Genomic DNA, 72,089 nt, shown 5'->3' with positions numbered 1-72,089 from the left:
TGCACTTCTCAGCGTTAACATTCATCTGCCATGTGTCTGCCCATTTCACCAGTCTCTTTCTGTTCATACGCCCTCTTTGTAGCTCTTACTGTCTGCTCTTACTATCTGTTCTTTGTATCTTTCCCATTCGCCAGGATCTGTGCTCTGTTTTGCATTAATGTATGCTTTTTATTTTATTTTAACACGGTTTCTTATCTCTTTATTCGTCCATGCCTGTCTTTTGGGCAGTAGATTTCTTGCCCCTCAGGGGTATAAGCTGCTTCTGTACCATATTCAATTTATTATGAACACCTCCCACTGATCTTCTCTCATTTTAACTATTAACAGACTTGCCTAGTTTAATGTGGACAGTCTGTGTCTCATTCCGTTGAAATCGGTTTCATCCAAATCTAGAATGTTAGTAACTGTTTCGCGTTTCTCCCGTTCAAACACTACATTGAACGCAATCATGTTATGATCACTATAATATAAATGTTCACGCACTTTTACTCTGTTTAATAAATCTGACTTGTTGCGCGTCACTAAATCTAATATGGCCAGCCCCCTTGTTGGTTCTAGGACATATTGTTGTAGAAAGCTATTTTGGACGCACGAAATAAATTCACTGACATTCTGATTGGTGCTAGTCTGCTTATCTCAATATATATGAAAATTAAAATCCACCGTTAAGACCACTCTGCCTTTGCTACACGCTTGTCCAAATTCTGTATTTATAAAATCTAGCTTTTCACAGCTGCGACCAGGGGGCCTCTACGCAACTCCCACTAAAGTCTTTAATCTTTTCCTAGCTTTTAATTCTACCCATAAAGTCTCCATTGCCTGCTTATCTCTCGTTATATCCTCCCTTAGCATTGAAGTGATTTCACCCTTAATCACTAAGACTACTACTCCCCCTGTACCATTTCCCTATTTTCCTGTAGACATCCAGCAGAACTTCCACCACCCTGTATTACCGCCAACTTGAGATGAAGGCGACAATTCCATGAACCTTTCATTTTCTTTTGTACCTGTCCAGTAGTTTGAACTAATTAATCTACGTGGACTTTTAATACTTACTGCTCCTCCACAGTTCCTAACTTCTCAGCGTTCTCAATATACTCTGATCTGTATTTCTCAGGTCTAAAGTGGATGATCTCACAGTTCTCCACGTCGAACATCTTCGGCCACAGTTTTGCCCACTCAGTTCATCTCTCCTTTGCATTTTCTGCTCCCACCTACACTACTTACTGTGCCGCCTAACTTAGTGCCATCAGCAAACTTGGATATACGATGGATGTCATCAAAATTTAAAAGAGGGCTGGAAACGGGCAAAGAACTGTGGGCTGAAGTGACAGTACATTAGAATTCGGAATGTATAAAATGCAGTCTCCAGTGCTCCGCTTATCTACATCAGACCGAAAGTAATTTGCAATACATCATCGATCCTTATTGGTCGCTGTAAGCTGAGGTTGTAGCTCGGTGAAATGGTTTTACAGTTTGGAAAGGTTGGGTCTCTGTGACACAATCAGTTGACACTGTCAGCTGTCAGCTCAAATAATTGATGGTTCCATTAACGATCGGGTAATCTTCACCTTAATGTCTTAGTTTCAGGTTTAAATGACTGAAGACAAATGTGCCGCAAACATTGCCAGCTGGGCCCGGCTGGTATTCCCACCATGTACCCTGTGGTCGGAGAGCAGGCACATCAAAAATATATAAACACCTGAAACGGGCTTCACGGAAATCAGAATTTGTCTTAACAGACAAGACCCCGAAAGGCCGGATGGGAGGCTGCACTGATTGCAGGAGAGTTGGTTCGCTGTAACATGGATATTTCAGGAGAGAGCCACACCAGACACTCTCCATGTTTCCATAATGAAACTCACACCGTTTATTTTGGAAATGTAAAATGATATTTACATTCTGACTGGTTTCAGTTGATTTGTGAGAGATCATTATAAGATCTTGCAGGGCTGCCTCGGTTAATAACAACTGTTTAAAGCTGCATTTCAAACACGGCAACAAATCTATCCTTTTGTTGCTGTTTTCCAGAGCCCAGAATGAGTGAGGCCGCGAAAAGCAGCTCTCTTCAACAACCCGCTGCTGGCAAAAAGCAGCGAATGTGGCCTCAGACAGGGCATTACAGCCCATCTCTGGGGAACAAGATCCCACTGAAGCAGAGCTGTGCAGACCTTTGCATCTCTCGCCTATAGGTGACGCCATGGAGGTCGAGATCATAGAATCATAGAATATTACGGCACAGTAGGGGGCATTCGGCCCATCAAGCCTTTGAAAGAATGAACCAATTAATCCCACTTTCCTGCGGTTTCCCCATAGCCCAGCATATTCTTTTATTTCCAAGTGTTTATCCAATTACCTTTTAAATGTTAGTACTAAATCTGCTTCCTCTACCCTTTCAGGCAGTGCATTACAGATCATAAAAAATTCACTGTATTAATGCGTCCTCCTGTCACTTCTGCTTCATATCCAAATACTGTAAATCTGTGAATTCAGGTAACCTGCCCTCTGGTCACCGGAAACAGATTGTTCTTCTTAACTCTCCCCAAATCCTTCAACTTTTTAATCACCTCTCTCAAATCTCCGCTTAAGTTTCTCTGCTCTAACGAGAACAACGCAGCCTCTCTAGTCTCTGCACATAACTTAAGTCTTTTATCACTGGTACCTGTTGTGTATGTACCTTTAAGGGAATAACTGGTCTCAGACCCTAGCAAGCTTCTGTAGTTTCAGTTTTCAGGTTGTCTCCATTCAGTAAAGACTTGTTATAGTCAACTTCTGCAGTCCGTGTCTCAATTATACACGGACATAATACTGGCGACGAGTAAGAAACAAACTTACCTGCAACTCGGCAGCACCTCAGACGACGTTATTGAAGGTCGGAGCCAGAAGAAAGAAAGAAAAAAATAATCCAAAGAAACTCGAGAAACGGGCGTCGACCATGGGCAACCACCCTCCAAATCATCGAATTGAAAAGTTGCAGGAGAGACTGTCACGAGCCAGGCTTGGTTCTCCAGTCTGTGGTTTCCCAGCTAATCGGGCTGGTGGCAGGTAGTGCGCTGATCCTTCCTGGGTTGCGGTGGGCTAGTGCTCGATCGGGTGGCTCTGCAACGGGGCCGGGCAGCGAGTCAGGAAGCAAAGAGAGAGAGAGAGGGTGGAGCACACAGGGCGTGGCCGGTGCTTCAAAGCCGGGCTGTGTTCGGACCTAAGAAGAGGGAGGGAAGTGTCCCACGACGGGAACGGTTCTTCAATTAACGGAGCAAATATTGAAGCGCGATAGAAAAATAAAAATACCGCGGAGAGCGGTGTTGGCAGCAGTGATCAGGGTGGTGTGCAGACCATTGGGCGTCGCCATTACAGGATAGTAAAATAAATATAATCGCCAGCAACAGCGTTGGCAGCAGCAGCAGCAGCGGGGAAGCGCGGGAGGCACCATCTTAACTCGGCGGGGAAGAAGGAAAAGCGTGGGAGGCGCCATCTTAGATTTTCAAGATGCCAAAGACTGGCAATATCACTTCCTTCGATAATGCAATAGAAGACTGGACTACGTATGTGGAAAGAGTCGAGGTATATTGCGAGGCAAACGAATTAGCCGATGAGAAAAAGGCATCAGTATTGCTAAATTTAATGAGCGCAAGAATGTACGGCCTATTGCGGGACCTGATTACTTCAGCCAAGCCGAAGGCGAAGAGTTTTAACGAAATTGTTGCTATCCTACAGGACCACCTAAATCCTACACCGCTGCTGACAGCAGAAAGATTTAAATTCCACAGGAGAAATCAGCATAAAATTGAGAGCAATGCTGATTACCTTATGGAACTACGCAAGCTATCAAAGCACTGCCAGTTCGGAGCAGGACTGGCAGATACCTTACGGGACAAATTTGTCTGTGGACTCCTGAGTGAAGGAAACCAGAAGAGGTTACCCTCAGAGAAAGAGCTGACGCTAGATAAGGCTTTCAGCGTGGCAGTATCGTACGAAGCAGCAGCAAGGGGAGCTTCAGAAATACAACAAAAGCCACAGGAATATGGCACCCACGAAATGACACGGGGGTTTGCAAAATGTTATCGCTGCGGCAGAACAAACCATGACAAGAAGGACTGCTGGTCCAAGGACAAAATATGCAAGCAATGCAGAAAGATGGGACACATTGCACGAGTTTGCAGGTCTGGGAAGAAGACCAACGGCCACAAAAAGGCTACTAAGGAACCGTAGAGGAAAGTACAAAAGATGAGGGACAGTAGTTCCGAAGAGCAGATGAGCGATAGTGAATCCGGGAACAAGAGACTAAGCTGTCTCAAACTGCACAACGTAATCACAAAAGAGGATCACCGAACCATTTGTGTCACTCTCACGATAGCAGGGTCCCAAGTCAAAATGGAATTGGATACAGGATCAGCTCTAACCGTCATGAATCGACGAGACTACGAGCGGCTATTCTCACACATACCCTTGAGAGAGACATCCATTGTCTTGAGGACGTATACGGGGCAAAAAGTATACCCCAGAGGAAAAATAAGGGTGCCTGTCGAATACAACGGCAAGAAAATACGGAAATTTATCTCTACATTCTGCAAGATGGTGGACCATCGTTATTGGGACGTGAATGGATCAGAAAGATAAGTTTAGACTGGCACTCCATTCAGGCAATGACGGTGGCTGTTAAAAAGGAGGACGACGTCACTCCTGGACGATTGTCAACAATCTTAGCTGATGCCAAAGAGGTATTTCAACAAGAACTGGGCACTCTTAAAGGCGTAACCGCCTTGATAAAAATAGAGGAGAATGCAATTCCCAAGTTTTTCAAAGCAAGACCGGTACCATATGCAATTCGCCCAGCCGTCGAGGCAGAGCTGGAGAATCTGGAGAATGCAGGCGTGTTATCTAAGGTAGACTGGAGCGAGTGGGCGACAACAATCGTTGCCGTCATGAAAAAAACGTTAAACAATAAGTCTGAGGAGCCAAGGAAGGATCGCATCTGTGGGGACTTCAAGGTGATGGTGAACCCAGTCCTTCACACAGTACAATATCCTCTTCCAAGGATAGAAGATATCTTCGCCCCACTATCTGGATGGAAGCGTTTTACAAAAATTGACCTAGCACAAGCATATTTGCAGATGGAGGTTGAAGAATCCTCTAGGAAGTATCTCACGATAAACACTCACAAAGGTCTTTACCAGTATAATCGACTGGTATTTGGAGTAGCATCAGCTCTGGCGATATGGCAAAGAGCGATGGAACAAGTCCTGCAAGGGATTTCGGGGACTCAGAGTTACTTGGGCGACATCCTAGTGACAGGTGAAGATGACAGTGAACACCTTGCCAACCTAGAGCAGGTGCTAACCAGACTACGTGAACATGGGCTACGAGCCAATCACCCCAAGTGCGAGTTTTTTAAGAAACAGATATCGTATTGTGGCCACGTGATTGATGAAGAGGGGTTGCATAAGTCCCCTGACAAAATTGAAGCGGTAGTTAAGGCTCCAGCGCCTGAAAATGTGTCGCAACTGAGGTCCTTCCTCGGATGGGTGAATTGCTACGTAAGTTTTTGTCGAATTTGTCCACAATTCTGCATCCACTGAACGCCCTACTACGAACGGGAGTAGCATGGAAATGGAGCGATGAATGCAAGCAGGCCTTTCAGAAGAGTAAGGACCTAATCACTTCAAGAGAAGTATTGGCTCACTACAACCCATCACTACCGATAAGACTGGCGTGTGATGCATCTCCCTACGGCATTGGGGCGGTACTGTCACATAAATTCCTTGATGGCTCAGAGAGGCTGATAGCGTTTGCGTCACGCTCGTTAACTTCAGCAGTGCGTAACTACGCCCAGTTTGACAGAGACGCCCTCAGCCTGGTGTGGGGGGTGAAGAAGTTCAATCACTACCTGCACGGGCAGAAATTTACTCTAATAACTGATCATCAACCTCTCATCTCCATTTTCAACCCTCAGAAGGGAGGACCGATAATGATGACACAACGGCTACAGAGGTGGTCCCTTTTCCTAGGGGCTCACCAATATGACATCGAGTATAAAGGAACTAAACAGCATGGGAATGCTGATGGATTGTCGCGCCTACCGTTGCCGATGGTGGAAGAAGAACTGGCAGTGGATCAAAAGGAGTTATTCCACTCGACTATAGTCGAATGTCTCCCTGTGACGAATGCAAACATAGAAAAGGAAACACGAAATGACCCGACACTCTCCTGGGTCTTTGATTTAACGGTGAAGGGATGCCCAGCACATGGCGAACCACTGCTGCCAGCATTCTCACCTAGAAGAGAACAGCTGTCAGTGTGCAGAGGAACCTTGATGTGTGAATCCAGAGTAGTAATTCTACCCATATTGAACGATAGAGTGCTCAATGAGCTTCATGAGGGTCATCTGGGAGGGGTAAAAACAAAGAACTTAGCCAGAGCGTTTGTGTGGTGGCCGGGAATCGATAGAGAAATCGAAGAGATGACCAAGAGCTGTACAGGATGCCAGAAGGTCCAAAACGCCCCACCACAAGCCCCTCTACATCCATGGGAGTGGCCCTCGTCTCCATGGCAAAGGGTGCACATTGATTTCGCTTATCCCTTTATGGACTCGATGTTTTTAATTGTGGTGGATGCACATTCAAAGTGGCCAGAGGTAATAAAAATGTCCTGAACCACCACAGAAAAAACTAGCACAGTCTTACGAACCATATTCGCCAGGAATGGGCTGCCTGAACAGATTTGCTCTGACAATGGACCACAGTTTGTGTCTGAAGAGTTCCGGAAGTTCTTAAAGAACAATAGTGTTAAGCATTACACATCCACCCCATATCATCCAGCCTCTAATGGATTGGCCGAGAGGTTTGTTCAAACATTCAAGATGGTTATCAAGGCAATGTGTAATGAAGATATACCCCTACAACACAAGGTGGATAACTTCTTGTTTGCCTACCGGAATGCGACACATGCGGTTACCAACCAAACTCCAGCCATGATGTTCATCAACTGAAGACTACGATGCCACTTGGATTTGGTTAAGCCAAACGTCAGAAGAGATGTGGAGAATAGGCAGTTTCAGAATATGAATGAAAGGCCGACCAGGAGTTTTAAGATAGGTCAACCAGTTTTGGCCCGGGACTACTGCACAGAGAAATGGCAGCCAGGAACGATCTGTACACGGCAAGGACCTCTAATGTATACCGTGGACGTTGGGGAGAGCATTGTAAGACGCCATGCTGACCAGATTCTAGAGTCACTGGAAAACATCAACTCCACACCACGATCTGATACACCTGACGATGAACCCGAAGTACCAATTGCATCTACGGCAGAATCGGTGATATTGGAAGTAGACGAACCAAACAACGACCTTGATCCCGACTCAACCTTGCCAGAAGAATCTGATATCCCAAAGAGGCGTTAGCCAGACAGAATCAGGAAGCATCCTCAAAGACTGAACTTATAATTGCTTAACTTCAACCAATGTATCTAGCAACCGTAATTGTAATTGTAATTAGTTACTATTTAGTTGTTAATTGAATGTTATGTACTGTTTATCTAAAAGGGGAGGAATTGTTGTGTATGTACCTTTAAGGGAATAACTGGTCTCAGACTGCCGTACCGGCAGTGACCACCCCTGTATAAAAGGCCCTAGCAGGCTTCTGTAGTTTCAGTTTCCAGGTTGTCTCCATTCAGTAAAGACTTGTTATAATCAACTCCTGCAGTCCGTGTCTCAATTATACATGGACATAATAGTACCCGACTATTATCCACTGCACACTCTCTTAGGGCTTGACATCCTTCCTCGCTGTGGTGCCCAGATTTGGCCACAATACTCCAGCTTGGGCCTAATTAGTGTTTTATGAAGGTTGAACATAAATTCCTTGCCTTTTTACTCTATTCCCCGATTTATAAAGTCAAGGACCGCGATTGCCCTCTTTACAGCCTTCTCAAATTGTCCTACCACCTTCAGATACTTCTGAAGTTACACCCCCTGGTCGTCCTGCTCCTGCACCCACTTTAAATGTACCACGTGGTTTATTTTGACTCTCCTGATACTTCCTACCAAAATTAATTAATTAGTCAAATTTCACCTGCCATGACCATTTCGCCGGTCTATCTATGTCCTCCTGACATCTGCCAATAACATTCTCACTATTTACTACGTTGACAACACATCCGCAAACTTTGAAATTTGACTCCCTATACCCAAGTCCTGGTTATTTATATATAACAAGAAAAGCAGTGATCCTAATACCCATCGCTGGGGGGCCCACTGCAGCGAAGGCAGCGCATCACTACCGGTGAAGCAAGATACCACATGGCCAGGCAAAGCCTCCTCATGCACAGAACACATTGATAGTGAAATCCGGGGAGATTGTATCCTGGTCAATCGGCCTTCCAGTAACAGTTTGCGTGTTGTTTGCCTCAGTGTGTAAGTGCAGGGGCATTAGACTTTGTATCAGGAAGTCATGATGGCCGAAGTAGTCTAAGGCTTTCCATTCAGATAGTCGTCCCTTCTGGAGGTGTGGGTTCGAATCTCACTTTTGACATTTTGTCCTTTACTTAAACGGAACAATTTTATCTGGATCTGCTGGAGGTAATTTTTTGGCCCAGTTGATTTATTCCTTCCAGAAAACGAAGCCCACTTCCATCTAAGGCAGTTTTCTTTTTGGTTGTAAGTATGTATTGTGTAGGGAGTCAGCAGAACAGGGCCAGTGGAATCAATCCATTGTGCTTCAAACTTGCATTTCCACATCATAAATGATCAGATAGGACCCAACTCATTCCATAGCAATCTCCAATGGCTTTGGAAGAAGGAAAATGTAAACTACCACATTTACATCATGGCTTTAAAGACACTCAATTAAAGTTTGTTTTAGCAATCAATTACCTGTGCTCCTTGTAGATATATTTGGGTGTGTCCATGTTAGATACACATGTATTTGAGAGTTACTAATGTGTTGAATGCAAGTGATTTGCGCCTCTGTTAGTTACTGATATACTTAGATGTGTCTGTAGTATTATTTAATGTATTGGGTGGGGGATCTGTGTCAGTTATAAATGTATCTCTGAGCGCTGCAGATGTCCAGTCCGGCCCTATTCTACCTTCTCATCGACCCCACGTGGGACACGGCAGACCATCTGTTACATTCGGATTCAACTTTGCTTTCATTAACCATGTTAACATTTAGACAAGGAGATGTTAAGAAGATAACAACTCTTGTTCCACCAGCCTCGCTGCTACCTCCTAAGCCTTCCTCAATCTTGCTGATACAACCTGAATATTCATTACCCACTCTGGGAGACTCTACAGAGCATTGGTTCCCCTCGCTGAGAGCACCTCAGCGTCCCTTACTCTCTTCGATACATTCCGAGCGTCCCTTACTCTCTCTCATACCTGCCGAGCGTTCCTTACCCTCTCTGACACCTCCAGATTTCCCTTAACCTCTCCAATACCTTCTGAGAGTCAGTTACTCTCTCTGATATCCATTTAGAGCGCTCATACCCACGTGATACTATATCAGAAACCCATAAATTCCCCCACAGCCTCTGAGATCCCATTGTCATTGCAATCCCCTCTGATAAACTCTGAGACTCCCTGATACCAGGAGCAAAGTGTGTTTGGAATGCCGTGGCTCAGGACAATGTGGGCGGAAACGGCTGACTTACATCGTGTGTAGGAAAGTTAAGCACGATCATGTGTGTGAGAAAAGCGCAGAAACGTTTTGCCTGGAGCTGCTCCCTTGAGGCAAGTTTTGTCAGGTAAACTGCTATAGTGAAAGCACAAAATTAAAAACAGAAAATGCTGGACATATTCAGCAGCTCAGGCAGCATCTGAAGAGAAATGTTACTTTTACCAGGACGTCACTGCCCACTTTGATTGATACTTCACGTAGCTCATATCGTAAAATTTCAACACCTCTGTGCAAGAAACAGTTTGGGTGGAAATGAGGTCTTTGCTTATTTGAGCAAATAGAGTGAGGCAGCAAAACAAAAGCCGCACTGCGAATTGCGCAAGGATAGGACTCAGAAACAGGAGTCTTGGATGTGTTGAAAAAGGGGAAAAAGATTTAGTCTTAAAAGCAATAATCGTAGAATTCGAAACAATGCGTGTAGAGCACAGACGATTAGTGAGCCACCGCCTTAATCTCTCAACCACCTCGCTCCATGAACACACCTACGACAGCTCTTTTATTTCCTTATGTCTCATTGCAAAGCCCTTGGCTCAAATCAAAAGCAACAGGAGATCCAGCTTTCAATTATCAGTCACCAGTATCAGAACTAATACATAGCCGCCATGTTAGCGTGGCCGAGTGGTCTAAGATGCTGGATTTAGGCTCCAGTCTCTTCAGGAGCATGGGGTCGGATCCCACCGCTGCCATAAATTGTGCTAATTTTGTTGTTGTCCGAATCAATGCTCGCTGCAAAGTTCAAAATGAAAAAAAGATAAAGGAGGGAACGTTGATCAGGTCAAGCACTTCATCAACAATCCCTTTATTAAGTGGCATTGTGCGTGGCATAGCTGTTCTTTTTATACCTTCCTGCAATATGGGCATCGCTGGCAAGGCCAGCATTTATTGACCATCCCTGATTGTGCTTGACAAGGCGGTGATGAGCCACCTTCTTGCACCGCTGCAGTCCGTGTGATGAAGGTACTCCCACAATGCTGCTAGAGAGGGAGTTCCAGGATTTGGACCCAGCGACGATGAAGGAATGATCATATATTTCCAACTCAGAATGGTATGTGACTTGGAGGGGAACTTGGAGTTGATGGTGTTCCTATGCGCCTGCTGCCCTTGTTCTTCGAGGTGGTAGAGTTCGTGGGGTTGGCAGGTGCTGTTGAAGAAGCCTTGGTCAGGAGCTGCAGTGCATCTTGTAAATGGTACACACTGCAGCCACCGTACACCGCTGGTGAAGGGAGTGAATGTTTAAGGTGGTGAATGGGGTGCTAATCAAGCGGGCTGCTTTGACCTGTATGGTGTCGAGCTTCTTGATTTTTGTTGGAGCTGCACTCATCCAAACAATTGGACAGTATTCCATCACACACCTGACTTGTGCCTTGTAGGTGGTGGAAATGCTTCGGGGAGTCAGGAGATAAGACACTCGCCACAGAATACCCAGCATCTGACCTGCTCTTGTAGCCACTGTTTTCAACGGCTTCCAGGCACGGCTCAAGCAGCTCTCCGCCGGTAGTGGCCGGATTAGAGATCGGGGAACCTGCGCTGTTGTTGAGGCAGTCTGGCTGCTACTGCATCCACCTCTCGCACTCCGAGAGCCCGGGCAGCGGTCCGCTTAGATCTACCTTCTCTGGATTCGGCGTCACTTGTAAACTGTGGACCTAGTGGCGGAACGCCAGTGTATCTGCATTCGCAGTAAAATGTTTGAATCATGGCGGGATCACTGAGCTTTCACAGTGTGCGAACCTGAGTTTATATCAGGGCAATGTTTCAAGGATTGAATATCCAGTTTTGGGGCAATAATTATTTTCAGAATTAAATGCGCTTTTTCTGTTACTTTTGATTACGCTCTAAGTTTTTCTGTTCGAGAGTATTTTTTAAATTTTATATCGGAACATTGTTTAAGGAATGTGGTGCGCTCACTGATTGTTGAATAACTCTCTCACCCACTTGAGAGAGACTTCTGATGCGGTAACAGAGAGGGTTGATGAGGGCAATGCGATTGACGTGGTGTACATGGACTTTCAAAAGGTGTTTGACAATGTGCCACATAATAGACTTGCCAACAATGTTAAAGCTGATGGAATAAAGGGACAATGGCAGCATGAATACCAAATTGGCTAAGTACAGGAAACTGAGAGTTGTGGTGAAATGTTGCTTTTCGGACTTGAGGAAGGTATACAGTGGTGTTCCCCAGGGGTCGGTTCTAGGACCACTGCATTCCTTGATATATCTAAATGATTGGGCCTGGGTGTTCAGGGCACAATTTCAAAACTTGCAGCTGACGCAAAACTTGGAAGTATATTGAACAGTGAGGAGGATAGTGACAGAGTTCTAGAGGTCATAGACAGGCTGGAGGAATGGGCGGCCACATAACAGGTGAAAGTTAACGCAGAAAAGTGTGAAGTGATACATTTTGGTGGAAAGAATGAGTGCAGGAAATGTAAACTAAAGGGTACAATCCTAAAGGAGTGCATGAACAGAGAGACCTGGGGTATATGGGCACAAATCGTTGAAGGTGGGAGGGCAGGTTGAGAAAGCAGTTAATAAAAGCTTTCGGGATGCTGGGCTTCCTAAATAGAGGTATAGAGTACAATAGCTTTTTATTTACGATGATCCTGTATAAAACACTGGTTCGGCTCCAACTGGAGTATTGTGTCCAATTCTGGGCACCAAACTTTGGGAAGGATGTGAAGGCCTTAGAAATGGTACAGCAAAAGATTCAAGAAAATGATTCCAGTGATGAGCGACTTCAGTTACGTGGATCGACTGGAGAAGCTCGGGTTGTTCTCCTTAGAGCAGAGAAAATTGAGAAGAGATTTGATAGAGGTGTTGAAAATCATGAGGGTTTGAACAGAGTAGATACAGTGAGTGTGGTCCCATGGGCAGAAATGTTGAGAACCAGAGGACATATATTTAAGTTGATTGGCAAAAGAACCAAAGGCGACTTAAGAAAATCTTTGTTTTCACAGCGAGTGGTTATGATCTGGAATGCATTCCCAAAAAAGGTGGTGGAGGCAGATTCCATCACAGCTTTCACAAGGGAGTTGGATAAGTATCTGAAGGAAAAACATGCAGTGCTCCGGGGAAAGGGCGGGAGCGTGGGACTAGCTGAAGTGCTCTTGCTGAGAGCGGCACGGGCTCGACGTGATGGAAGGCATTCTTCCACACTGTAACAATTCTATTCTCTGATTCTGTGAAAGGTGCTATATAGAGTCAAGTTGTTGCTGTATTTCTGTTTTTTTTAATATTCTTAACATAAAAAATCCAAACTTTACAAAACTGAATCCACACAAAATGCCACGTGGAAATTATTTTGAATAACATCCATTGAACCTTTGCAACACATCATTCCGTTTATTTGCCTTTCCTCGGTTTGCTGATAAACGTTTAACTCGCGGCCTGTTCATGTTAATGGTAATAAGCAGGAACAGATAGACACAGCGCGTCTCACCACCCCGAGGCGCGCCAAAGGCATCATAGAGTCATAACGGCAGAGCAGGAGGCCATTTGGCCCATCTAGTTGGTGCCGGCTCTCTGTGTACAGCAACCCCATCCGTCCCATTCCCCACTCTATTCCCGTAGCCCTGCAAGTTTATTTCCCTCAAGTGACTTTCCAGTCTCCGCTTGAAAGCACTGAGTGTCTCCGCTTCCACCACTTGCGTCAGCAGCGAATTCCAGCTCTTCACCACTCACTGCGTAAAAAAGGTTTCCGCTTCTACCGATATTTTGTCGGCATCCACCTGCTTAGTAAACACTGATACAAAGTACTCACTGAGTATTCTAGCCTTGCCCTGTGCCTCTATGCATATATTGCGTTCTTTTTCCCTAACAGGCCCCACCCCGCCTCTTACTACCCACTTATTGTTTACATGCCGATAGGGGATTTTTGAGTTCCCTTTTATGTTAGCCACCATTCTACTCTCATATTCTCTTTGCCAATCTTATTTTCCTCTTCACTTCCCCTCTCAACTTATTGTATTTGGTCTGGTTCTCCCCTGAAGAATTCACCTGTCATTCATCATACACCCTTTTTGCTTCATCATTTTCTCTAACTCGCTCTTCATCCAAGGAGTCTTTGCTTTGGTTCCCTTTCTTTTCCCACTTGTTTGAATGTACCTAGCCTTTACTTGGAACACCTCCTCCTTAATCATCACCCATTGTTCCGCTCCAGTTTGTCCTGTCATCCTTTGGTTCCATTTTATTCTGGCTGGATCAATTCACATCCCATTGAAGTTAGCACTGTTCCACTTTAGAAGATCCACTCTAGATTGTTCCTTGCTCCTCTCCATTGCTAATCTAAATCTTATGATACAATGATCACTCATACCCAAGTGTTCTCCCACAGACACTTGGTCGACCTGCTCCACCTCATTCCCCAGCACCAGATCCAGAAATGCTTCCTTCCCAGTTGGGCCAAGAACATATTGGTGAAGGAAATTCTCCTGAACACGTTTCAGAATTTTCTCCTTCTCCTTTTTCTTTACCCTAGCATTATCCCAATCGATATTTGGGTAATTAAAGCCCCCCAATAGCATCATTTTATAGATCTATAGCATCAGTTTAGGACAAATGCATCAAATCAAATGTTCACCCGACACAGACAGAAAAAAAACAGAGAAACTGGTAGAAGGAGATAGGGAAACAAATCTAAATACAGAAAATATAAATATTTGCCATCATTGATTTCTCTCTATTCCAACCCAACGTTTCAGTAGTGGATAAATAACTTCAGTGTAAATCGTTCAGTTCGAGAATCGGACCAAAGGATGAGACACAAAAGATCTGAAAATGGTCGAAACCAGGGACCTTAGGATCTTCAGTCGAACGCTCTCCCAACTGCACTATTCTGGCCCCACATTAATGAAGCTTCGTGTAACTCTTTTGGAAGAAATTCTATCCCCGGGTGGACTCCGCTCGTTGCTCACTCTGGGGGCCTGGGACCCGACCAGATAACGGAGCTCAGGTTATGTTAATGATCTGCTGAAGTGTTTATAAACACAGAAAGCTGACAGACCAGGGGAGACGTCACAGGTTTGGACACGGAGTGAAAAGCACCGAAGGATTTTTGTAACAGTTAAAGAACACACTAACCCCGAGCTGCAGGGGAAATTCTATGAAGTTCAATATTCAACAGCGAGATGCTGGAGAGATAAGAGTCCCGAATCAGGGAGAGATTTTCTGATACCGCTGCTGAATTTCATTTAACCCTCCCTGAACTCACTGCAGAACTCAGAGCTGGGGATCGACTGTGAAATCAGCCTATAAAATAAAATAATACAATTGGCCAACGTAGGGCTCGCACCCACGCCCCTGAGATTAAGAGTCTCATGCTCTACTGACTGAGCAAGCCGGGCCCACACAAGCTTACCCTCTTTGTCTGTTATTGCAGAGCGACAGCTGTTGGCTCCATCCCCAGGGACCCGTCTTGTTCTGCAAACCATGAACCAGCTTCCTCGCAATTCCCGGGTTTATCAGTAAACCGACCCACACAAACCCGAGAGAGCGATGGATTCCTCTCACTGATCGATAATAAAACTCAGATGTTCTGCTCTTTTCACCTTCTGAACTTTCACATCAATTTTGCTCAGTATTTATTTCGCTTTCCTTTTTATTCTGTTCGTGCATTTCTTTATAAACATTTCATTGTAATTATTGATGAGAGGGAAGAAATGAATAGAAGAGATTTACTGGAATGGTTCCAGGGATGAGGGGCTTCAGTTATGTGGAGAGACTGGAGAAGCTGGGGTTGTTTAGAGCAGAGGCGGCTAAGAGGAGATTTGACAGAGGTGTTCAAAACCATGAACGGTTTTTACATCGTAAATAAGGAGAAACTGTTTCCAGTGGCAGAAGGGCCGGTAACCAGAAACCACAAATTGAATCTCATTGGTAAATGAACCAGACGTGACATAAGGGGCCATTGTTTCATACGGCGAGTTGTTGTGATCTGGAATGCACTGCCTGAAAGGATGGTGGAAGCAGATTCAATAATAACTTTCAAAAGGGAATTGGATTAATACTGGAAGGGAAATCTTTACATGGCTATAGTAAAATTCCAGGATATTGGAACTAATGGGGAGTTCTAACAAAGAGGCAGCACAGGCACGATGGAAAGTCCCAGGCTTCATTTCTGCCTGCACTGAGATCGATTACCTCACCCAGTGTGCTGCCGGGCTCCACAGAAAGTAGGAAGGGCCGAGGTTCCTACACTGGGCTGGGCTTCATCAGCTGATCTCACCCGGCATCATATTGAGCCGCACAAAGCAGGATGGGCACAGGCATCATCATCGGCCTGTGGTGCATTAGATCATCTCATGATGTGTGCTACTGAGCCACACAAATAAGTAAACTCTTTGTATTAATCCCCGGTTGTGCTGAGTTAGCAGATATCACCCGGTGTGGTACTGAGCCCCATACAGAGCAGGATGGGCCCAGGATCATTCCGCGGCTTGTGGTGTGTTCGCTGATCTTATTTGGTGAGTGGCTGAGCCTAAAGAACAGGAAAGGTCCAGGCTTCATCTCTGGTATAAGCTGAATTCTCTGATCTCACCTGCTGTCTGGGCCTTTGTTGGGCATATCTGGGTCCTTGTAGCAACTGTCCGAGTAGTAGGTCATGGTCTGTGCAGGAGTTGTTCAGGTCTTTGTTGAAGCTTCCTTGGTCCGTGTAAGAAATTACTGTGTCTTTGTTGGAGCTACCTGGGTCTGTGTAAGTGCTGTCTGTGTCAGCGTAGGAGCTGTCTTGTTCTGTATGTTATATCTGGGTCAGTTTAACAGCTGCCTGTGTCAGCGTAGGAGCTGTCTGGTTCTGTATGTTATATCTGTATCTGTGTAAGAGCTGTCTGTGTCAGGGCACGAGCTGTCTGGTCTGTATATTATATATGTGTCTATATAAGGGCTGTCTGTGTCAGGGTAGCAGCTGTCTGAGTCTGTATGTTATATCTGAGTCTGTGTACGAGCTGTCTGTATCAGGGTAGGAATTGTCTGGCTCTGTATATTATACCTGAGTCAGTGTAGGTTCTTTCTAGGTTTTTTTTTGGAGCAACCAGGGTGTATGAAGAAGCTGACGAAAGACAATCCACCAGCAACATTAACTGTTTCTCTCTCCACAGATGCTGACAGACCTGCTCCATATATCTAGCATTTACTGCTTTTATTTCAGATTTCCAGCAACAGCAGAATTTTGCTTTGTTTTCTATTAAGAAGATGTCTGGATTTGTGCATGAATGTCTGGGCCTGTGTAGGAATGTCTGGGTCTGTGTAGGAATGTCTGGGTCTGTGTAGGAATGTCTGGGTCTGTGCAGGAGCTGTCTGGATTTGTGTATGAATGTCTGGGTCTCTGTAGGAGCTGTCTGGGTCTGTGTAGGAATGTCTGAGTCTGTGTAGGAGGAGTCTGGGTCTGCATAGGAATGTCGGTGTCCATGTAGGAACATTCTATGCCTTTCTTGGAACTGACCGTGCCCATGCAGGAAGCATCCATGTCATTGTAGGGGCTCATATATAGGTGCTGGCTGTGTCATTGTAGGAATTGTTTTGTCTATGTAGGAGCGAATGGGTCAGTGCAGGAGTTATTGGGTCTGTACAGTTGCTCCCCGGATCAGGGTAGGCGCTATCTGGGTCTGTGTGGGGAAGTCTGTGCCTGTGTCAGTGCAACCTGTGTCAGGGTAGGAGCTCCCTGGGTCAGTGTCGTTAAGCCGGTGCCTGTGATGGTGCTTTCTGGATCAGGGTAGGTGCTGACTGGGTCTGTGTATGAAAGTCTTTGCCTGTGGTGGTGCTCCCTGGACCAGGGTAGGAGCTCCGTGGGTCTGTCTAGGAAAGTCTGTGCCTTTGATGGTGCTCCCTTTGTCAGGGTAGGAGCTGCCTGGGTCTGTGTAGGAAAGTCTGTGCCTATGATTGTGCTCCCTTTGTCAGGGCAGGAGCTGACTGGGTCTGAATAAGAATGCCTGTGCTTGTGATGGTGCTCCTGTGTCAAGTTAGGTGCTGTCTGGGTCTGTGTAGGAAAGTCTATGCCAGTGATGGTGCGCCCTGTGTCAAGATAGAAGCTGACTGTGTCTGTGTAGGGAAGCCTGTGCTTGTGATCCTGCACCTTGTGTCAGGGTAGGAGCTGCCTGTGTCCGTCTAGGAAAATCTCTGCCTATGATGGTGCTCCCTGTGTCAGGGTAGAAGTTGCCTGTGTCCGTCTAGGAAGGTCTGTGCCTGTAGTCGTGCTCCCTGTTTCAGGGTAGGAGCTGCCTGGGCCCGTCTAGGAAAATCTCTGCCTGTGATGGTGCTTCCTGTGTCAGGGTAGGAGCTGTCTAGGTCTGAGTAAGCTTATTGGTCTGAATCGAAGCTGTCTGTGTCTACATAGGAACTGCATTGATCTTTCTAGAGAAAATAATCTGTCTGATGGGGCTGAGATTTGATCAGAAGGTGACAGCGTCTCCGTGCTCACCTGTGCTTTGTAAAGCAGATTTTTTAGGTTTTAATTTACAGATGGGTAAATTGATAATCAGGGGTGGTAGGAGCCTCAGTGCCCCAGGGTGAGATATGGGTGAATCTGCCCTGGCCCGCTCCTGAATATGCAAATGTGGCAGAAATCACGATGGCCGGGGGATGAGATGGTTGGGGCTATGAACTGAACCCCCTGCCCAAACAAAACTTGCCACAGTCACTTGAATGGTTACTTCCGGGGCAGTTGTTGCGTCACTTTCTGCCTCCATGTCTTCTCACTGCCTTTGCTGAAACATTGTCCAAATCTGAGGCCTCGCGCCAAACTAATGCAGAAACTCTGCTGCTGCTCTCGGGATGGGCTCCTGCTGTCCCGATACATTACCGTCCTAACAGATCAGTAACTGCCTGAGTGGAGCAGTGCGGCGCTTCAGATGTCAGGTAGAGAAGGCAATGTCAGAGCTGTCTCGGTCTCAAGTGCTCTGCTCATCAAGAGCAGCCAACACATGGCTTGATTATGGAAACGCTTTAAGTATGCATATACTTACCTGCTGCTCGTTGGTTTAGTGGTATGATGCTCGCTAAGCATAAAATGTGCGAGAAGTGCCGGGTTCAAATCCCGGATGAACTTTCATTTTGCTCGCGACTTTTGACCTTGAATTCCCTTTGTAACATTTGGAAAGATAAAAGAGAAGTTTCCAAATCAATCCACGTGAATCTCCAGCCTTTTGGGAAGAGGGTCAGGGCAAATATTTCGGATCAGCGGCAATCTCTACGGCCTACACTTTCTATAAACGAGTTTTTTCGGGAAGTTGAATGCGATAGACAACCAGTTCTGGATTTTCATCTCACTGAAATAGATAAATGAACGAAAGACTTGCATTTATTGGGCGCCTTTTACCAGCACCGGACGTCCCAAAGAACTTCACAGCCAATGAAGTACTGTTGTACCTCACTGTTGTAATGTAGGAAACGTGGCAGCCAATTTGCGCGCAGCAAGCTCCCAGAAACAGCAACGTGATAATGACCAGATCATCTGGTATTTTTTGTTATGTTGATTGAGGAATAAAAAATAGCCAGAATGATTGATGTCCCAGTTTTATTCAGTATACAGACAGTCATTAAGATAAATAATGATTGAGACTGGGAAGGACACCGTTTTCACACCTACCCGCAATGATCACAAGATCCTTACTCGTGAGGAAGGACATTCAGCCCATTTGAATACAGCCCTCCAGAGCATCCGTAGTCTTCACCTCATTGTTTAATCCAGTTTTTTCCTAAATCATTCCGGGGTTTTCACCACCACCGCTCTTCCTGGAGTCCATTCTAAATGTTGATCATTCTCCTGATATCAGTCCTAATGAGTTTACTTTTATTTTGAGGCTGTTTCTTCTTGTTATTCCCCCCACAATGCAAATTGGTATTCCAGACAAGTTAGTTTCTTGTAGATCTCTGCATTACCATGTCGCACATGCCTCCGTTCTAGGCTGAAAATTTCGATCCAGCGGGTAGGGGTAAAATCCCTCCCCCCGTGTATGTTTGCTCTGCAGGATCGAGGTGTGTCTGGTACTGCTGCTCCCTCCTCTGGCCGCTGTGCAGTATTGCACCATCTGGTACTGTTGCTCCCTCCTCTGGCCGCTGTGCAGTATTGCACCAACTGGTACTGCTGCTCCCTCTTCTGGCCGCTGTGCAGTATTACACCACCTGATGCTGCTGCTCCCTCCACTGGCCGCTGTTCAGTATTGCAGCACCTGCTCCCTCTGCTGGCTGCTGCGCAGTACTGCTGTGTACGGTTGAACCTGGTGCAACTTCGAGCTCCTCTGCTTCTAGCTGTGCCAGAACTGGAAGAAGAGGTGGGGACGCAACCTTAAAGAATAGAAGGAGTGAAAAGGCGATTGCTTGATCCAGTCTGCTGACGGCTAATGTAGGGTAAAGTTATCTGAGAAGGAAGAGAACAGAATTCACAAACTGAGAGCGTGAGTAGTCTTTTCAACCTTCTACCTGCTCCGACATTACACTAGACCAAGGCTGGACTTCACCTCAACTACATTTTTCTGCCGTTGCTCCATATAACTTGATCCCGTTACCTAACAACAATGTGTTGATCTCAATCTTGGAAGCAACAATTGACCCCCATGGACTTATCGGGAAGAGAGTTTCAGATTCCTACAAACCTTGATGTGAAAAGATGCTTTTGGATTTGACTTTTGAATGGAGCGGCTGTAGTTTTAATTTATTCACCCCTTTACTTGATTCCCCAGTCAGAGGAACTAGATTAACTCTATCGACACTATTAAACCTTTTAACACTTTAAACACTATGATCAGCTCACCCATCAATCTACTAAAGTCAAGACAACAGTAGCCAAGTTTATATAATTAATCCTCATAGTTTAACCCTGTAAGGCTCGGTATTAAACTGGTAAATCTGCGATGCACCAATCCAAAGACAATATATCCTTCCTGTGTGCGGTACCCAGAACAGAACACAACAGACTTGACTGTTCCAATTCACGCCTGGCCGGCCTCCTACGTTCTATCCTTCAGAAAACTGAGGTAATCCTACCTGCCCGCGTCATTACTCGCACAAGTCCCGTCCAGCCATCACCCCTGTGCTCACTGACCTGGAATGGCAGGGAAACAATTTCTGTGTGAAAAATTGGGAGAATCGGACATTATAGAGACGTGGGAGGCTATTGAAATCTGGAGCCAACGAGGACTTTTTCATTTTGAGTCTAACTTTAGACAAAGCGCAATCGCTGAATGGCAGCTTATGATCAATTATCATTATGGAGCCTGACATTACTGAGAAGGCAAATCATAATAATGATGCATTATAGGCTTGCGTCATTATCAATACGTAAATGTTGCAGCAAGCACAAGGTGAGATGGGTTGCACTGATGGTTTTTCACTACAAATGGGAAAATATTGCACTTGCCCGGGATTTGTACATGAGACCGGTCAGCCAGTGTAGAATTTATCTGCCAAGAACAGCCCATCAGCCGGCCTTTCAGACACCGTGTGTCCATTCCATCTCAGTTTGTATTCGGGGAAATTCCTCTCTGACCCATCGAGGTGAGCGGAATTAGTCGAGGAAATCACCCTGGCACTGTATTCCTCGCAGTACCGAGCTGTTGTACAAGGTGAATCTGCCCCAGCAGATATGTTACACTCGGTCCCCTCCTCCAAATCGTTAATATAGATTGTAAAGAGTTGGGACCCAGCACTGACCCCTGCGGAACACCACTAGTTACTGATTGCCTGTCTGAGAATGAACCATTTATCCCAACTCTCTGCCTTCTGTTAGATAGCCAATCCTCTATCCATGCCAGAATATTACCCCCAATCCCGTGATTTTTTTATCTTAAGCAATAATATTTTGTGTGGCACCTTGTCAAATGCCTTTTGGAAGTCTAAATACACTACGTCCACTGGTTCCCCTTTATCCACCCTATATGTTACTTCCTCAAAGAACTCCAGCAAATTTGTCAAACATGACTTCCCCTTCATAAAACCATGCTGACTTTGTCCTATTAAATTATGATTATGCAAATGTCCTGTTACTGTCTCCTTAATAATGGACTCCAAAATTTTACCTACCACAGATATTAGGCTAACCAGTCTATAGTTTCCAGCCTTCTGTCTACTGCCCTTTTTAAATAAGGGTGTTACATTAGCAGTTTTCCAGTCTGCCGGGACCTTTGCTGAGTCCAGGGAGTTTTGGAAAATTATTACCAATGCATCCACAATCCCTACCGCCATTTCCCTCAAGACCCTAGGATGTAAGCCATCAGGTCCAGGTGATTTATTCGCCTTGAGTCCCATTATTTAACCGAGTACCACTTCCTTAGTGATTTTGATCGTGTTTAGCTCCTCCCCCCCCTATAGCCCCCTATTTGTCCAGTGTTGGGATATTCTTAGTGTCCTCTACTGTAAAGACTGATACAAAATATTCATTCAGTGTTTTTGCCATCTCCATATTTCCCAACAATAATTTCCCGGTCTCATCCTCTAAGGGACCAACATTTAGTTTAGCCACCCTGTTTCTTTTTATATAACTATAAAAACTCTTACTATCTGTTTTTATATTTTTTGCTAATTTACTTTCATAATCTATCTTCCCTTTCTTAATCAATCTTTTTGTTATTTTTTTGCTGTCTTTTAAATTTTACCCAATCCTCTATCCTCCCACAAGATTTGGCTACCTTATATGCCCTTGTTTTTAGTCGAATACTATCCTTAATTTATTTACTTAGCCACGGGTGGCTGTCTTTTCTTTTACACCCTTTTCTTCTCAGTGGAATATATATTTTTGGGCAGTTGTAAAATAACTCCTTAAATGTACACCACTGATCATGTATCGTCTTACCCTTTAATCTATTTTCCCAATCCACTCTACTCAATTCCGCTCTCATACCTGTTCCAGAGGTATTCACAGAATCACAGAAACCCCACAATGCAGATAGAGGCCATTTCGGCCCATCGAGCCTGCACCGACACATATCCCACCCGATCCCCGTAACCCCTACACCAACACATATCCCACCCTATCCCCGTAACCCCACGTATTTAATCCTCCTAACACTAAGGATCAATTTATCATAGCCAATCAACCTAACCCGCACATCTTTGGACTGTGGGAGGAAACAGGAGCACCCAGAGGAAACCCACGCAAACACGGAGTGAATGTGCAAACTCCACAGAGACAGTCACCCGAGGCTGGATTTCGAACCCAGGTCCCTGGCGCTGTGAGGCAACAGTGCTAACCACTATGCCACCATTCCAGAGTTCCACAATTCTCTGGGAAAAGAACCACCTCCAGACATCTGATCAAGATCTGGCCTCATACAACTTAAAATTGTCACCCCTGGTCCTCCCGCAAATACTTAATTGGAACAATTTGTGAACTGGATCAAAATCTACTCTTCATCATCTTATAAACATTGATCAGATCAACCCTCAGTCTAGGCTTCTGTAAAGTGTCGACACGCAACTCGTTCAGCCGATCTTGACAACTAAGCTGCTTTATACTGGGAATTAGTTTAGTGGTTCTCCTCGGCACCCTTTCCAAAGCAGGTTGGCCTTTACCTCAAGAGGGCTGAAATATTAAAGAGGAGGAAGATATTCTCCAGTTTACAAAGTTCTAGTTGGACCACATCTGGAGTATTGTGTTCTGTTCTGGGCACGGCAAGCAGGAAGGATATATTGGCCTTGGAGTTGTGCAGTGCAGATTTACCAGATTAACACCGAGACTTACAGCGTTAAATTATGAGGATTGATTGTATAAATTTGCCATCTGTTCACTTGAGTTTAAAAGATTGAGGGGTGATCGGTTTAACATGTTAAATTGATTATTAGGGAAGATAGAGTTCAACTAGTTCCTCTGTTTGGGGAATCAAAGACAAGGGTCATAAACTCAAATTAGAACCGTGCCATTTAAAAATTAAATTCGAAAGCAACTTTGCTCCCAAATGTTTGTAGAAATCCAGAACTCTCTGTCTGAAAAGGCTTTGATGCTGGAGGTCAATTGTAGCTTCCAAAACTGAGATCTACATGGTATTGTTAGGTAAGGGAATCAAGTTATATGGAGGAGGCAAAAATGGAAGAGAACTGCAGATCCTTTCTGTCATGAAGCCAATTTCTTATCCAAGCTGCCACTGACCTACCTTCTTCATGAGCCTGAATTTTATCAACTAGCCTTCTATGTGGTACTTTGTCAATCGCCTTCCATAAATCCATGATTCACCGTTGAAGAATGCACCTGACATTCATCCTACGTCCTCTTGTTTAGTTTCATCATTTTCTCTATCTCCCTCGTCATCCAAGGAGCCCTTGATTTAGTTGCCTTACCCTTCCCTCTTGTTGAAATGTACCTAGCCTGTACTTGGAGCATCTCCTCTTTAAAGATCACCCATTGGTCCGTTACAGTTTTTCCAGTCATCCTTTGGTTCCATTTTAATCTGGCTGGACCCTTTCGCTTCCCATTGAAGTTAGCCCTATTCCAGTTTAGAAGTTCCACTGTAGATTGTTACTTGCTCCTCTCCATTGCTAATCTAAATCTTATGATACAATGATCACTAGTACACAAGTGTTCTCCCACAGACACTCTTCAACCTGGCACACCTCATTCTCCAGCATCAGATCCAACAAAGCCTCCTTCCTACTTGGGTCAAGAACATACTGGACAAGGATATTTTCCTCAAAACATTTCAGAACTTCCTCCTCTTCCTTTCCCTTAACTCTAACATTATCCCAATCGAAATTTGGGTGATTAAAGTCCCCCAGTATGACCACTCTATAGCTCTTGCATATCTCTGCGATTTCCCTGCAGATTTGCTCCTCTGCCACCCTCTCACTATTTGGGGGCCTGCAGAATACCCCCAATAGGGTGATCATACCCTTTTTACTCCTCAACTCTAACCAAATGGATTCTGTCCTTCTCCCCTCAAGAACATGTTCCCTGTCCAACACTACAGTATCTTCCTTAATCAGCACTGCCACTACACCTAACATTTTTCCTTCCATATCTTTTCTGAACACATTGTACCCTTGAATATTAAATGCCAAGTCCTTACCATTTTTAAGCCGCGTTTCGGTTATTGCCACAGCCTATTGCCACACGGCTAATTGTGCTTGTAGCTCACCAACTTTATTCACCACACTTTGTGCTTTTATGTACATGCATTCTAAAGCCATTTTTTAATTTTTCGTAATCTTTCTTAGACTGCTCCTCTGTAATATTGTACTACTTCCGCCTCTAATACTACTTTCTTCTCTAGTACTATCCAACACACTCACTCTTTTATGCATCTTATTCCTCTTTACTGCTCCTATATTCTGGTGCCCATTCCCCTGCCAAGCTAGATTAAACACTGCCCAACAGCACTAGCAAACGTCCCCACGAGAATATTGGTTCTGGCTCTCTTGAGGTGTAACCCGTTCAGCTTGTACAGGTTCCACCTTCCCCAGAAATGGTCCCAATGCCTCAGGAATCTAAAGCCCTCCCTCCTGCACCATCTCTCCAGCCACGTATATAGGACAAGAAATGGTGAAACTTCTTGGCCAATGTCTTCACTCAAATGATTATTCGCTGTCACAGTAAAATAACGCAACATTTTCAATACAGTTGACTATTCTAGAGTGTATTATATGAGGATGCGGAGATGGACGACAATGCTGAGCTATTAATTTTGCAAAATCTTATTTTATAATACAGGTCGTAGATTCAAAACCAGTTTTGTAAAGAGACTCTAATGTTGTTGACTTGAACTAGTCAGCAATGCTCGCACGGCAGTTGGATGCCTGTGTCCAGTTGGAAAGCTGTCTGAAAGAACATGCAGTCTGGCAGAGCTGGACCTCCAGCAGATTGACTTTTCTGCTGAGCAGACGATGAGCCTCCTTCTTGAAAATGGTTCGTCAGTCCAGCTCAGAGGGGATTAAGCATCATGAAAGTGGAATGGGACTGGGGCCACTTGTGTGACAGGAAGTGTAGGGGGCAGTTTCCCACCCTTGAAGAATATTCATGATTTAGTTGCAGAATTTGTTTTCACCACTCGCCACTCAGCCCAAGGATGAGCCGAGACGAACACGTGGAGTTAAAGCGATTCTGCATGTCAGTTAATTCAGTGGCATTTCACGAACAATAAGAAATCAGATAATAATAACCGCATTACAAAATGGATAAGGTGTTTAACTTTAATGTGTATTATAATGCTATCAGAAAATTGTAGTTTCCTGTCTTCCGCGGTCGGTTTGCACACTGGGTTCCATCCTGGATCGGACCTGTTTTACACCTGACCATTTCTAACAATCACTGACCTCATGAAACGGAAATATCTAAATTCCTTTTGTTCCAGAAGCTGACTGAACATTTTCAACGTTGTGGATCCGGGTGTAACGGGCAGGACTTGTGGTGAAGAGGACTTTCGTGCACATTGTTTCTGTTTGGATGTCATCTTTTTTTATCTCCGTCATTTCACTCCAGCCGAATGAACTGAAGGAAGAAGGAATAAAGATCTCCGATTCCCGATCTCTGTTTAACCTTTATTGGAGAAGGAGAAGAATTCCAATGGTCCGTGTTAATTTTAACAAGATATGAACAATGAAGGGGCCAAGAGCAGTGGTTTGGAGGAGATTAGAATGTAAAGCTAATTTTATGTAAGATTCAGTCAAACGCTGGGAAGGTTTATCAGCATCAAACATTCAACACAATAAATAAGCACAATGGATGAACATTCCATCGTCTTAACCTCTCGTCTCCCGTCTACAACAACTCAGCCATTCCATTTCCTGCTTTTTGCATACAAACAGAAATACTCCGCAAGAAAGACCGCTTTACCGCTTGTCCTGCCCGTACACCCAGATCGACAATGGTGAAAATGTAGAATCAGCTTCTGTAAGCAAAAGGCATTCCATTCATTCAGGAAGGCAGTAATGTGCCTGATCGAAAGATGAGGTGTGCACCCCTTTTAATCAGACCAGACAGGCTGGTCATGCCGGTTTGATTCCTGGCCAGTACAGAACCCTGTACGGTTTGAATTCGGCACACATAGGACCAAATCACAAGGCAGCTTCTCACATCCTTTCAGCGCCAGAGAAAGCAGGACTGACCAATATTCAGGGCAGAGGGTGTTTCAAGAAGATTGACGCTGAATGTAAGTTTATCCCAATTCAGGCGAGCTCATGGGTGCAGAAAGCAAAATGTAAAGTTCCTGCCTTGGCCGGAATCGAACATGGGTGCAAGGCGTCCAATGAGACACTGAGAAGAATACGCCTAGGAGACTTTAACTTTTCTCAGTTGGTTTGTTTTCAGTTGCTTCAGTGAAGCTCTATGATTTTGAAATATATGGGCAAAATGACACGAAATCTCATGTTTGTAATGGAAAGTATTTATGTTTTCTGCAATGTCGATCGGCTGTAAGAAGCTGCGTTTTGTCTAAAATTTAGCGGGGTTCGTCCGGGATTTGAACCGGTGATTTCTCGCAACTGTGAAACACCAAAGCAAGATTGTGAGCAAACCCGTTTTAAGCAGACATAGAATAATCCGTGACTGACAGCAATCCTGATTATGATTAGCAACAACGTCAGACACCTTATCCATTAGGCCAAGAAAATTTATCGTGCAATCCGGGTATTTTGCTTCCAAAGGCCAGCCCTGCTTTCTAAATGCTTGTCTGTCGAGCATCCCCCAGGTCTAAATGTATGTACTTGTTTCAAAGCATCAATTCAGATTGCTGCGAATGGGACATGTGCCGCCAGGGACAGCGGTGGTAGCAGAGCAAACTTAACGGTGTAAATAGGTGAAAGTGAATGTTAGATTAAGGTAATGCCGCAGGAAAGTGACAAAGAAACGGAAGGAGGAAACTGAAGGAGGGCTACAGATAGTGGGCGGAAGAAAAAGCTTGGAGAAGAGGCCGGTTTGAATTATGGAGCATCAAGCTCAGGCATGTGAGAGCGCGGGGTTTGAAGGAGTAAATAGGTTCTCACCATCAATAAAAAAAATGCAGTTTGATGTAGTGAAGATTGATTTTTCGCTGTGTTCTATCAGCAGGTGCTACAGAGAACAATAGATATAAGGCGAGCTATACCATAATTTGGATGTGAACCGAGGTTGCTATGGCCACATTGCGGAGTACTAGACCATTATACGATCCTGGCGTCACACATCAGCTGCTCCAGGGCTGCCCTAACCACAGCCAATTCACGATTGGCGCTGCTTAGAAAAGATAGATTTTTGGTGACGATGCCAAAATCAGTACTGACAGAAATTTTGACAGCGGTGAAATTCGACCCACGTCCCACAGCGACAGGAGCCGTAATCCAGAATGGGAACTAGTGCAGCCGCAGTTACATTTAAAAGGATTGTAGCCATTCCACACGAGCAGAAACGCACCCCTGGCGATTCATTAGGACAAAAAAACCGCGCTGGGAGTCGAACCCAGGATCGCCTGTTCGCGAGATAAGCGCTGAACCCAGCTAAGCCACGGAACCCAATTAGGCTGCAACTGTTTGCCCTCCTCTCACTGATATCTACTCGCTAACTGTCACTGCCTCTTGGAGCCTGAGGCTGTTTTGTATTGATCCATCTCTCCTGTCTATTCCGATGTTGTCTGTATCTCACTGTGTTTATTTCAGTTTCAATCTATGGGTTGATTCTAAAAGAATCTGTGTCTTACATGAAATAAATGAGGGGTCAGACAATTCTTCCTCTGACACTGGGGAACTAATGAGCCAACAGTTACAACAATATATTGTTTATTGTGATGCACCAATTACATTGTTCCATTTTGCATTATATAGGTTCAATTCTGTGCAAAAAACTGTGATCCCAACGTGTTTCCAATAGGCCGCTTTTTAATTTGATGTCACAGACGCCACCATTTCACCGCAAGGTGATTGATAACTAATACACAGAGAAGTCAAGCAGTGAACTGGTATTTGTAGAAAGGGTTGTGAGACTGTGGAAAGCACTGGCCCAGCAAGCAGCAGATTTAAAACAAGGTTAAAAAACCGGCAGCTTGTGGGAGGAAGGGGGGAGAGAGGCAAGAGAGACACAGAAAAGATCAACGTGGAAACTATTGGCACCGAATCTACTTTAAATCCCCCCACAGTATTTAAACCCATTTAATGTCAGATTCACACATTGATGCATCTGAGCAATATAGGACATTTACCGCTGTCTCTGGTCTAAAATAACTGCTTTGTTATTTGATCCCACCCGCTGTGTTTAGGCTCTACCCTGAATATTTATCTCCGACCTAGAATCAGTTTGTAATCTGGAGACAAGGTTTCTGCAGCCGGCGGGCAGGGAGCAGAGGCTGTGGCTGATCTTTGTCATGTGGGAGCAGAACACAATGTTTCTGCTGTTTATTTTCATTACCCTGCAGAATATTCCACACTGTTCTCAACATCTTACATACCGTTACATATCGGAAGTTTTCTTTTATTGAAATGATCGCTGCGATTCTTCTGGACTTGCTAAATTTGCAGCAAATTAAATATGATGAAACCGTCATCGCCAATAATAAACAGCGTCAGCGATTTGAGAATTTAATTTCTTGGAGCAGATATTTTCGTGGCTGCGATGGCCGAGTGGTTAAGGCGTTGGACTTGAAATCCAATGGGGTTTCCCCACGCAGGCTCGAGCTTTGCTCGCAGCGGGTTCTCTCATTATTGTAAATAATTACTTCAAATAATTTATTTTCTTCAACCTGCTCCCTCTGGGAGGATTTTGGAATTTTCAATGCCGGTTTTAAGGAAACTAAATGATTGCTGAGAGACCTGGATCACTTACTTCAAGAAGGTTTGCTGACCGAATTCCAAAAGTTTTCTGCAGATTGTCTGGAAGCTCCAGATAAGGAGGCCTCGATACTCTCTGAGGAACCTTCGCATACACTCGGTGCTGTGCGGTAGCATCGGTCTGTGTAACCATGGGAGAGAGAGAATGGAGAGTCACTGGAAGGCTGGTTTCTGTCAGCAGCAATGGTACAGGAGCAGCCATTCTAAAGTGAAAAACAGAACACATTCCAGGAGACAGGCCAGGAGACAGACAAACGGAGTGGAGATCTGGAAGACTGACCAGATAAACAACAAGGAGGACACTAACAGATAATTCATCTCTCCCACTCCCGAAGCAGAAGAATTGACCATTCTGAGTCTTGAGTTGCACCACTGAGGTTGTACAAGTCTCTCTCTGTAAAACTTGTATTATTATGTTAATAAAACGATTTGTTTGAAAAGTTTAAAGCTTCATTTGCCAAGGAATTTTCTTGTACAATCGGGCTGCATTGGTTCCAAAGGCCGGCCCTGCTTTCGCAGAGCTTGCCTGTCGAGAGGGGAGTCCCACAGGTCTAAATGTATCGACTGGTTTCAAAGCACCAACTCAGATTGGGGCGTATGGGACATGTGGCCCAGGAAGAGCGGTGATAGCAGAGCACACTTAGCGGTTTAAGAGGCTGAAAGTGAATGTTGGATTAAGGTAATACCGCAGGAAAATTACAATGAAATGGAAGGGGGAAAGGAAAGCTATTGGTTGTGGAAGGAAGAAAACATCTGCGTTATGTTGCGGTTTCGAACCGAAGTTGCTGCGGCCAAAACGCAGAGTATTAATCACCACACAATCACGGCACCACACATCAACTACTGATGCTTGCTTTGACCACAACCAAGTAACGCACTGCACTGCATAGGGAACAAGGAGTTTTGGTGAAGAGGCCAAAATCAGCACAGCCAGAAATTCAGAAGCGGTGAAATTCGACCCAGGCCTCGAAACGACTTGGACCTTCATGCAGAATGGGAACTAGTGCAGCCACAGTTACATTTAAAAGAATTTGAGCCTTTTCACATTAAAAGAAACTCACCCCTAGAGATTCATTAAGAAAGGCTCCGCTGGGAATCGAACCCAGGATCTTCTGTTTACTAGACAGACGCTTTAACCAGCTAAGCCACGGGGCCAAATGCTGACACAATTTCTCGCCTCCACTTACTGATGTCTATCAGCTACCAGTCACTGTCTTCTGGACTCTCAGGCCGTTTCTTATTTCTCCAGCTCTCTTGTCCATTCCGCCATGTGTCCCATTGCTGTCTGTATCTCCCACTTAATTTATCTCAGTGTCAATCTGTGAGGTGATTCTGAATGATTATCCTATGTTTGTGTCTTATATGAATAAGTGAGGGTATCAGACAATTCTTCCTCAGACACTGGAGAACTATTAAGCCAACAGTTACAACAAGATATTGTTTATTGTGATGCAGCAAATACAATATTCCATCTTGAAAGATTCAGTTTCAATTCTGTGCAAAAGTAACTGTGACCCCAACGTGTTTCCAATAGGCTGCCTTTTAATCTGATGTCACAAAAGCCACCATTGCACCTCAAGGTGATTCATAACTAATAAACAGAGAAGTCAAGCAGTGAAAGGGTATTTGTAGAAAGGGTTGTGAGACTGTGGAATGCACTGGCCCAGCAGAGCAGCAGATTTAAAACAAGGTTTAAAAACCGGCGGCAGGGGAGAGGGAGGCAAGAGAGACACAGTTAACATCACCTTGGAATCCACTGGCCCCGAATCTGCTATAAATCCCCCCACTGTATTGAAACACATTTAATGTCATATTCACACATTGATGCATTTGAGCAATATATGAGATTTCACGCTGTCTCTGATCTAAAATATCTGCTTTAATATGCGAAGTTATCATGGCCGAGATTAAACACGCAGTGCAAGATTAGCAGCTCTTTGCTCGAGGAGTGTGGTTCATGTTTTGGGAATTCACATCAATTAAAATGCAAGAGGTACTGGATTCAAATCCCAGACGCGCTCTAACATTTTAATAGAATCACTTTCCTCGGCCTGGAGACATTCCACAAGTCTTCAACTAATAACCACCAGAAAATCAGCCTGTGTTCAGTATATCGTAAGAAAGCGGCAATTATGTTCTTTAAAGCAGGAGTTCAGTCCCAGAAGTGCCGAAGCTGTGAGGTCAATATGTAAATCCGTTTGCTTCCAGAAGCCTGCTCCACATTTTCCACATTCTCAATCTGTGAGCACGGGCAGGACATGTGGTAAAGGGACTTTATTAAAGGTTGTTTATACGGTTTGGAAACAGAAATACTGAAATAAAAGGGATTTTTGGATGCCTCCTTTTGGATAATGTTAGATCGAGGTTGGTGAGTCGTTAAAGTCTCAGGACTGTTAATCCAGTTGGAAGATACGTGGCCTGAAAATGTTAATCCCCAACTTAGACAATGTTTTCTCTCCCTGTTTGTTAAAATTCTCCCACTTTCTCAAATAAATATTTCACACAGCTCTAATGGACAGAAGATGGAATCGAGAGCTCCTTCCCCCTTTCTCACATTCATCCCTCCTTGCTTCATTTCCATCCTCCTTTTTCGCGGTTTGCTGCCTCATTGGACAAGGAGCCTGTCTTTGATGTTAACTGTGTGATCGACATCTTATCAGTTCCAGTCCTAACCTCGTCTTCTTGCAGATTTATTGAAATCTATTTGATGGAAACTCTCCAAAATATAATAAAACCACCCATTTAATGACTGTGAGTTAAAACAGGCGTTTTAATGGTGAGAGGAATCTTTAGAGGAACAGAACATCTCCTGCAGCAATAGAAATAGAGTCAGTGCCCAGCTCTGCTGTTTGGGGCAATCCTCGCCTCCTCCTGTTTCATTTTCACATCGATGGGAGAAGCTGAGAGCGAACACCAATCTACACGGGCTTTAGACTGGTTAACAGACAGAAAACAAAGAGTAGGAATGAGCGGGTCTTTTTCAGGATGGCAGGTTGTGAATAGTGGGGCACCACGAGGATCGGTGCTCGGGCCCCAGCTATTCACAATCTATATCAATGATTTGGATGAGGGAATTAAATGTATCATTTAAAAATTTGCTGATGATACAAAGCTAGGTGGCAGTGTCTGTTGTGAAAAGGATGTGAAGAAACTTCAAGGGGATCTCGACAGGCTCAGTGAGTGGGCGAGAACATGGCAGATGGAATATAATGTGGATAAATGTGATGTTATCCACTTTGGTAGAAAAAACAGAATGGCAGAGTATTTCCTAAATGGTGAAAAATTGGGGAATGCAGATGGTTAAAAGGGACTTGGGTGTCCTTGTATATGGGTCACTGCATGTGAATGTGCAAGTGCAGCAAACCACTAGCAAGGCAAATGGTATGCTGGCCTTCATTACAAGAGGATTTGAGTAAAGGAGTAAAGAAGTCTTACTCCAATTATATAGGCCCTTGGTGAGGCCACACCTGGAGTACTGTGTACAATTTTGGTCTCCTTTCCTAAGGAAGGGTGTAATTGTCATAGAGGGAGTTCAACGACGTTTTATGAGATTAATTCCTGAGATGGCAGGACTGTCGTATAAGAGTAGATTGAGTAAACTAGGCCTGTATTCTCTTGAATTCCGAAGAATGAGAGGAGATCTCATTGAAGCATACACAATTATTACAGGGCTTGATAGGGTAGATGCTGGGAGGATGTTTCCCTTGGCTGGGGAGTCTAGAACCAGGGGCCACAGTCTCAGGATAAAGGGTAGGCCATTCAGGACTGAGATGTGAAGACATTTCTTCAGACAGTGGAAGGTGAATCTTTGGAAATCTTTACCCCAGAGCGGTGTGGAGGCTCAGTCATTGGGTATATTCAAAGCAGAAGTCGATAGATTTCTGCCTAGTCAGGGCATCAAGGGATATGGCGATAGGGAGCCCCAGGACAGTGACAGTGTAACACAAAGAATTCGACCCAACACAATCGTCGCTAAGCAAAAGGAAAAATATCTGTCATATTGGACAGAAACAACAAAAACCCAAAGCAAACTCAATTGCTACTTGGCCCTAAACAGACAATACAACATGGCTGATTACCTGACCATGGTAAAGGATAGCAAACTGAGAAAAACCTTGACAATGTACAGACTTAGTGAACATAGCCTGGCGATCGAAAAAGGTAGACACAGGCAAACCCGGCTACCAAGGGAGGACAGGATATGCTCTCACTGCAGTCAGGGAGTGGTGGAGACAGAGATGCACTTCCTCACAGCGTGTAGAAAATATCAAGGCATAAGGGAGAATTTCTACACAAAATTCACAAAAATATGCCCGGAATTTAGAAATTTGAATGACGACCAAAAACTCCCATACCTACTAGGGGAAGAGAGAAATTGCGTAACACTAGCGGCACTCTATGTTACAGCTTGCCATAAACAGAGGGACAACCACTAAATATAAGAAAAGAGTATATATAAATTATATGAAAGTATATTTATACACTCAGGGATATATCACTCAGGGATATATCTGTTTATACACTGTATGGATAGATCTGTATTTTTGTGAACAAACATGAATGTTTCCCGATGCTTTGGCAATATAAGATGTAACTTGTCATGCCAATAAAGCGATTTGAATTGAATTGAATTGAAATTGAGTTTGTCGGGAGCGGTGAGAGTGAAGGTTCAGTGAGTATTTAAACTAACTTTCGCGGTCTTTTATTCACAGGCCAGTGTCGAGAACGGTGAGACCGGAGGTTCAGTGAGTATTTAAACTCACTTTCGCGGGCTTTTCTTCACAGGCCATTGTCGGGAGACACCGAAAGTGTGAGAGATTATTACAGGATCCTGCAGCGCTGCCTCTGTTAATAGCAACAGTTCGGAGCCGCATTTCAGACGCGGCAACAAACCCATGAGTTTGTTTGCTGTTCCCCAGCTCCCGGAGTGAGTGAGGCCCGTGACAGCAGCGAAGTTCAGGCCACCTGTCCGGCCCCGCTCTCTCCAAGCGCCCGCTGCCGGCAGACAGCAGCGATTGCAGCCTCAGAGAGCGTAAACTGCCCATCGCTGCGAAACAAGATATCACTGAAACAGATGAACGCAGAGATTTGCATCGGCAGCATGTAGGTGAGGATGGTCGAGGTTGATATCGATCGACTCATTGTTGTTGGAACCGCTGAAATTGAATCTTTCTCCTGTAGCAGATGTTACAGGTTTACATATGAAAAATGCCCTCGAGATGCAATCGACAAATTTGGAGATACCGTGTCGTGGGACAAGTTAAAGGATCAGCACAGTTAATGCCGAGAACAAATTAAACAGTAGCTCCAACTGATGAATCTTGCACTGGTGAAAATCCTGGATGGAGATTTAGAGGAAGCGACAGTGGGAAGGGCTGTGCTGCGATTCTAACACTTCTCCAAGCACATTCCGGGCAAGTCACCGACGGTAAAAAGAGGGCCTGGAACGGGAATGGAACTGCGGGCACACGTGACAGATCATTGGGAATGTAAAACTGCTGTCTCCAATACTCTGCTTACCTGAATCAGTCAAAATGCAATGGACAATACATGACAAATCCATTTCCTTTTTGGGTTTGTATTCTAGACAGAGTGGCTCTTAAGTCTAGGGGTGTGAATCTCGCTTTGGGGATTGTAGATTGAAATTTTCGAACGGTCCCGCGTGAGCCCCTTTTTATCGGCGACTTGTAATATTGGACTTGCGCTCAAAACTTGTGCCAATCGGCCTAACAAACAATCGATCAGGGCCCAAATCATTCTCCAACAATCTCCAGCGGCTTTGGAGGAAGGTCAATGCAAACTGCCATGTAAATATCATGGCTTTAAAGACAATCAATTAAAGTAATTTATTTAGCAAACAATCGCCTCTGATGGTTCTAAGTAAATTTGTGTTTGGCGATATTAGATACAAATGTATTTGTGAGTTGCTATTGTGTTACATGTAAACGCTTTTACACCTGTTCGTTACAAATGTATTTAGATGTATTTGTATTATTTATTAATGTATTGGTTAGGGGAATCTGTGTCAGTTTTAAATGTATTTCTGAGCGCTTCAATTGTCCAGTCCGGCCCCATTCTACCTTCTCATTGCCCCCACGTGGGACACGGCAGACCATCTGTTACATTCGCATTCAACTTTTGCTTTTATTGATACTTTGAAAATATGAGCTTTAGAAAGTAATAACTCTGCATCCATCAGCCTCTCTGATAACGCCTGAGCGGCACTTCCCCTGTCCGATAAGCCCTGTGAGTGCCGTACCCGCTCTAGAATTTCTTGAGCATCCCTTACCGTGTCTGGTACTGATGGAGCGCCGCTTACCCTACCTGATACATCCCTAGCATCCCTTACACTGTCTGGTACACCGGGAGGGTAACTTACCCTGTCTGGTACATCTGGAGCATCCCGTACCCTATCTGATACATCCGGAGCGTCCCTTACACTGTCTGGTAAATCCGGAGCATCCCTTAAACTGTCTGCTACATCCAGAGCGTCTCTTCCACTGTCTGGTGCAACCGCAGTGTCCATTACTCTCCTTGATAACTCCTGAGCGTCCCTTATCCTTTTTGATAACAAGTTTGCCAAAATTGCATATTTCTCCCTTCCTCAGCGGCTATGTAGTGCTTCCCATCGCTCACGCTACTCAAGTGTTCAGGGAAAAGAGCCAACTACCAGGTAAATAAAACCTAGTTCTTCAGTTAGCCTCCACAGTTCACTTGATTTCCAATTCAATTTTCTTGTACAATCGGGCTGCTTTGGTTCCAAAGGCCGGCCCTGCTTTCGCAGAGCTTGACTGTCGAGCGGTCCTGCGGGTCTAAATGTATCAAGTGGTTTCAAAGCACCAACTCAGATTGGGGCGAATGGGGCATGTGCCCCAGGAACAGCAGTTTTAGAGGAGCACACTTAGCGGTTTAAGTAGGAGAAAGTGAAAATTAGATTAAGGTAATACCGCAGGAAAGTTACAGTGAAATTGAAGGAGTAAAGTAAAAGAAAGATTGTGGAAGGATGAAAAATCAGCGCGGTAATTCAGATTCGAACCAAGGGTGTGGCTGTCACAACGCAGAGTACTAAACACTATAGGCTCACAGTGCCACACATCAACTGCTGGAGCTTTGCTCTGATCACAACAAAGTAACGCACGGCATTGCTTAGAAAAGATGGATTTCTGGTGAAGGCCAAAATGAGCACCGCCACAAATTAGGAAGCAGTGGAATTCGAGCCCGACCTGCAGCGCCTGGAGCCTTCATCCAGAATAGTAACTAGAGCAGCCGCAGTTACATTTAAAAGGACTGTAGCTATTTCACACGGGAAGAATTTCATTAAGAAAAAAAAGGCCCCGCTGGGAGTCGAACCCAGGAGCTACCTGTTATAATTAGACAGATGCTTATGACCAGCTAAGCCCTGGGGCCGAAACTCAATCCATGTGTTTGCTTCCACTCACCGATGTCTATCAGCTACCGGTCACTGTCTTCTGGAGCCTCAGGCCGTTTTGTATTTCTCCAGTTCTCTTGTCTATTCCGCCATGTGTCCCATTGCTATCTGTATCTCCCACTTTGTTTATATCTGTGTCAATCTGTGAGGTGATTCTGAATGATTACCCTGTGTTTGGGTCTTACATGAAATAAATGCGGAGATCAGACCATCCTTCCTCTGACACTGGGGAGCTAATGAGCCAGCATTTATAACAAGATATGTTTTATTGTGATGCAGAAAATACAATAGTCCATCTTGAAAGATTCCTGTTCAATTTTGTGCAAAAAGAAATTGAGACGCCAACGTGTTTCCAAATTGCCGCCTTTTAATTTGACGTCACAAACTCCACCATTGCACCTCAAGGTGCTTCATCTATCATCTATCTATATATATAAACGGATACTTCTTTCTGTCTGTATGTCCTCCTGTCTGTCTGTCCTTTTCTCTGTCTGTCCTTCTGTTTGTCTGTCCTCATGTGTGCGTCTGTCCGGCTATGCGCTCGAAAGTTATAGAGCGTACCTACGTGTGCGTTACGTCGAAAGAAAGCTTACCTTTCCAAAACGCTGGTAAGCGTATTTACGTTTCGGCCGGACGAAAATCGCGCCCGCAGTATCCGAAAAACCTTCAACATTCCGCTCATTAGCATCTCATTATCCGCTCATTAGCGACAGAGCGACCTCGAGGTCGACCAATCGTATGCCGGGTTGCTGGCACGTGCGGCCGGGCCCTCCTACGGTCGAGTGATGGGACGATTGACCAATCCTACGCTTTGGTGACCTGACGGTCGACCAATCGGTGCGTGTGTGGGCGGGTCTTATCGTTCTGAACTGAGATGAGTAGCCGCCATCTTGTTTCCATTCTTTTTCCTGCTTTCTGCATCTTTCTTTTCAAATATGCATTTCCAGCAAAATAAAACTGCTTTTATTAAATTGTTTTAAAAAAAACTTCATTAATTTGTAAATATTTTCTCTAACCTGAAGATTCTTTTTCCTACCTTTCCCTGTTTTTGTTAGGCCTCAAAGCCTGGGCCTTTCTTGCCCAGCCAGGCCCGAGCTAGGTAATTGTCCCACGGCTTCTGCTAAGCTCCTCACCCCACCACCACCCACCCCCCCCACCGGTGTCACGTTACCCGGGGTAATGGCGTCAGCCACGAGGGACACGAGGGTCAGGGTGCGCGCACAGCAGGAGCAGCTGAGACGCGGCATCTCTCTCTGTTCCCCGCTCGGCTCGGGCGGGGGGGGCGGGGCTCTCGGGTGTGCGGATCTCGGGCGGGGCTTGGTGAGCAGGAAGGGTTACCCTGGCAACCGGGCCCGCCGGCCGTCTCTCACAGCTGCAATCAGCGGACTTCAAGCCGGCTCGGCCGGGGGGGTGGGGCTCGGAGAGCAGGGCTCTCGGGAGTGCGGTGCGGGGCGGGCGGGGCTCGGAGAGCGGGGCTCTCGGGAGTGCGGGGCGGGGTGGCGCGGTCGGTGCTCGGGAGGACTTGGGCTTGGAAGGGGGGGAAGGTTTACCCTGGCAACCGGACGTGGCCACCTCTCAGCCTCAAGCCGGCTCACGCCTGTTCTCGGGCTTGGCTCCATTTGCGGCTGCGGGCCACTCGCCCTCTCTCTCTCCTTCCCTCTGTCTCTCTCCCCCTCCCCCCCTTCTTTCCCCCCTCCCCCATTCTCTCCTACTCTCCCCCCTCCCCCCTTCTCTCCACCCCTTCTCTCCCCCGCTCCCCCCTTCTCTCCCCTTCTCACCCCCCTTCTCTCCCCCACTCCCTGCCCCCCCCGCCCCCCTTCTCTCCCCCCCTCCTCTCCCCCACTCCCTCCCCCCTCCTCGACCCCCTTCTCTCCCCCCCTGCTCTCCCCTCCCCCCTCCTCCCCCCCTCCTCCGCCACTCCTCCCCCTCCTCCCCCCTCCCACCCCCATTCCTCCCCCACCCCTCCCCCCCTGCCCTCCCTCACCCTCCCTCCCTCTCCCTGCCCTCCCCGCCCTCTCTTCCCCCCGTCGTTCTCTCTCTTCCGCCCAGTCGCTCTCTCTCTTTCCCCCCATTGCTCTCTCTCTTTCCCCCCAGTCACTCTCTTTCTTCCCCCCAGTCGCTCTCTCTCTTCCCCCCAGTCTCTCTCTCTCTTCCCCCCAGTCGCTCTCTCTCTTCCCCCCAGTCGCTCTCTCTCTTCCCCCCAGTCGCTCTCTCTCTTCCCCCCAGTCGCTGTCTCTCTTCCCCCCAGTCGCTCTCTCTCTTTCTTCCAACAACAACATGCCCTCAAAAAAGCCTCGGCACCGCCGGGCACTTCAGCAAGTCTATATATATAAAACAGCTAGAAATTCGGTTGGTAGCGCCAGCGATTAGCGCCTAAAGAGCCCGAGAATTGGGGCGCTACCCAATTTTTGGGCGGGCGCAGTGAATATAGCGCCACCTCCCATATTGAGCATTCTTTTAGCGCAGTTGCTAACTCTTTGCGTGCGCCCGCGGGCGCAGGCAGATCATGATGTCATTTCAGTGTGCAACGCCTTTTTGGCGCCCCGGACCGGATATTCGGTGGCGCCCGCAACCTTTCCACCTGGCGCAATTAGTGACAGTTGGATGGAGCATTCTGAGGCCATTCTCGGACGCGGGGGGCGCTATTTAAAGGGGACAGCACTAGTATAAACGCTGCAGCCATTTGGGCTGGCCATTCTGATCGTTGCTGGAGAGAGTTGCTAACCTTCTGTTGGACTGTAATTTTCTCATTGAGCCTTCGGAGGCACTGGCACTGGCAGCTTGAGGGCCCGGCTCCCAAGCTGGTGATGCAGCATCTGAAAGCAGAGAGGTGGAAGAGTGGCTTTAGCAAAAGGACAGCTTGGCAGCAAGGGATGCCAGATTGCGGCAAGGCTATGACATGGGTCCACAGTGAGAAAGCATGCTGGCGGGGGGAACAAGTGGAAGGAAACAGTTGTAAAAGGTGAGAACCTTACCATCGCTGTCGACAAAGGGGTCGGCAGCTGCAGTGGTTACAGGACCACGCAGACGTCCTCCAAGAACCTGGTGGACTCTCTCCTCGAGATCCGTGAGAGTGACCACTTGTGGAGGTCCTCCACCGGTGCGAAGCTGGTCTTTGCCAATCCTCGCCAGCTTGGACTGCAGGGGATAGGAGGGGAAGTTATGTTACATGATGCCCTGAGTGATCATCTCATGCCCCCCATGGTGGAGGAGCCCTCGCGTGATGCCCTGAGTGATCATCTCATGCCCCCCATGGTGCAAGAGCCCTTACATGACGCCTTGCGTCAAATGTGCATGAGTGTGCCCAGAAAGGGCCATGGGTGCTTGCTGGCAGATGGCCAATGGGGCACAGGCCACCCTGTAGCCATCAAGTCAGGTGCAAATGAAGTGATGCAGAAGTTTGCAGAAACAACACCCACCCTCACGACCCGAGTGAGGTCATTGAATTTCTTTCTGCATTGGACAGGGCTCCTGGTCACCATGCTGCTGGACTTGACCCTCTGGCGTACATCCCTCCAAGCTCGTCGGTAGTCCTTATGATTCGGCCTCCTGCCATTGTCTGGGTAGTGAACATCTCGCTCCACTGCGGCCAGCAATTGCTCCAGAGCTTCATTGGTGAAGCGCTCTGCTCTCTATCTCACCTTCTCCATCTGGTCCAAGTTTTTAGCGCCACAGAAGGGCCTGCGCCGATTCTGAGGCCTGCAAGGAGCAGAGTGTGGATGCTGAACCTGACTGACCCACCCCTTTAAGAGCTGGCCGGTGCATGGAAGTCTCGTGGTCATCGGTAATTGAGAGCACCTGTGCTGCACCCATCCGCTCCGATATTGGGTTGTGCTGGAAGTTTAGCGCCTTAGGAGTCTCGTGTAATGCCTGAATTCACGCCTCAGTCACCATTAGGGGCAATGCAACCCAATATCGCGCCAGGTGGAGATAAGTTGTGTTTGGCTATAAACTTTACACTGCACCAATTCTAACGCCCCAAGCGGGGCTATACCCAATTTCTAGGCCAATGTCTCTCTGTCTGTCTGTCTCTCTGTCTGTCTGTCTGTCCGGCTATACAATCAAAAGTTATAGAGCGTACCTACAAATATGTTATATCAAAAGAAAGCTCATCATTAGGGGACTCTCGTAGGCATATTTACTTTTTGGTCGGACAAAAATTGTGCCGACGGTATCCAAAAAACGTTCAAAATTCCGCTCATTATCCGCTCATTTGCATCTAGTGGGGGCGGGTTCATTGTGTGTGCGGGCGGGCCATCCTACAGTTGAGTGACGTGATGATTGACCAATCCTAAAGTTCAGCGACCTGACGGTTGACCAATCGGTGCGTGTGTGGGCGGGCCTTATCGTTCTGAACCGAGGTGAGTGGCCGCCATCTTGATTCCAAACAGTTAATTTCTTTTTCCCACTTTCTGCGTGTTTCTTTTCAAATCTACATCTCCAGCAAAAAAAATTGCTTTTATTAAATTGTTCTTAAAAAAAATTAATTCATTTGTAAATATTTTCTATAACCTGATTCTTTTTCCTATCTTTCCCCATTTTTGTATGGCCTCAAAGCCTGGACCTATCCTGCCCAGCCACGCCCGAGCTAGGTAATTGTCCCACGGCTTGTGGCAAGCTCCTCCCCCCCTCACCCAGTCTCCCCCGTCACATTACCCGGGGCAACGGCGTCAGCCGCGAGGGACACGTGACAGGCACAGGGAGCACGCACAGCAGGCGACACACAGAAGCCCGAGGCATAAAGCGCGGGATCCAGCTGGTGAGATGCGGCGCCTCTCTCTCTCTCTTCCCCGCTCGGCGGTCTTGAAGCTGGCTTACAAGGGAGAGCGGGGCTCGGGAGAGCGGGCGGGACTCGGGAGAGCGGGGGGCGGGACTCGGGAGAGCGGGGCTCGGCCTGACCAGGGCGCTGCACTCGGCTGGGCCAAGTCAGTGCATGAGGTGGCACGGAGCTCTGCGGAGCCATCGCCGGCAGAGGGGAAAGAGTCTGCTGGCTCCCCCCTCCATTCTCACCCCTCCCTTTCTCCCCCCTCCGTTTCTCCCCTCCCTTTCCACCCCACAGCCTCTCCCACCCTCCCCCTCCCCCCCACACACCCCTCCCCCTCCCCCCCACACCCCCCTCCGCCCCCACACCCCTCCCCCCTCCTCCCACTTCCCTCCTCCCCCTCCTCCCACTTCCCCCCACCCCCCCTCCTCCAACCACCCCTCTCCTCCACTTCCCCCTCCCTTCCCCCCTCCTCTCCCCTCCCCCTTCCCCTTACCCCCAACCCCCCTCCTCCCACTTCCCCCCTCCCTCCCTCTTCCCCCTCCCCTCCACTCCCCCCTCCCTTTCCCCCCTTCCCCTTCCCCCTCCCCTTGCCCCCCTCCCCTTCCTCCCCCCTTCCCCCTCCCTTTCCCCCTCCCCTTCCCCTCACCTTCCGCCCCTCCCTCCCCCTTCCCCCACTCCCGCCTTCCCCCCTCCCTGCCCCTTCCCCCACTCCCTCTTCCCCCCATCGCCTCCCCATCCCCTTCTGCCCCTCCTCCTGCGCCCTCCCCCCTCCTCCCCCTCCCCCTTACACCCTCCCCCTCCCACCTCCCCCTCCCCCCTCCTCCCCTCTCCCACCTCCCCTCCCCCTCCCCCTCCCCCACCCCCCCAGTCGCTCAATCTCTTCCCCCCAGTCGCTCTCTCTCTTCCCCCCAGTCGCCCTCTCTCTTCCCCCCATCGCTCTCTCTCTTCCCCCATTCGCTCTCTCTCTTCCCCCCAGTCGCTCTCTCTCTGCCCCCCAGTCACTCTCTCTCTTCCCCCGAGTCGCTCTCTCTCTTCCCCCCAGTCGCTCTCTCTCTTCCCCCCAGTCTGTCTCTCTCTTCCCCCCAGTCGCTCTCTCTCTTCCCCCAGTCGCTCTCTTTCTTCCCCCAGCTGCTCTCTCTCTTCCCCCCCCGAGTTGCTCTCTCTCTTCCCCCCCAGTCGCTCTCTCTCTTCCCCCCCAGTCGCTCTCTCTCATCCCCCCCATTCACTCTCTCTCTTCCCACCCAGTCGCTCTCTCTCTTCCCCCCCATTCGCTCTCTCCCTTGCCCACAGTCGTGCTCTCTCTTCCCCCCAGTCACTCTCTCTCCTCCCCCCAGTTGCTCTCTCTCTTCCCCCCAGTCGCTCTCTCTCTTCCACCCAGTCACTCTCTCTCCTCCCCCCAGTCGCTCTCTCTCTCTCTTCCAACAACAACATGCCCTCAAAAATCCCTCGGCACTGCCGGGCACTTCAGCCAGTATATATATATAAAAGGATAGTGGTGTCTGTCGGTCTGGGCATCACTCATAAGTTATACAGCGTACCTACACATATGTTATATCAAAAGATAGGTTATGATTAGGAGGGTATCCTAGGCGTATTTACTTTTTGGTCAGACAAAAATTATTCGGACAGTAGACAAAAAACATTCAAAATTCCACTCATTAGTGGTTGGCCAATCATACGGGGGAAAATCCGCTCATTAGCATTGACTGACTTGAAGGTTGACCAATCGTATGGGGGGAGCGCGCTGCATCATGGGGGGCATTTCATGGCGTGTGTGTGTGTGGGCGGGCCTAATCCTGCAGCCTCCCGAAACTTCACCCATTTTGTTTACACCTACAGCGTCACCACCAACACAACAAACACCCTCATTGCGGCTCCGGCGCAGTATCCCGCTCCCTGCCCGACAGATCCAGAGGTGAGTTGGGGTCACTCGGGCCGGCCCTGGCAACTGCTCGGCCCGAGACACACAGCAGAGGACTGGCAGCGGCCCGCCGTCAACCGCGCATCCCAAGGCACAGAGCGGGGGACTGGCCGGCTATAAACCGCGCAGCCCAAAAAAGCCCTGGCAACGCCGGGGCCCCCAGCTAGTAACTAATAAACAGAGAATCCAGCAGTGAAAGGTTATTTGTAGAAAGGCGTGTGGGACTGTGGAATGCACTGGCTCAGAGGAGCACAAATAAAACAAGGTTTAAAAACCGTCGGCGTGTGGGGGGAAGGGGAGAGGGAAATAACAAGCCACAGGTAAGATCACCTTAGAAACCATTGGCTCAGAATCTGCTTTAAATCCCCCTAATGTATTGAAACACATTTAATGTCATATTCACACATTGATGCATTAGAGCAATGAGAGTTAACGCTGTCTCTGATCTAAAATATCTGCTTTATGTATGTGAAATTCTCATTGCCGAGTTTAAACAATCAGTGCAAGCTCAGTGGTTCTTTGGTCTACGGGTGTGGTTGTCGTTTTGGGAAATCGCATCAATTAAAATGCAAGAGATCCCGGGTTCAAATCCTGGACCTGCTCCAACATTTTAATAGAACCAGTTTCCTCTGCCTGGAGATATTCCACAAGTCTTCAAATAATAACCGCCGAAAATCAGCCTGTGTTCAGTATAGCGTAGGAAAACGGCAATTTTATTCTTTAAAGCAGCAATTCAGTCCCAGAAGTGCCGAAGCTGTGAGGTCAATATATAAATCCGTTTGCTTCCAGAAGCCTGCTCCACATTTTCCACATTCTCAATCTCGGAGCTCGGGCAGGACATGCGGTAAAGGGACTTTATTAAAGGTGGTTTCTACGGTTTGGAAACAGAAATACTGAAATAAAAAGGATTTTTGGATGACTCCTTTTGGATTATAATGTTAGATCGAGGTTGGTGAGAGGTTAAAGTCTCAGGGCTGTTAATCCAGTTGGAAGATAAGTAGCATGAAAATGTTATAGTCCCCAAGTTAGACCATCTTTTCTCTCCCTGTTTGATCAAATTCTACCACTTTCTCAACCTAATATTTCACCCAGCTCTAATGGAAAGTTGATCGAATCGAGAGCTCCCTTCCTCCTTTCTCCCTTTCTTCCCACCTTGCTTCATTCCCATCCTCCTTGTCCGCGGTTTCCTGCCTCATTGGACAATGAGCCTGACTTTGATGTTAACTCTGTAATCGACATCTTATCAGTTCCAGTCTTACCCTCGTCTTTTTGCAAATTTATTAAAATCTATTTGATGGAAACTCTCCAACATAGTTGGGTAAAAATGTTCAAAGTTTATGACGTCAGGAAGCTCGTGCAGCCTTTGTTAAATTCAGCAGCTCGCGAACACATGAGAGTAATTCCTGCTGCAGTCTATCATATAAACCCAGCCAGTGATACCCAATTAAACAACATAAACCAGTGCCCCAGCCCACCGCACTATAAAACAACCTGAAATATGCAAGTAAATGAACACGGATGAGTGTCATTGACAGTGCGTGTCTCTAGTGGTGTAATCATTTAGCGCGCGGTACTTATCTGACAGTACAGGCTCGGGAAATGCCGAGGTTGTGAGCTTGAGCCTCACCTGAAGCAGCCAATGTTTTTGCGGTGTGATATTTCTACCAGAGCTGATGTTATATTTGGTGTTTCTGGAAGCTATCTACTTATTAGCTGTTCCACGTGGGCACTTAGTTTCCTCAGGCCCACCGTGTTGCAATAACGGATGAGAGTTTTAGAGGAGCCCTTCAGTGTTACTTATTGACAGATCGAAAGTGGGTCCAGTTTTAACTGTTAAACCAGCAACTATCAGGCAAAGATTATTGTGCAGGAAATAGATTCAATTTCAACGCAGTGACTAAGATTTTGAGACAATCGAGAAGGTGTGTAAACTGACGGGTTATCTGTATGAACAAACGAATTAGGAGCAGGAGAAGGCCACTCGGCCTCTCGCGCCTGCTCCACCATTCAATAAGATCATGGCTGATCATCGACCTCAACTCCACTTTCCCGTGTGATCTCCGTATCCCATGATTCACCTAGAGTCCAACAATCTGTCTCTTTCAGCCTTGAATATACTCAAAGACTCAGCATTCACAGCCCTCTGCGGCAGAGAATTCCAAACATTCACAACCCTCTGAGTGAAGAAATTCTTAAGGAAGCTCGGAGCTGTTTGCCTGAGGTTTGTCCCACGGATGTGAGAGGATGGATTTACCTTCCTTATCTGAAGAATGACGGAAAGTTTGATACATATTTAAAAAATTGTATTTTTTGTGTGCGTTTCATGAAACTTCTTAAATTAAAATGATGACTGAAATAATTCAGTATGAATTTAAACTTTGGATTTGGCGGCAATCGAAACCAGGTCTCCCGCATGGCCGGCGAGAATTCCACCCCATAACCACCAATGCTCAGCACACTCTACCGTTCAATTCTCCTGTCACATTCTTGAATCTGTTAATGAAAGAATAAAAGACAAAGCACAATACTGCAGAGTCTGGAAATGAAATTATTCAGAAAATGCTGTAAACACTCCGCAGGTCAGGGGTCATCTGTGGAGAGGGAAACACAGGGTTAACGTTTCAGGTTGTTGAGCTCTCCTCAGATCTAAGGTTTTGCACCAATCATTGAAAAAATTGCAGGTCATTTTATTAAAATTGATATTTCCACGCTCTGGTCAGTCTGATTTTCCAGAGACAGAGTTATTTTGTTGCTACATTTCACAAATTATAAAACAAGGCTGGGAGTCCAAACCAGAAACTCTTGTTTACTGAACAGGCCCTTTAACCAACTGAGTCACGGAATTTTAAGAGACAGGTAACTTTTCAGGTAGACGAAGGGTCATCGACCTGAAACGTTAACTCTGTTTCTCTCTCCACAGATGTTGCCTGACCTGCTGAGTATTTCCAGCATTTTCTGTTTTTATTTCAGATTTCCAGCATCCACTCTATTTTGCTTGTGTGCCAAAGCATCTTCCCTGGGCTACAGGTATGGCAGGTTCCTCTGGTTGTGTTTATGTTTCATTCTCCATCTATGAGTTGTTTCTGAAACCGTGAGTTTGTGCTGCTTTGTGGGTGAGCGGCAGACCTGTAGCTATGTATTGCTCGCGCTCCCAGATTGACAATGTGGAAAATGCGCAGCAGGCTTCTGTAAGCAAGTGGATTTACATATTTAGCTCACAGTTTCCGCGCATCTGGGGCTGAATTCCCGCTTTTAATAATAAATACGTGGGTTTCTCACGGTGTACTTGACACAAGCTTGGCACAGAATTTTTCACAGTAATTGTTTTAAATCTTTTGCAATGTCGTCAAACTGAAGGAATTCGGGATATTTGACGAAAGTGCCGGGGCTTATCCGGGATTTGGGTCCTCGCCTCTCGCATTTAAATCAGTGGATTATTCTGTGCGACAATCATACCGCTGGATGCCATCTCTCAATGTCTCCATCTCTATGTCTTGTCTCTCTGTGTTTTCTACTCATTCCTGTACCACTTGATAATGCTGTACATTTTATACGAACCGAGATTGGACGGACAGAAGCGGGCTGAAAGAAATTGTACGGCTTCATTGCCAGCGGCTCATTGGTCTCGGGGTTTGATTCACACTTTGGGGGGTTTCATTGGTTGATATGTGAGAGGTTTCCAGGTTGAAATGACAGAGAGGAAATCCACGGAGCCCTAAAGCTCAACTGCCGGCGCGCAAGTTAAGTGTAGGTCGGGGGCTTGCACCCGTGGGAAACCCCCGACCCGAATTACTGGGCCCATATGGCTTTAAGAAAAACAATTGAAGTATTTTTAGCAATCAATCACCTGTGATGGATGTAAGTATATTTGTGTATGTCCATATTAGATACAAATGTATTTGTGAGTTGCTATTGCGTTAGATGTAAATGCTTTTGCACCTCTGTTCATGACAAATATATTTAGATGTGCCTGTATTATTTATTAATGTATTGGGTGGGGAATCAGTGTCAGTTATAAATCTATTTCTCAGCGCTGCAAATGTCCAGTCCGACCCCATTCTGCCTTCTCATTGCCCCCACGTGGGACAGGGCAGACCACCTGTTACATTCGGATTCAACTTTTGCTTTTATTGATATTTAGAAAATGCGAGGTTTAGAAAGTAATAACTCTGCATCCATCAGCCTCTCTCATACCTCTTGACCGTCCCTTATTCTGTCTGATAGGTCCTGAGTGCACCCTAACCGCTCCAGAACCTCCTGAGCATCTCTTACCCTGTCTGGTAATTCCGCAGCGTCCTTTAGAATGTCTGGTACATCCGGAGCGTCCCTTGCCCTGTCTGGTACATCGGGAGCGTCCCTTAATCTGTATGATACATCCGGAGCGTCCTTTACACTGTCTGGTACATCCGGAGCGTCCCTTACCCTATCTGATACATCCGGAGCGTCCCTTACACTGTCTGTTACATCAGGAGCATGCCTTACACTGTCTGATCTATCCGGAGCGTCCCTTACTCTGTGTGATACATCCGCAGCGCCCCTTACCCTGTTTGGTACATCCGGAGCGTCCCTTACACTGTCTGTTACATCAGGAGCATGCCTTACACTGTCTGATCTATCCGGAGCGTCCCTTACTCTGTGTGATACATCCGCAGCGTCCCTTACCCTGTTTGGTACATCCGGAGCGTCCCTTACACTGTCTGTTACATCAGGAGCATGCCTTACACTGCCTGATCTATCCGGAGCGTCTCTTACTCTGTGTGATACATCCGCAGCGTCCCTTACCCTTTTTGGTACATCCGGAGCGTCCCTTGCCCTGTCTGGTACATCGGGAGCGTCCCTTAATCTGTCTGCTACATCCGGAGCGTACTTTACCCTATCTGATACATCCAGAGCGTCCCTTACCCTGTCTGTTACACCCAGAGCTTCCCTTCCTCTCTTTGTTCCCTACTGAGCGTGCATTATGCTTTTTGATAACCAGTTTGCAAAAATTGCATATTTCATGCTTCATCCGCAGCCATGTAGTGCTTCCCATCGCTCACGCTCCTCAACTGTCTAGGGAGAAGCGCCAACTACCAGCTAAAAAAAAACCAGTTCTTCAGTTAACCTCCCCAGTTCACTTCTTTCCCCAAGGACTTTACTTGTAAAATCGGGCTGCTTTGGTTCCAAAGGCCGACCCTGCTTTCCTACAGCTTGTCTGTCGAGCGGTCCCTCAGGTCTAAAGGTATCGACTGAGATTGGGGCGAATGGGACATGTGCCCCAGGAATAGCGGTGGGAGCAGAGCACATTTAGCGGTACGAGTAGGTGAAAGTGAATGTTAGATTAAGGTAATACCACAGGAAAGTTACAATGAAATTGAAGGAGGAAAGTAAAGGAGGGCTATTGATTGTGGAAGGAAGAAAAACTTGTATTATGTCTCGGATTCGAACCGAAGTTGCTGCAGCCAAAACGCAGGGTACGAACAACTATACGATCACGGTGCCACACATCAGCAACTGTTTGTGGTTTCCTGTCTCATTGGAAAATGAGCCTGACTTTGATGTTAACTCTGTGATCGTCATCATATCAGTTCCAGTCCTAACCTCATCTTTCAGCAGATTTATTAAAATCTATTTGATGGAAACTCTCTAACATATAATAAAATCGCCCATTTAAACGATGTGAGTTAAAACAGGCGTTTTAATGGTGAGAGAAATATTTAGAGGAACAGAACAACTCCTGCAGCAATAGAAATCGAGTCAGTGCCTAGCTCTGCTGTTTAGGGCAATCCTCGCCTCCTCCTGTTTCATTTTCACACCGATGGGAGAAGCTGAGAGTGAACTCCAATCTACACTGGCTTTACACTGGTTAAGAGACAGACAACAAAGAGTAGGGATGAACGGGTCTTTTTCAGGATGGCAGGCTGTGACTAGTGGGGTCACTCAATGATCGGTGCTTCGGCCCCAGCTATTCACAATCTATATCAATGATTTAGATGAGGGGACTAAATGTAACATTTCCAAATTTGCTCAAGATACAATGCTAGGTGGCAGTGTCAGTAGTGAAGAGGATGTGAAGAGGCTTCAAGGGGATCTGGAAAGGCTCAGTGACTGGGCGAGAACATGGCAGATGGAATATGATGTGGATAAATGTGAAGTTATCCACTTCGGTAGAAAAAACAGAAAGGCAGAGTATTTCCTAAATGGTGAAAAATTGGGGAATGCAGATGCTCAAAGGGACATGGGTGTCCTTGTATATGAGTCACTGAAAGTGAATGCGTAGGTGCAGCAAGCCATTAGGTTGGCAAATGGTATGCTGGCCTTCATTACAAGAGGATTTGTGTATAGGGGTAAAGACGTCTTACTCCAAGTATATAGGGCATTGGTGAGGCCACACCTTGAGTATTGTGTACAACTTTGGTCTCCTTCCCGAAGGAAGGATATACTTGCCATAGAGGGGGTGCAATGAAGGTTCACGAGATTGATTCCTGGGATAGCGGGACTGTCCTATGAGAAGAGATGGAGTAAACTAGAACTCAATTCTCTTGAATTCAGAAGAATGAGAGGGGATCTCATTGAAGCATACAGAATTATTTCAGAGCTTGATAGGGTGGATGCTGGGTGGATGATTCCCTAGGCTGGGGAGTCTAGAACCAGTGGCCACCGTCTCAGGATAAAGGGTCGGCCATTCAGGACTGAGATGAGAAGACATTTCTTCACACAGAGGGTGGTGAATCTTTTGAATTCTCTACCCCAGGGGGCTGTGGAGGCTCAGTCATTGGGTATATTCAAAATAGAAGTTGATAGATTTCTGACGAGTAAGGGCATCAAGGGATATGGCGATAGGGCCGGTGAATGGAGTTCAGGCAGAAGATCAGGCCTGATCTCATTGAATGGCGGAGCAGGCTCGAAGGGCCGACTGGCCTACTCCTGCTCCAATTTCTTATGTTCTTATGTTCTTACACCGCTTGAAATATTAACTGAAAAAGCAAATGATGAGGCAGCTGGCAGAAAGGTTTAACTTTATCCTTTGGAAGTGAATCTAATTTCAAACTTATGTCGATCTTAGACCAGCGCAGTTTCCTGATTCGCACCAAGTCTGTACATTTTATTTCTGTAAAACTTTATTCCTGCTCCCGCTCTTCATAAAGAACACAGGGCCTTGCGCCATGGGCATTCAAAGACATTTCAACTCTTTCCATGTATCCTATATTTGTTTCAATCACACACTTCAACAGAACTCTTAAGATTAAGGCGGAACACTTCCGATCTAACTGCACCGTAACAGCGGGCCAGTAGTTCACATTTAAACCCCCATTGGCAGCTAGGTAACGCTGCCTGTCGCTCACGCACTGCAAGAGTTTTCGGAAAAGCGGCAGCCAGCATCAAAACAAAACCCAGTTCTTCAGTTAACAAGATATCACAAGATTCTCCAAGGAAATTTCGTGAACAATCCGGCCGCTATCCTTCTAAAGTCCAGTCATGCTTTTGCAGCGCTTATCTGTCAAGTGGTCACACAGATCTAAATGTATCAACTGGTTGTACACTGGTGCGAATGGGACATGTGCCCCCATGAACAGCGGTGGTAGCAGAGAGAACTTAACCACGTAAGCACATGAAAGTGAATGTTAGATTAAGGTAATACCGCAGGCAACTGACAATGAAATGGATGGAGGGAAGTAAAGAATGGCTACTGATTATGGAAGAAGAAAAAGCTGGGAGAAGAGGCGGGTTTGAATTATGGAGTATCAGGCTCAGGCATGTGAGAGTGCGGGGTTTTAAATGAGTAAATAGGTTTTCACCTCCAAAAAAACATCTTTTTTCATGTCGTAAGATTTGATTTATCAGACTGTTCCATTAGCAGGTGCCGCAGAGGACAGCAGATAAAAAGCGAGCTGTGACGTGATTTAGGTTTGAACCGAGGTTACTGCGGCCACAATGCAGGACACTAACCATGATGTGATCACAGCACCACACGTCAGCTTCGCGTAGTTTTTCTGACCACAGCACAGTTGCGCACGGCCCGGGTACTTTTGCTGTTAAATATGAATATAATGTGACGTATGTTTGCAGCTGTAGGTGTTTCTGTCCTGTTACTGTGATAAAACATAGAAACAGGAGGTGGCCATTCAGGCCCTCGAGCCTGCTCCGCTATTCAATTAGATCATGGCAGATCTGCATCTGAACTCCATCTACCTGCGATGATTCCATAAACCTTCACATCCTCGCCGAACACAAATTTATCGATCTCATTTTGAAATTGGCAATTGACCCCAGCCTGAACAGTTGTTTCAGGAATAGAGTTCCAGATGTCCACTGCCCTCTGTGTGAAGAAGCGCTTCCTTACATCATCCCTGAACGGGGTAGCTCTAATTTTACTGCTTCGCCCCATTCTGCTGGACCCTCCCAGCAGAGGAAATAGATTCTCTCTCTATTAAACCTATTTGATTGCAGTTCTGACCGAAGTCCACACTCCAGAACATTAACTGTCCCTCTGATCCTGTCCCTCTAATTTGGATTTTGAGCCCATGCTTCTTTCCCTGATGATTCTTTGCGCCCTGCCCCTGCAATTGAATTTGTTGTAGATCACTGGCAGCAGGCGGCAGAAGCGACAGGAAATGATGCTTCTCATGGCTGCCTCAGCCCCCTGCGGGAGCTCGTGGTGGTTTGATAATCTTCATGTGTCACGAAGTCAGAATGTGTGAAGCGGTGTTTCAGAATATGACCATATATAGAATAAAATCTAAATGTTTAAGACACAACTGGATTTCAGGAACCCGCCTCACTCCAGATCATAAGGCCTCCTGTTGCTACTTTTACATCACATGTGTGCCTCAATAAATGGAAAACCCTCACAATAAACACTCTCACCTTTCACAGTTTAGCGGACGAGATTCTCGGAGCGAAGTGTGTGATCCTCTCATTTATGCGTTTGTACAAAGTTCGGGAAAAGACGGAGTTGGAAATAGTTTACAGGGAAATCATTTAAACTTATCTTCAAGGCTCGTGTCACCCACAGAGAAGCACAAACTCACGGATTCAGAGCTGTAACATACAGTGGCTTCCATGGTGCATTGGGTAGCGCCTTGGACGTCTAGTTAATTAGTGGAAAAAACATTCAAAAGTGGTGGGACCAAGTCCCATCAGAGTAGTTGTTTAGTCAGGTTTTGGTGACGATATTTTGCAGCAAAACCACAACTAGTTCACTGATGTCCTTCAAGAGATTAGCGTGCAAAGTTAAAGTACATGGGATTGGGGGTAAGGTACTGACTTGGATAGAGAACTGGTTGGCAGACAGGAAGCAAAGAGTTGGAAAAACCGGGTCTTTTTCCACGTGGCAGGCAGTGACTAGTTGTGTACTGCAGGGATCGGTGCTAGGACCCCAGCTATTCACAATATATATGAATGATCTAGACGAGGGAACTAGATGTAATATCTCCAAGTTTGCATACGACACAAAGCAAGGTGGGCATGTGTGTTGGGAGGAGGATGCAGAGAAACTCCAGTATGATTTGGACAGGTTCGGTGATTGGGCAGATGCATGGCAGATACAGTGTAATGTGGATAAATGCGAGGTTATCCACTCTGGTGGAAAAAACAGAAAGACAGGTTATAATCTGAACGGCAATATATTGGGACAAGGGGAAGTGCAGCGATACCTGGGTGCCTTGTGCACCAGTCGCTGAAGATAAGCATGCAGGTGCAGCAGGCAGTTAAGAAGGCAAATGGTATGTTGGCCTTGAGAGCGAGAGGTTTCGAGTACAGGTGCAAGGATGTCTTGCTGCAGTTGTACAGGGCCTTGGTGAGACCACACCTTGAGTATTCTGTGCAGTTCTGGTCACCTTATCTGAGGAAGGATCTTCTAGCCATGGAGCAAATGCAGCGAAGATTCACCAGACTGATACCTGGGATGGCAGGAATGATGTACGAAGAGAGATTGGGTCGACTAGGCTTATATTCGCTAGAATTTAGAAGAATGAGAGGGGATCTCAGTGAAACTTCTTAAATTCTAGCAGGACTAGACAGACTAGATGCAGCAATGATATTCCCGATGGCGGTGGAGTATAGAACCAGTGGTCACAGTATAAGGATAAGGGGTAAGCCATTTAGGACTGAGATGAGGAGGAATTTCTTCACCCAGAGAGTGGTGAACCTGTGGAATTCTGTACCACAGAAGGCAGTTGCGGACAATTCATTAAATATTTTCAAGCAGTTAGATATATTTCTTCAGGCCAAAGGGATTAAGGGATATGGAGAGAAAGCATGGACAGGGTACTGAATTTGGATGATCTGCCACGATCTCATTAAATAGCGGAACAGGCTCGAGGGGCCGACTGGCCTACTCCTGCTCCTATCTCCTATGTTTCTATGTTTGAAGTACTGAGAATCGCCAATGAGGCCGCTTGAATTGTGATTAATTAACACGTCAGCTTCAATCTGCGCACCTCCTGGCAATATTTTCTTTAGTCCACGTGTGTTGTGTGGACAAACCCTGTGCATTCTGTCCTCTGGAGCTCAAACATTCTCTGGAGAAAAGAGAATCCGACCTTCTGGAACGGTACAAAGACATCATTTGAACCCGGGAACCTCTCCCATATCAGTCACTGAAACCCCCCGAGCGTGAATCAAACCCCGAGGCAAACGAACCGCTGGAAACGAAGCCGTAAGATTTCGCTACCACCCACAGCTGATCAGCCATCCTTTCAGAGCGCTTCTGTCCATCCAATCCGCTTTCTTACACAATGTTCAACAATATCAAGCGGTTCACTAAATACTCCAAGTCAACAATATTAGTCTCACTTCACCAGACTCGGTTGGAAAGAGGGAATTTTACTTTTCTGAATTACTTTCCTTGCCGTCTCAGTCATTATTTCTTTATCTGCCCTTTTCTGCTGGTGCAGCAGGTTTGGGGCAATTCCATCCCAGGTTATATTTTTCCAATGAATGACATAAAGCGCAGTTTGCTGTGAGGCCTAAATAGCTCAGTTGGGAGAGTGTTAGACTGAAAAAGATCTAAAGGTTCCTCATTCAATCTCTGGTTTTGGCAATTTTATGGTATTTCCTGTCACTTTCTTTGGTCTGAATCTCGAACTGAACGATTTACTCTGAAAATCTTTATCCGGAACTGAAGGGTTGGGTTTGAATAAATAAAGAAAAAAAGCCTTGCATTTCTATTTTGCATGTCACGACTACCGGACTCTTCAAAGCACTTTACAGAAGTGGAGTCACTGTTGTAATGTCGGAAACGCGGCAGCCAATTGCGCACAGCAAGCTCCCACAAACAGCAATGGGACAATGACCAGATCATCTGTTTTTGTTATGATGGTTGAGTGACATCTAGAGTGGGACATACTTATATCCTCTGTATTTAGTTTTTATTTCTCGATCTCCTTCTGCCCTTTTCTCTGGTTTTTTCTCTCTCGGTACCGGGTGAACATTTGATTTGATGCATTTGTTCTAAACTGATGCCTTTTGCACATCTCGGGGCGGTCAGACACGCTCTGTCTGTCTGTTTCTGCTTGTGACCATTAACGGGAACAGGCCGCCAGTTAAACGTTTATCAGCAAACCGAAGAGACACAAATAAACAGAAAGATGTGTTACTCCACCCCAGTGCAAATGTGCAATGGATGTTATTGAAAATAAATTCCCCTGACATTCAGTAATTTTTTGTAAAGGCGTTATTAACACCTTTGGCTGCAAATACTCACCTCGAGTGGGTGCGAGCCCCAGGCTGGGCGGTTTGTGTTTTACTTCTCACACTGGCTGACAGAGTTGCTGTACAAAAAATCAACACACAACTTCCCTTAAATATTGTTCCGATATAAAATAAAAATTGCCAAATAAAAACTGAATGTGTAACTGGGAAATAACGGAAAAAGAGCACAATTCTGAAAAACACTGAGTTTCCCAGCTTGCAAACAGTTCCTTTTTATCAATTTAGGAGCGGTTTCTGTAACTGCGCATGATTTTGAACACGCAGCTTTCATGAACTGGCTTCAGACTGGGATACCATTGCGCCACAATGAACGGAGTAAAGTTGGGATCTATAGGAGTGAGATCAGTGCAGACTGCGGCTCAGGTTCTCCGAGTGCGAGAGGTGGAAGCAGCAACAGCCAGACCACCTCAACAACAGTGCAGGATCCCCGCCCTCTAATTCAGCGATTCACCCTTTCCCTGAACACGTCATCTGATTGCCGATAATAAACGGAGCAGAGGTTTCCATAGTGTCGTGATTATCACGTTCACCTCTACACGGGAAATGTCCCTGGTTCGATCCCGGGTAGAAACATTATTTGGAACTTGCTGCAGAAGAACCTCCAGGAGCGAAGAATGATGCCATTGTTTTCGGTCACCATCACGAACTCTGTTCCCTTGACACTGACTCCATCCCTCTGCCTAACAATTTTTTGAGGCTGAACATCACTGTTCGCAACCTTGGTGTCATAACTGACCTTGAAATGAGCTTCTGACCACATATCCGCGGCATAACAATGGCCACCTACTTCCACCTCCGTAACATCGCCTGTATACACCCCTTCTTTTGCTCATGCGCTGCTGAAACCCTCATCCATGTCTTTGTTACCTCTAGACTTGACTATACCAACGTACTCCAGGCTGGGCTCCCACATTCCACCCTACATAAACTTGAGATCATCCAAAACTCGGCTGTCCGTGTCCCAACTCGCTCCAAGCCCCGTTCGCCCATCACTCCTCTGCTCGCTGACCTACATTGGCTCCCGGTTAAGCAGCGCCTCGATTTCATAATTCTCATCCTTGTTTTCAAATCACTCCATGGCCTCGCCCCTCCCTATCTCAGTAATCTCCTCCAGCCCCACAACACCCGAGATATCTGCGCTCCTCTAATTCTGCCCTCTTGAGGATCCCTGATTATAATCGCTCAATCTTTGCTGGCTGAGCCTTCTGTTGCCGCCCTAAGCTCTGGAATTCCCTGCCTAAACCTCTCCGCCTCGCTACCCCACCTTCCCCCTTTAAGACGGTCCTTGAAACATATCTCTTTGACCAACTGCTCTAATTTATCCTTGTGTGGATCGGTTTCACATTTTTTGACTTAAAACACTCATGTGCAACGTCTTGGGACGTATTGCTACGTTAAAGGCGCTATGTAAATACAAGTTGTTATTTTTATTGTTGTTGAGTGCCACTGAGAGCCCGATGTACTCTCCAGATAACGAAAACCCTCGGTCCTACTCTGAAATTGAGCTGAGATTTTGTCGGATGTTTGACGCCCATTATGTGTGAGATACTGTCCATCAGGGCAATGGTAATTGAACATCCTGTATGGACGATCTCGCTCCATCAATGTTGAAGTTCGGCTGTTAAATGAATCTATAATTGTGGATACGGGGTTTGGGCGGTTCTCTGTACGCAACTTGCGACGTTATAATTCTGAACAACGTGTTCAGGTGAATCGTTGTTTGTGTTCAACATGATGTAGGAAACATGTACAGATAACCCGTGAGTTTATACATCTTCTCGTTTGTGTCAAATGCTTAGTCACTGCGTTGAACTCGAATCTAATTCCTGTATATTATTCTTTGTCTGATAGTTGCTGGTTTAACAGTTAAAACTGACCCCACCTTAACCTCCTGTCAATAAGCAATACTGAAGGGCTCCTTTAAAACTCTCATCCGTTATTGCACCACGGTGGGCCTGAGGAACCTAAAAGCCCACGTGGAACAGCTAATAAGTAGCTAGTTTTCAGAAAGACCAGTTTTACCTTCTGTTCCAGTAGAAATATCAGAAAAGCATTGGCTGTTTTAGGTGAAATTCGAACTCACAATCTCGAAGCAATTCCCGAACCTGCATTGTTCATCTAACACACGCTAACTGATTGCGCCACTAGAGCCACGAGCGCTTGGTGGAAGTTATCTGTGTTCATTTGCTTGCACATTTCAGGTTGTCTAATAGTGCGGGAGCATAGGGGCACTGTTTAATGTTGTTTAATTGAGGAGCATTGGCTGGGGTTATATGCTAGAATGCAGCAGGAGTTACTCTCATGTATTCACGTGCTGGTGAATTTACCAAAGACTGCACCAGATTCCTGGTGTCCTAAGCACTGAACATTTTTACCCAACTCCTAATATATAGTCTGTAAAATGAGAACGGATGAAAATACATCACATGCAGAACACAAAATCTTTTTAAAGTTTTGCCTATGACTCGTTAACCATGTGAGTATTTCGCTGAGTCGGAAACAGAAAGTTAGCGGTTGATTAATGGCGATTAAAACAAACCTTTCACACAGTTTATTGAGTTTTGTGTAATTAATAAAACAAACAGTTTTCTGAAAGTTAATTCCTCGACGTAGAATGGAACCATCGTCGTATGGATAAGAGATTTATAGATGAACAGTTGCTGTTCTGGGCTGTTCCTCTCATTATTTAGAGAGCAGCGGTTTCTGAAGTGTAACTTCCGTCTCAAGTACAACAGGTCGCCGGTTCAATCATCACTTGTAGGTAGAGATCAATAAAATATATTAACAGCCACGCAGTATTCTCCTTTTCTCTATAAAGTTCTGTGCACACTCAAACTCTACAGAGATACCGACAGTGTGGGAGATCATTACAGGATCCTACAGCGCTGCCTCGGTCAATAGCAACAATTCGGAACCGCATTTGAGGCCCGGCAACAAACCGGGTTTGCTGTTCTCCAGCTCACAGAGTGAGTGAGGCCGCGACAGCAGCAACTATCAGGCCGCCTGTCCGTCCCGTTCTCTCCAAGCGCCCGCTGCCGGCGGAAACCAGCGATTGCAGCTTCAGAGAGTGTACTCTGCCCATCGCTGCTGTGGAGTTGGGTAAAAATGTTCCATGTTTATGACGTCAGGAAGCTCGTGCAGCCTTTGTTAAATTCAGCAGCTCACGAACACATGAGAGTAATTCCTGCTGCAGTCTATCATATAAACCCAGCCAATGTTAACCAATTAAACAACATAAACCAGTGCCCCAGCCCACCGCACTATAAAACAACCTGAAATATGCAAGTAAATGAACACGGATGAGTAGCACTCATAGTGCGTGGTCCGAGTGGTGCAATCATTTAGCGCGCGGTACTTATCTGACAGTACAGGCTCGGGAAATGCCCAAGTTGTAAGCTCGAGCCTCACCTGAAACAGCTAATGCTTTTGCGGTGTGATATTTCTACCAGAGCTGATGTTACATTTGGTGTTTCCGGAAGCTATCTACTTATTAGCTGTTCCACGTGGGTACTTAGTTTCCTCAGGCCCACCGTGTTGCAATAACGGATGAAAGTTTTAAAGGAGCCCTTCAGTGTTACTTATTGACAGATCGAAAGTGGGTCCAGTTTTAACTGTTAAACCAGCAACTATCAGGCAAAGAATAATGTGCAGGAAATAGATCCGATTTCAACGTAGTGACTAAGACTTTGGCACAATCGAAAAGATGTGCAAACTCACGGGTTATCTGTACGAACATACGAATTAGGAGCAGGACAAGGCCACTCGGCCCCTCTCGCCTACTCCACCATTCAATAAGATCATGGCTGATCATCGAACTCAACTTCACGTTGCCGTGTGATCTCCATATCCCATGATTCAGCTAGAGTCCAAAAATCTATCTATTTCAGCCTTGAATATACTCAACGACTCAGCATTCACAGCCCTCTGGGGCAGAGAATTCCAAACATTCACAACCCTCTGAGTGAAGACATTCTTAAGGAAGCTCGGAGCCGTTTGCCTGAGGTTTGTCCCACGGATGTGAGAGGATGGATTTACCTTCCTTAACTGAAGAATGACGGAAAGTTTGATACATATTTAAAAAATTGCATTTTTTGTAGTGTGTTCCATAAAACTTCTTAAATTAATTACTGAAGTACTTCAGTTAGAATATAAAGTTTGCACTTGGTCGGGAATCGAACCCAGATCTCACCGCATATGCAGGCGAAAATTACTACCCCTGAACTCTACCTCTGAACCACCAATGTTCAGCAAACTCCACTGTTCAATTCTCCTGTCGCATTCTTGATTCTGTTAATGAAAGAATAAAAGACAAAGCAAAATACTGCAGAGTCAGGAAATGAAATTATTCAGAAAATGCTGCAAACACTCCGCAGGTCAGGGATCATCTGTGGAGAGGGAAACACAGGGTTAACGTTTCAGTTCGATGAGCTCTCCTCAGATCTAAGGTTTTGCACGAATCATTGAAAAAATTGCAAGTCATTTTATTAAAATTGATATTTCCACGCTCTGGTCAGTGTGATTTTCCAGAGACAGAGTTATTTTGTTGCTTAATTTCACAAATTATAAAACAAAGCTGGGAGTCCAAGCCAGAAACTCTTGTTTACTGAACAGGCACTTTAACCAACTGAGCCACGGAATTTTAAGAGAGGCAACTTTTCATGTCGACGAAGGGTCATCGACCTGAAACGTTAACTCCGTTTCTCTCTCCACAGATGCTGCCTGACTTCCTGAGTATTTCCCGCATTTTCTGTTTTATTTCAGTTTTCCAGCATCAGCAGTATTTTGCTTTGGTGCCAAAGCATCTTCCCTGGGCTACAGGTATTGCAGGTTTCTCTGGTTGTGTTTATGTTTCATTCTCCATCTATGAGTTGTTTCTGAAACCGTGAGTTTGTGCTGCTTTGTGGGTGAGCGGCAGACTTGAAGTTATCTCCTGCTCGCGCTCCCAGATTGACAATGTGGAAAATGCGCAGCAGGCTTCCGTAAACATGTGGATTTACATATTTACCTCACAACTTCCGCACATTTGGGGCTGAATTCCCGCTTCTAATAATAAATACGCGGGTTTCTCACGGTGTACTTGACACAAGCTTGACGCTGAATTTTTCACAGTAATTATTTTAAATCTTCTGCAATGTCGTCAAGCTGAGGGAATTCGGGATATTTGACGAAAGTGCGGGGGCTCATCCGGGATTTGGGTCCTTGCCTCTCGCATTTAAATCAGAGGATCTTTTGTGCGACAATCATACCGCTAGATGCCATCTCTCAATGTCTCTGTCTCTGTGTGTTGTCTCCCTGTGTTTTCTACTCATGGACGTCTCAGGCTTTCTTGAACGGCCAAAGCTTTTCTAACCTGGATCACCAGCAGAAAAGGGTAAAGGAAGACCAAATTAAAACTTCAATTTTTTTAACAAAACATCACATTTTTAAAATAACTATAAATTACATAAAATAATTATTTTAAACAAAAATTTAAATTTTGAAAAAAATAATTACTGTTTTTAACGCGGCTAAAAATAAACTTATCTTTCATTTAAGTATTTAAAAATAATAAACCTGTGGAAAAAATGTTATAGTTTTATTTAATTCACCACTTACCATGTTAAAATCAGGCGTTGCGACTGCTTTTTAAACGCATAGCTGCAAGAGACTTACCCTCCAGGAGAAACCTGTAAAAAAAACGAAGTTCCAGGCGTGCACGTTGCCTCTCCGGTGCACGCATTCGACCTGTGAAACACTTCCTTCAAGGGAACGGAAGTTCCGGTTTCCAGTGCATGAGCAGTGCATGGATGAAACCGGCATATTCGTTGGCGCTATGCGGGAATACCCAGCGCATACTCATCCGTGGGGCACCGAATTCCTGGCCCTATATGTTGGAGAGTTTCCATCAAATAGATTTTAATAAATCTGCAAAAAGACGAGGTTAAGACTGGAACTGATAAGATGCCGATCAAAAAATATATATTCCACTGAGAAGAAAAGGGTGTAAAAGAAAAGACAGCCATCCGTGGCTAAGTAAAGAAATTAAGGATAGTATTCGACTAAAAACAAGGGCATATAAGGTAGCCAAATCTAGTGGGAGGATAGAGGATTGGGAAAACTTTAAAAGACAGCAAAAAATAACAAATAGATTGATTAAGAAAGGGAAGATAGATTATGAAAGTAAATTAGCAAAAAATATAAAAACAGATAGTAAGAGTTTTTATAGTTATATAAAAAGAAAAAGGGTGGCTAAAGTAAATGTTGGTCCCTTAGAGGATGGGACCGGGAAATTAATGGTGGGAAATATGGAGATGGCAAAAACACAGTGTTTACAGTAGAAGACACTAAGAATATCCCAACATTGGACAAACAGGGGGCTAAAGGGGGGGAGGAGCTAAACACGATCAAAATCACTAAGGAAGTGGTACTCGGTAAAATAATGGGACTCAAGGCGGATAAATTACCTGGACCTGATGGCTTACATCCTAGGGTCTTGAGGGAAGTGGCGGTAGGGATTGTGGATGCATTGGTAATAATTTTCCAACTCCCTGGACTCGGCAATGGTCCCGGCAGACTGGAAAACTGCTAATGTAACACCCTTTTTTAAAAAGGGCAGTAGACAGAAGGCTGTAAACTATAGACCGGTTAGCCTAACATCTGTGGTAGGTAAAATTTTGGAGTCCATTATTAAGGAGACAGTAACAGGACATATGGATAATTATAATTTAATAGAACAAAGTCAGCATGGTTTTATGAAGGGGAAGTCATGTTTGACAAATTTGCTGGAGTTCTTTGAGGAAGTAACATATAGGGTGGATAAAGGGGAACCAGTGGACGTAGTGTATTGAGACTTCCAAAAGGCATTTGACAAGGTGCCACACAAAAGATTATTGATTAAGATAAAAAATCACGGGTTTGGGGGTAATATTCCGGCATGGATAGAGGATTGGCTATCTAACAGAAGGCAGAGAGTTGGGATAAATGGTTCATTCTCAGACTGGCAATCAGTAGCTAGTGGTGTTCCGCAGGGGTCAGTGCTGGGTCCCCAACACTTTACAATCTATATTAACGATTTGGAGGAGGGGACTGAGTGTAACATATCAAAGTTTGCAGATGATACTAAGATGGGGGGGAAAGTAGTGAGGGAGGAGGACGTAAAAAACCTGCAAGGGGACACAGACAGGCTAAGTAAGTGGGCAGAGATTTGGCAGATGGAATACAGCACTGGAAAGTGTGAGGTTATGCACTTTGGCAGGAAAAATCGTAGAGCAAGTTGTTGTCTTAATGGCAAGAAACTGGAAAGTACTGAAGTACAAATGGATCTGGGGGTCCTGGTGCACGAAACTCAAAAGGTTAGTATGCAGGTGCAGCAAGTGATTAAGAAGGCCAATGGAATGTTGGCTTTCATTGCTAGGGGGATAGAATATAAAAATAGGGAGGTATTGCTTCAGCTGTACAAGGTATTGGTGAGACCGCACCTGGAATACTGCGTACAGTTTTGGTGTCCATACTTAAGAAAGGACATACTTGCTCTCGAGTCAGTACAAAGAAGCTTCACTCGGTTAATCCCGGGGATGAGGGGATGGACATATGAGGAGAGGTTGAGTAGATTGGGACTCTACTCATTGGAGTTCAGAAGAATGAGAGGCGATCTTATTGGATCATATAAGATTGTGAAGAGTTTGGATCGGGTGGATGCAGGGAAGATGTTCCAGATGATGGGTGAAACTAGAACTAGGGGGCATAGTCTTAGGATAAGGGGCTGCTCTTTCAAAACTGAGATCAGGAGGAACTACTTCACTCAGAGGGTGGCAGGTCCATGGAATATGCTGCCCCAAAAAGCTGTAGAAGAAACATCATTACATAAATTTAAAACAGAAATAGACAGTTTCCTAGAAGTAAAGGGAATTAAGGGTTACGGGGAAAGGGCAGGAATTTGGACATGAATCTAGGTTCGGATCGGTCATGGCCCTGTGGGTAGCGGAGCAGGCCCAGGGGCCGTGTAGCATGATCCTGCTCCTACTTCGGTGTCTAATTCTGTTAGATGCAGGAGTTGGTTCTGTGATAGTGGATTGGCAGTTAGGATCAGATCAGCCATGATCTTATTGAATGGCGGAGCAGGCTCGAGGGGCCGATTGGCCTACTCCTGCTCCTATTTCTTATGTTCTTATGATTACAGAATTAACATCAAAATCAGGCTCATTGTCCAATGAGGCAGGAAACCGCGAACAAGGAGGATGGGAATGAAGCAAGGCGGGAAGAAAGGGAGAAAGGAGGAACGTGTTGTCGATTCGATCAACTTTCCATTAGAGCTGGGTGAAATATTAGATTGAGAAAGTGGGAGAATTTGAGCAAACAGGGAGAGAAAATATGGTTTAACTTGGGGACTATAACTTTTTCATGCTACGTATCTTCCAACTGGATTAACAGCCCTGAGACTTTAACCTCTCACCAACCTCGTTCTAACATTATAATCCAAAAGGAGCCATCCAGAAATCCTTTTTATTTCAGTATTTCTGTTTCCAAACCGTAGAAACCACCTTTAATAAAGTCCCTTTACCGCATGTCCTGCCCGGGCTCCCAGATTGAGAATGTGGAAAATGTGGAGCAGGCTTCTGGAAGCAAACGGATTTACATATTGACCTCACAGCTTCGGCACTTCTGGGACTGAGTTGCTGCTTTAAAGAATATAATTGCCGTTTTCTTACGATATACTGAACACTGGCTGATTTTCCGGCGGTTATTATTTGAAGACTTGTGGAATGTCTCCTGCCGAGGAATGTGGTTCTATTAAAATGTTGGAGCACGTCCAGAATTTGAACCCGGTACCTCTTGCATTTTAACTGATGCGAATTCCCAAAACTACAACTGCACCCCTAGTCCAAAGAATCACTGAGCTTGCACGGATTGTTTAATCTCGGCAATGAGAATTTCACATACATAACGCAGGTATTTTAGATCAGCGACAGCGTTAAATCTCATTGCTCTAATGCATCAATGTGTGAATATGATATTAAATGTGTTTCAATACAGTAGGGGGATTTGAAGCAGATTCTGAGCCAATGGATTCTAAGGTGATCTTACCTGTGGCTCGTTATTTCCCTCTCCCATTCCTCCCACACGCTGACGGTTTTTAAACCTTGTTTTATTTGTGCTTCTCTGAGCCAGTGCATTCCACAGTCCCACAAGCCTTTCTACAAAAACCCTTTCACTGCTTGACTTCTCTGTGTATTAGTTACTAGCTGAAGTGCCCGGCAGTGCCGAGGGATTTTTGACGGCATGTTGTTGTTGGAAGAGAGACAGGGAGCGACTGGGGGGAACAAAGAGAGCGACTGGGGGGAAGAGAGAGAGCGACTGGGGGGAAGAGAGAGAGAGCGACTGTGGGGAAGAGAGAGCGCGACTGGGGGGAAGAGAGAGAGCGACTGGGGGGGGAAGAGAGAGAGCGCCTGGGGGGCAAGAGAGAGAGCGACTGGGGGGGGAAGAGAGAGAGTGACTGGGGGGGAAGATAGAGAGCGACTGGGGGGGAAGAGAGAGACGACTGGGGGGAAGAGAGAGGGCGACAGGGGGAAGAGAGAGAGCGACTGGGGGGAAGAGAGAGAGCGACTGGGGGGAAGAGAGAGAGCGACTGGGGGGAAGAGAGAGAGAGGCTGGGGGGAAGAGAGAGAGCGACTGGGGGGAAGAGAGAGAGCGACTGGGGGAAGAGAGAGTGCGGCTGGGGGGAAGAGTGGGAGCGACTGGGGGGAAGAGAGAGAGCGACTGGGGAGAAGAGAGAGAGCGACTGGGGCGAAGAGAGAGAACGTCTGGGGAGAAGACAGAGAGCGACTGGGGGGAAGAGAGAGAGCGACTGGGGGGAAGAGAGAGAGCGACTGGGGGAAGAGAGAGAGCGACTGGGGTAAAGAGAGAGAGCGACTGGGAGGAAGAGAGAGAGCGACTGGGGGGAAGAGAGAGAGCGACTGGGGGGAAGAGAGAGAGCGAATGAGGGAAGCGAGAGAGCGACTGGGGGGAAGAGAGAGAGTGATGGGGGGACGGGGAGGGAGGGGGAGGGGGAGGGGGGATGGGGAGGGGGGAGGGGGGAAGAGAGAGGGTGAGGGGTTTGGGGGGAGGGGGAGAAGGAGAAGGGGGGCGATGGGGGGGAGGGGGAGGGGGGAAGGGGGAGGGAGGTGGAAAGGGGGAGTGGGGAAAGGGGAGGGAGAGGGAAGGGGAGAGGAAGGGGAAGGGGAAGGGGAAGGGGGGATGTGGAGGGTGGAAGGGGAGGGGGGAGGGGGGAAGGGGAAGGGGGAGGGGAGGGGACGGGGTGAAGAGAGGGGAAGGGGGAAGGGGAGGAGGGGCGGAGGGGGGAAGGGGAGGACGGGGGAGGGGTGTGTGGGGGAGGGGGTGTGCGGGGGGAGGGGGGTGTGGGTGGGGGGAGGGGGAGCGAGGGGGAGGGGGAAGGGGTTGTGGGGTGGGAAGGGAGGGGGAGAAAGGGAGGTGGGGAGAAAGGGATGGGGGGTAGCCAGCAGACCCTTTCCCCTCTGCTGGCGATGGCTCCGCGGAGCTCCGTGCTGGCCACGCACTGACATGGCCCAGCCGAGCGCAGCACCCTGGTCAGGCCGAGACCCACTCCCCCGAGTCCCGCCCCCCACTCTCCGGAGTCCCCCCCTGCTCTCCCGAGCCCCGCACTCCCGCATAAGCCGGCTTCAAGACCGCCGAGCGGTGAAGAGAGAGAGACGCTGCATCTCACCTGCTGGCTTCCCATGCTTTATGCCTCGGGCTTCTGTGTGTCGCCTGCTGGGCGCGCACCCTGTGCCTGTCCCGTGTCCCTCGCGGCCGACGCCGTTCCCCCGGTAATGTGACAGGGGAGACTGGGTGAGGGGGGAGGAGCTTGCCACAAGCCGTCGTACAATTACTTAGCTCAGGCATGGCTGGGCAGGAGATGGCCAGGCTTTGAGGCCTTACAAAAACGGGGAAAGGTAGGAAAAAGAATCAGGTTATAGAAAATATTTACAAATGAATTAACTTTTTTTAAAAACAATTTAATAAAAGCAATTTTTTTTTGCTGGAAATGTAGATTTGAAAAGAAAGACGCAGAAAGTGGGAAAAAGAAATGAACATTTTGGAATCAAGATGGCGGCCACTCACCTCGGTTCAGAAGGATAAGGCCCACCCACACATGCACCGATTGGTCAACCGTCAGGCCGCTGAACTGTAGGATTGATCAATCATCACGTCACTCAACTGTAGGATGGCCCACCCGCACACACAATGAACCCGCCCCCACTTGATGCAAATGAGCGGATAATGAGCAGAATTTTGATGGTTTTTTGGATACCGTCGGCACAATGTTTGTCCGACCAAAAAGTAAATACGCCTACAGCACTTCTCTAATGATGAACTTTCTTTTGATATACGATATGTGTAGGTATGCTATATAACTTTTGATTGTATAGCCGGACAGACAGACAGACAGAGAGACAGCCAGACAGAGAGACATAGGCCTAGAAATTCATTTGATTGCGCCACCAGTTTGCACCCAAAGAGGCCACTCAGAGGCTTTAGCGCCACTGGCCACAACCGCCGCGATATTTAGCAGGGCGCTAATGGCGGCGTTAGCCTGTAGCGCTGCGCCGCCACCGATGACGTCATCGGTGTGCGCAGTGCCCCGCTACCGCCCCGAACGCCATATTAGGTCATGCCCGCCTCTTCCACGCCGGCCGCAAATAGCGACCGGTACACAGGGGCCAACCTGTGGTGGTAGTGCCGCTAGTTAAGGTGGAGGTGCGGCCGGCCGCTTTTTCGGCGGCCGCCTACCCGCACCTCCGTCCCCGGCCTCCTACACCCCCCCCCCCCGCGGCATTGCCGGCTGTTTCCCGAGAGCCCAGCACTTCACCTTGGTGCCGGGCTCATTTGCCGGCACTCGCGAGCGGGGATTGCGCTGTTGCAGGCACCTCCCCCTTAACAGTGGGAGGAAGGCCTGCAGTACCGCAGCATGCTGTGCCGCAGCGGGATGGTGCTGCGGCACTTTGCACGCCGATATTCAGTTTCAGCGCCCCAAGTGGGGCGCCGGAAGCCTCGTTTAGCGGCCCGGTTCCATTTGGGGCGCAGTAACTGAATATCCCGATGGCGCAATTGGCTCCGCACGCAGCGATAATTCCGGCGCCCAGGCGAGCTTGGCGCCCCAAACTGAATTTTTAGCCCATACTGTTTTATATATATAGATAGATGATAGATGAAGCACCTTGAGGTGCAATGGTGGCGTTTGTGGCGTCAAATTAAAAGGCGGCAATTTGGAAATACGTTGGTGTCGCAATTTCTTTTTGCACAGAATTGAACCGGAATCTTTCAAGATGGACTATTGTATTTGCTGCATCACAATAAAACATATCTTGCGATAAATGCTGGCTCATTAGCTCCCCAGTGTCAGAGGAAGGATGGTCTGATCTCTTCATTTATTTCATGTAAGACACAAACACAGGGTAATCATTCAGAATCACCTCACAGATTGACGCAGATATAAACCAAGCGGGAGATACAGATAGCAATGGGACACATGTCGGAATTGACAAGAGAACTGGAGAAATACAAAACGGCCTGAGGCTCCAGAAGACAGTGGCCGGTAGCTGATAGACATCAGTGAGTGAAGGCGAGCATACGGATCGGGTTTCGGCCCCATGGCTTAGCTGGTCGAAGCGTTTGTCTAGTAAACAGGTAGATCCTGGGTTCAACTCCCAGCGCGGCCATTTTTTTTCTTAATGACTCTGTAGGGGTGACATTCTTCCCGTGTGAAAAGGCTACAGTCTTTTTAAATGTAACTGCGGCTGCTCTAGTTACCATTCTGGATGAAGGCTTCATCGCTGCGGGTCTGGCTCGAATTCCACTGCTTCCAAATTATTGGCGGTGCTCATTTTGGCCTTCACCAGAAATCCATCTTTTCTAAGCAGTGCCGTGCTTTACTTTGTTGTGATCAGAGCAAAGCTCCAGCAGTTGATGTGTGGCACTGTGAACCTCTAGTGATTGGTACCCTGCGTTGTAACAGCCGCAACCTCGGTTCGAATCGGAATTACCGTGCTGATTTTTCTTCCTTCCACAATCAATAGCCTTCCTTTACGTTACTCCTTCAATTTCACTGTAACTTTCCTGCGGTATTACCTTAATCTAATATTCACTTTCTCCTACTTAAACCGCTAAGTGTGCTCCACTAAAACTGCTTTTCCTGGGGCACATGTCCCATTCGCCCCAATCTGAGTTGGTGCTTTGAAACCACTTGATACATTTAGACCCGCGGGACCGCTCGACAGTCAAGTTCTGCGAAAGCAGGGCCAGCCTTTGGAACCAAAGCAGCCCGAATGTACAAGAAAATTCAATCGGAAATCAAGTGAACTGTGGAGGCTAACTGAAGAACTGGGTTTTATTTACCTGGTAGTTGGCTCTTTTCCCTGAACACTTGAGTAGCGTGAGCGACGGGAAGCACTACATAGCCGCTGATGAAGGGAGAAATATGCAATTTTGGCAAACTTGTTATCAGAAAGGATAATGGACGCTCAGGAGTTATCAAGGAGAGTAATGGACACTGCGGATGCACCAGGCAGGGTAAGGGATGCTCCGGATGTAGCAGACAGTTTAAGGGACGCTCCGGATTTACCAGACAGTGTAAGGGATGCTCCGGATGTATCAGATAGGGTACGGGACGCTCTAGATGTACCAGACAGGGTAAGTTACCCTCCCGGTGTACCAGACAGTGTAAGGGATTCTCGGGATGTATCAGATAGGGTAAGCGACGCTCCAACAGTAACAGACACGGTAAGGGATGCTCAAGAAATTCTAGAGCGGGTAAGGGACTCTCAGGGCTTATCGGACAGGGTAAGTGCCGCTCAGGCATTATCAGAGAGGCTGATGGATGCAGAGTTATTACTTTCTAAACCTCATATTTTCAAAATATCAATAAAAGCAAAAGTTGAATCCGAATGTAACAGATGGTCTGCCGTGTCCCACGTGGGAGCAATGAGAAGGTAGAATGGGGCCGGACTGGACATTTGCAGCGCTCAGAAATACATTTATAACTGGCACAGATTCCCCTAACAAATACATTACTAAATAATACAGATACATCTAAATATATTTGTAACGAACTGAGGAGTAAAAGCATTTACATGTAACACAATAGCAACTCACAGATACATTTGTATCTAATTTCACCACACACAAATATACTTAGAACCATCAGAGGTGATTGCTTGCTAAAAAAACTACTTTAATTGAGTGTCTTTAAAGCCATGATATTTACATGGCAGTTTGCATTGACCTTCCTCCAAAGCCGCTGGGGATTGTTGGAGAATGATTTGGGCCCTGATCGATTGTTTGTTAGGCCGATTGGCACAAGTTTTGAGCGCGTGTCCAATATTACAAGTCGACATTAAAAAGGGGCTCAGGCGGGACCGTTCGCAAATTTCAATCTACAATCCCCAATGCGAGATTCATACCCCTAGATTTAACCCCTAGATCAAACCTACAATCAAATGGATTTGTCATGTATTGTCCCTTGCATTTTGACTGATTCAGGTAAGCAGAGTATTGGAGACAGCAGTTTTACATTCCCAATACCAATGCTCTGTCATGTGTGCCCGTGGTTCCAAACCCTCTTTTTACTGTCGGTGACTTGCCCGGAATGTGCTTGGCGTAGTGTTAGAATCGCAGCACAGCCCTTCCCACTGTCGCTTCCTCTAAATCTCCGCCCAGGATTTTCACCAGTGCAATGTTCATCAGCTGGAGCTACTGTTTAATTTGTTCTCAGCATTAACTGTGCTGATCTTTTAACTTGTTCCACTACAAGGCATCTCCAAATTTGTCGATTGCACCTCGAGGGCATTTTTCATATGTAAACCTGTAACATCTGCTGCAGGAGGAAGATTCAATTTCAGCGGTTCCAACAACAATGAGCCGATTGATATTAACTTCGACCATCCTCACCTACATGCTACCGATGAAAATCTCTGCGCTCCTCTGCTTCAGTGATCTATTGTTTCGCAGCGATGGGCAGTTTACGCTCTCTGAGGCTGCAATCGCTGCTGTCTGCCGGCAGCGAGTGCTTGGAGAGAGCGGGGCCGGACAGGCGGCCTGAACTTCGCTGCTGTCGCGGGTCTCACTCAGTCCCGGAGCTGGGGAACAGCAAACAAAGTCATGGGTTTGTTGCCGCGTCTGAAATGCAGCTCCGAACTGTTGCTATTAAAGGAGGAAGCGCTGCCGGATCCTGTAATGAGCTCTCACGCTTTCGGTATCTCCCAACAATGGCCTGTGAAGAAAAGCCCGCGAAAGTGAGTTTAAATACTCACCGAACATCCGCTCTCACCGCTCCCAGCAATGGCCCTGTCGTCATATCCCTCGATGCCCTGACTAGGCAGAAATCTATCGACTTCTGTTTTGAATATACCCAATGACTGAGCTTCCACACCCCTCTGGGGTAAAGAATTGCAAAGATTTACCATCCTCTGTGTGAAGAAGTTTCTTCTCATCTCAGTCCTGAATGGCCTACCCTTTATCCTGAGACTGTGGCCCCTGAGTCTAAACTCCCCAGCCTTCGGAAACATCCTCCCAGCATCCACCCTATCAAGCCCTGTAATAATTTTGTATGCTTCAATGAGATCCCCTCTCATTCTTCTGAATTCAAGAGAACACAGGCCTAGTTTACTCAATCTCTTCTTATACGACAGTCCTGCCTTCCCAGGAATTAATCTCATAAACCTTCGTTGCACTCCCTCTATGACAATTATATCCTTCCTTAGGAAAGGAGACCAAAATTGTACACAGTACTCCAGGTGTGGCCTCAACAAGGCCCTATATAATTGGAGTAAGACTTCTTTACTCCTTTACTCAAATCCTCTTGTAATGAAGGCCAGCATACCATTTGCCTTGCTAGTGGTTTGCTGCACTTGCACAGTCACATGCAGTGACCCATATACAAGGACACCCAAGTCCCTTTTAAGCATCTGCATTCCCCAATTTTTCACCATTGAGGAAATTCTCTGCCTTCCTGTTTTTTCTACCAAAGTGGATAACTTCACATTTATCCGCATTATATTCCATCTGCCGTGTTCTCGCCCAGTCACTGAGCCTGTCGAGCTCCCCTTGAAGCTCCTTCACATTCTTTTCGCAACTGACACTGCCACCTAGCTTTGTATCATCAGCAAACTTGGAAATGATACATTTAGTACCCTCATCCAAATCATTGATGTAGATTTTGAATAGCTGGGGCCCAAGCACCGATCCTCGTGGTGCCCCATTAGTCACAGCCTGCCATCCTTAAAAAGACCCGTTCATTCCTACTCTTTGTTTTCTGTCTGTTAACCAGTGTAAAGCCGGTGTAGATTGGAGTTCGTTCTCAGCTTTTCCCACCAAGGTGAAAATGAAAAAGAAGGAGGCGAGGATTGCCCCGAACAGCAGAGCTGGACACTGACTCGATTTCTATTGCTGCAGGAGTTGTTCTGTTCCTGTAATATTTCCCTCACCATTAAAACGCCTGTTTTAACACACAGGCATTAAATGCGCTGTTTTATTATATTTTCGAGAGTTTCCTTCAAATAGAGTTGAATAAATCTGCAAAAAGACAAGGTTAGGTCTGGAACTGATAAGATGTCGATCACACAGTTAACATCAAAGTCAGGCTCATTGTCCAATGAGGCAGGAAACCACGATAAAGGAGGATGGAAATGAAGCAAGGCGGGATGAAAGTGAGAAAGGAGGAAGGAGCCCTCGATTCCACCTTCTGTCCATTAGAGCTGGGTGAAATATTAGGTTGAGAAAGTGGGAGAATTTTACCAAACAGTGAGAGAAAATATTGTCTAAGTTGGGGAGTAACATTTTCAGGCTATGTATCTTCCAACTGGATTAATAGTCCTGAGACTTTAACCTCTCACCAACCCCGATCTAACATTATAATCCAAAAGGAGT

At 46.3% G+C, this 72,089-nt stretch overlaps 1 non-coding gene across 1 annotated transcript; it reads right to left on the bottom strand.

Moving 5' to 3' along the window:
- Positions 1–30,462: 30,462 nt before the first annotated feature.
- trnat-agu (transfer RNA threonine (anticodon AGU)) lies at positions 30,463–30,536 on the bottom strand. Its single transcript has one exon. It is a non-coding gene; the product is annotated as a tRNA-Thr (tRNA).
- Between the last annotated feature and the right edge of the window lie 41,553 nt (positions 30,537–72,089).

The sequence above is a fragment of the Somniosus microcephalus genome, unplaced genomic scaffold (assembly GCF_052327205.1).
Source record: "Somniosus microcephalus isolate GS21.2 unplaced genomic scaffold, FLI_Smic_1.0 unresolved_chr1, whole genome shotgun sequence".
Lineage (NCBI taxonomy): Eukaryota > Metazoa > Chordata > Chondrichthyes > Squaliformes > Somniosidae > Somniosus > Somniosus microcephalus.
Note: the sequence above shows the minus strand (reverse complement) of the source record. Positions and strands in the feature narration are given on the sequence as shown.